This window comes from Physcomitrium patens, chromosome 3, assembly GCF_059467195.1.
Source record: "Physcomitrium patens ecotype Gransden chromosome 3, ASM5946719v1, whole genome shotgun sequence".
NCBI classification, from domain to species: Eukaryota; Viridiplantae; Streptophyta; class Bryopsida; order Funariales; family Funariaceae; genus Physcomitrium; species Physcomitrium patens.
The window spans coordinates 4928915-5001003 of NC_143412.1; the positions used below are offsets into that span (position 1 = coordinate 4928915).

Genomic DNA, 72089 nt, shown 5'->3' on the forward strand with positions numbered 1-72089 from the left:
AAAGCTTGTAATGGGAAGGTTAAAGAGTGGCCACGGCTTTTGTCATTTGCATTATGGGCTGATCGAACAACACATAGTTCGGTGACAGGATATATGCCAGTAGAACTTATGACAGGTCAAAAACCAATTATGCCGATTGAAGAAAAGGTACTTACTTGGAGTATGCTACCATGGGAAGATGGATTGACAAGAGAAGAACTTCTGGCTATTAGGATTCGACAATTGGAGCAAAGAACGGAAGATGTCCAGATAGCATTGGCAAGGTTAAAAAGAGCAAGGTTACAAAACAAGGCGCGATTCGATAAGCAACATCGATTGAGACCAAAAGCAATCGAGGAAGGTGACTGGGTACTTGTTTATGACAATAATCTGGATAATCAACATAGTATTTTGCGGAAATTTTCAAAACGTTGGTTTGGACCATATGTTATAACAACTGTTCATGATAATGCGACTTACTAATTACGGGAGTTAGATGGTACAAAATTGAAAATACAAATTGCAGGGAAGAGAGTAAAAATATTTAAACGAAGACACGCAGAGATGAATATGGAAGACCTTAATGAAGGTACAGAGATTCCGCAGCAAGAAGATGAAAGTGATATGGATAATGAAGGTGACGGGGACTAACTGGACAAAGACGTAGGGGATATATTCTGAATCAAACAGCAAATGGGTAAATTGGTGCATACAGGAGGATGCACAGGTTCAGAGGGGGTGGATGTCGTGTTGTAACACGAGTATACAGTGAAAATAAAAAGAAAGGGGAATTTTATTAATATTCAATTACCTCGAATATTGGGAGCATCAACCAACTCCAGTACAAATACTGAGTAGTCAGGTTCAGTCACTCCGTTACAGTCAACCGGGGCATACTGAAATGCTCCGTTCGATTCCAATAACGGGAGTCAGCAGGAAGAGAAGGACCAATTCACACGACGGATTCGAGGAGCCAATTGGATCCAATTTCGATAATCCAATCCGGGTCCTCTTATCCAATATGAGACCTGAATTGGCTGGTCAACCCAATGCAGTCTAATTACGGGAAATCCAGGTCTTACTACGGGTCTTAGCCAATTTGACGCGAGGACCAATTTGACCCAATTACGGGAACATCCAGGTTACTACGGGCATCTTTCCCAATATAGGACCTGAATTGGTCGGGCGACTCAATGTGGTCCCGATTACGGGGTTCGATTCTGTTTCAGGCTGTCCTGTTCTCTGTGCCGTTTTAGGGAACGTTGTTTTCGGTAAATGGATTTCTTAAAGGTAAAAACGGAAGAGAAAGCTTGACGGCGAGAGCCAATTTCAGATCCAAGGTTGAGGTGGGAGCCAATTCCGGATCTAAGACGGAAGATTGAAGAAATTCAGAGGATAAGGTTAGGGGGGGATATAGTTTTGAGGGGGGGAGGTTTTTTTTTCAGGGGAATCGGGGGGGAGCTAGTTTTCAAGCTTTTGCAAGGTTACCAGTTCGGTTTCATTGGAGGTTTTTGAAGATCAAGGGAATTAGAGAGAGGAGCTTCATGCTTCGGGTCGGAGAAGGAAAGACATAGAATTTGGATTTTTCTTCTTCGTAGAGTTTTGGGAAGACTGAGGCAATCGCTGCTGAAGTCAGTGTTGTAAGGGTGAATCGGGATTTTTAAATGAAGTGGGTTTGAATACTCTTGACTGTTTTGTAAAATCAAGTTACGTCTGTGATTGAAAGATTAAAGGGGTGTCTATAGGATTGAGTATGCGGAGTGAATGAAATTTATTAGGTTAATCTAACAGGACAGTCAGTGGATACAAATCGTAAGTACAAAGGGGTATTGAAGATTAACAATTTGGGTTGTTCGGGGTTCTCTGTAACGTCTAGAGACCTATCGGCTGGGGCAAAAAAAAAGACTTCGATAAGCAGTCGAAGAGCATCCGTATAGATTTACGATACATTGTTGAAGTCGTTTATATTCCAGCAGTCAAAAACTGATAGACTGCTTGACTATCGGCGAATCTCCATACTACCTTCTACAGCCAGACGCCCGACGCGTTCTCGAGCAAGAAAGCATGTAATACGACACCGCTTCTTGATTCCATTAGAATTTGTCTTTACAAGTCAAACGTGTAAGTGGAGCTGCAACTCGAAAGAAGTCTTTGATGAAGAACCGATAGTAGTTGGCAAATCCCAAAAAACATTGGACATCTTTTACCATTTTTGGGATCTTCCAGTCTATAATAGTTTGAATTTTCTTAGGATCCATCATAAGTCCATCATTTGAAATGATGTTACATAAGAAATGGACTTGAGAAGTATGGAATACATACTTTTCTATCTTGGCATAGAGTCCTGCATCTCTTAATTTTTATAACACACGACGAACATGAAGTTCATGTTCTTCTGGATTCTTAGAATAGATCAAGATGTCGTCTAGATAACAGACCACAAAATCGTCCAAAAACTCTCAAAAAATATCATTCATTAAATGTTGAAAAGCTGCTGGTGCATTTGTAAGTCCAAAAGGCATGACGTTGTATTCAAAATTTCCATACCTAGTTCGAAACGTAGTCTTCCATTCATCTCCTTCTCTGATGCGTACTAGATTGTATGCTCCCCAAAGTTCTATTTTTGTATAGATCTTAGCTTGATTCAGCTGATCAAGAAGTCTAGATATTAAAGGTAGTGGATACCTATTCTTGATGGTAATCTTGTTGAGTCTTCGATAATCAACACACATCCGCAATGATTCATCTTTTTTCTTCACAAATAAAATTGGAGGTCTTTCCGGAGATTTAGAATGGCGTATGAAATTCTTGGCTAGATTTTCTTCAATATACTCCTTGAGTTCAACCAACTCATTTTGTGATAAACTATAGATTGGTCCGACTGGCGGTTGTGCTCCTTCTTGAAGGTCAATTGAGCAATCATAGGGACGATGTTCTAGGAGTGTATCCGCATTTTTTTTTCAAATACATCTTGAAATTCTTGATATTGGCTTGGAATGCCACTTGAAGTCTTTTCACCAGTAGAAATGGGTGTGGCATAAATAATATATGGTGATTCTTTCATAGTAGCATACAAGAAAGCTTTTGCACCTATAAATACGGGTTTAATTGAACTAGACTTATGACTCTCTACTTCATTAACTACTTTGTTAGTTATACTTTTAGAGAAAGTAGGAATTCAGAAAATCCAATCTATTTAAGGGTTGTATTTTTCTAACCACGATAAACCTAAAATGAATAGATGAGAGGGTGAACAATGATATTAAATACTACAAAACTATTATGACCATTGATTATTACTTCTATAGGAAGGATTTCGTGAGTAATATCTCCAGAAGACAATGGACGACCATCTATGACTTCTACATGAACAGGTTTGGTTTTCTTTACTAAAGATATGCTATGTCTTTTAGTAAATTTTTCATCTAAAAAATACGCTGAGACTCCTGAATCTAACAAGGCAGAGACTTTGTAATATTTAGGTCTTAAAATAACATTTAATGGAAAACAAGGAGAGGGCTCTGTGGAGACAATAGGACCTTTAATAGATGTTGTGCAAGGTTCTAGCCGCAAGGTCCCTATTGTAGTAGGACAAACTCGTTTTCCGACATATTGTCTTATTTCACAGCCATACTCCTCATTTTTTGATTGTGTCCTTTCTTTGGACAATATTGAGCAATGTGCTTTGGTTCTCTAGAATATAAACATAATCCTTTTTGATGACGACGAGTCTTTTCTTGCTCAGTAAGAGGCTTAAAACGTACTAAATCAATTTGTATATCCTCGACGTTCGAATGGATGTGTTGAAGAGTTATTGGTATTGCCATTGAATTATAGTAATGTTGAGGTCCACTTGTACGGTTCTCAGATCGGAATTCAAAAAGGCGATTGTCACACTTCACAACAAAGTCAATTGCTTGACTCAATGTTTGAGGATCAAGTAAGTTGAGCATTATTTTTTTTACCTCATATTGTAATCCGTAGAGAAATTGGCTAATAAGTGCAGCATCATCCGACTTGATATCAATTGCAAGTTGTCAAAATTGTAAAGCATATAACATTACTGATCGATTGCCTTGTCGTAAAATATGGATCTTATTGGTTGCAATATGAATTGCATCATGTTCTCCATACATGGATTGAAACTCTGCCAAAAAAGCTTCTAGATTATCTAATATTGGATCTCGTCGTTCAAAAAAAAATGAAAACCACGATAGTCCTGAACCTGAAAGAAGCGTATGAATGAATCTAACTTGTGATCTTAGAGTTGGATAGCTTTGGCGTTGAAGTTCAATCACAAGTTGCATTTGATTGATAAATCCTTGAAACTTGGATCTGGTGCCATCAAACTTCTCGGATAGGGTAATTCTTGGTTCTCTAACATTTGATGGGCATTCCATCGTAGGAGAAAGGACATGGTTTGGTGCTGATGTTGAAGCAACTCCAACCATTTCTATATCTTCACTTCCTGCTAATCTTGTTGCTTCTTGTGGTGGTAAATTGAGTTGATGCATCGCAAGCATTAACTCCCTCAATTGCTCTTGCATCTGTGCCATTTTACGCTTCATTTCAAGAAGTTCTGCCATGATAACACTTAGAAGAGAGAAGATGTCTAATACCGCTCATGACAAATAGAAGAGAGGACTTGAGAACAAAGAAAATACAAAGGACAATATCAGTTTTGAAGAGGGTAATCCGCAACTTCTAATATGCTTATATCTTATCAAGAGAAAGGGGTAATCCACTCTTAATGAAGATTAGACAAAGCTCTGATATTGTAGGTGTACTTTTATCAATCTGTCAAGGACAAGAACTCGATAAAAAGAAATTCAGACAAGTGAGCCTTCATTTGTAGAAAGGTAACAAAATATAAATAAACAAATATGTATATTGAAAGAGAAATTGGAATGGCTATTGCCAAAAGACAAGAAAACTAGAGACCCTTGAAACTAGATTAGAAGTAAGAAAGGAGTTGATATGAGTGAAGACGGCTTCACTCTTGTCTCTATATATACTATCTAACTAGGGGCTACGTGGTGATGTTCTATAGGACCTCCAATATGTATTGACTTTGTAGGATACATGCCTTGACTTACAAGGGAAGTTTTTTTATGTGTGTGCCATATAGTTAGCTTGATCTTCAAGCTAACAACATATGTGGCACATGGCCAACTTGTTGACCATGTTTCTAATCCAAAAAGTCAATTAAAGACACCTATGAAGTCAAAGCAGCATCTATGAAGCTTCTAAGAAGCTTTCATTTTAAATACGATAGAATTTACTTACTTTTACTTACTTTTACTTAATTGTAACTATTTGTATATATAATTACTAGCTTAGATGATTATGTTTGTGACACTATGCTAGATAGTATATCATGGAGACCAAACTTGAAGGATGAATTAAAAAATGAGGAAAAAATTACTATCATTAGTAGTATTATTTTAGATCTAATCAAAGAGGTAGAATGGAAGGAAGCTACACAATAAGATGCTTATTTCAAGATGGTTAGCGATTGGCTGATGGTTGGCAATATACAACACCAATATTACATTCTTAATAATGGCTTATTCTATTTCAAGAAGTAAATTTATATACATGACAATGCAAAACTTTGGATGCGCATACTTCAGGACAGACATGACATTTCAATATTTGGACATTTGGGATGAGAGATGACCTTAGAATTGATCTCAAGGACATGGTTTTAGACATGATTGGATAGTATTGTTTAAACCTTTGTACATTCTTGTGAGTCATGTCAATGTAACAAAGCACACAATGTAATCTCTTTTGGATTATTATAGCCAATTTTGCCACCTATAGCATGTTAGAAGTAGGTGAATATGGATCTTATTATGTGTTTTTTGCAAACATCTTATAATCATACCATGATTGCTGTCTTTATGGATCAACTCTCGAAACAACTCCACTTCGCTGTGATGCTTTCAAATATTGATGCCTCAATACTTGTACGAATCTTCTATGATCCCTTCTTTTGTCACCATAGATTACTTTGTGTCATCATTTTAGATCGGGATCCACGTTTTATGAGAAATTTTGAACAAGCCTTATTTAAGTTACTAAGTACATGACTTGCTATGTCTATAGCCTTTCATCTTCAAATAGATGGGCAAATAGAGCATATAAATTGGATCTTAGAAGATTTATTGTGGACATTTATGGCAGTTCATTATAATGATTGGGATGAATAGTTGACACCCTTGGAGTTTGCTTATGACAATAGTATTCAAGCAAGTATCAATGTTGTACTATAATTACTTATAATATTTAAAAATTACTTAGAACATATAATATGTTCATAAGTCTTAGTGTATGTTAGAATGGTTAATAGATTAATTTAAAGAAAGTGGATATAAAAAACTTTATTTTGAATTTTATCTATTTGGATTATAGCATTTTAAAAAAATTATAGGATATAAATATTTAGTATGAAGCCTTGAGAGGAGATTAGAGCCTAAAGATGAAAATCTTAACTAGTAGGAGGCTTATTGGGAGGGGTGAAAGCAAGGCATGGTTGGATGAATGCAAGGAATGGGGATCTTCATTCCTATTAGTCGAAAGCCATGCCCAATGGACTTCAAGGAGGTTGCCCGAGGCCTTACTAGGGATTAGGGTTTCTTTCTTGAGATCATTCAAGTTTTGGAGGCTAAGATCAGCAAGTTTAGATTTTTGGATATGGATTGGATGCAAATTTTGTATGATTTGGAGTCTTTATGAAGGAGTTATTGGCGCCTAAAGTTAAGGTGTTAATTTCATACCTATTGTTACTCTTTGAGGCACAACATATGTTTATGCAGAGCAATGAAAGATCAAAGATTGGAATTGGAGAAAGCACTTTTTTGACAATAATTTTCATATATTATTTGATGAATTTGGACTTTGGTTGAAGAAGTAATAGAGGGTTAAAGTCAACACATCCAAATCAAAGGCACTAAATAAGTGATTTTATTCATAGTAATGGTTGGAGCCATATCTTGAGTTTTTGGATGAATTTTTGGTTAAAATCCTATAGAAAAGATAGATTATTGTATTAAGAATCTATATATACAAATTTTGTGGTATTTGAGTGCTTAGTTTGTGAGACATGAAGAAAATTGCATGTAGGTATATAAAAACTATGATTTGAAGCCACTATTAGGATTTTGGTGATATCTTAAGATCCGCAATGAGTTTGCAATTGAAATTTGTTGTGATAGTTTTTAGAAGTATATCAGTACTTCTTGTAAAATTTGAGTGTGTTTGAACAATCCAATTGAAAGATATGAGTTTTTGAAGTTCAAGAATAATACCACATAAGGATATTTAAGGATTTAGAGATTTTATCATATTTTGGATGTTTTTGGAAACTTAAGACTTATATATTTAGTATAATAGTATCTAAAAGTATTATATATATATATATATAAGATCCATTCAGTCTTTCATATTTTGTTAGTAAAGGAATTTCATATCAAGCCAAAGCACTTTCCGGATCAACACTAACTACCACTACCACTAATTGTAGTTGATGACCAACAAGAATTTGAAGTGGATAGCATTTTAGAGCATTGCTACCTTTGTCGTGGCAATCGATGTCTACAACTTCAGTACAAAGTTCTTTGAAAAAGTTATTCTATTTACGATGCAACATGGGAACCTACACAAAATCTCATTCATTATCAAGAGTGAATTTGGAGTTACCATCCAAAGTAAAACAAAGACGTTCTGTATTAGCGGAGGAAGATTTGTTATAACATGATATAAATAAGATAATTATATAGATAATTAGAACCATAAAAGTTCCTAAAATTGGGATTAAGTTAATAGATTGAGTAAGATCTATTGAAGAATATTCTAAAATGAATTTAGGGTAGTTATTTAAGTAGGATCTACCATAAAACCTTGTAAAAAAAAGAATTTAAGGTGGTTATCTAGGTAGGATCCATTACTTAGGAACATTCTTAAAAGTCTAAGGTGATATGATAAAGTATAAGTAAAAATACCTATGGTCTTTTGGGGCATCTGGTTACGTATGGCTTCGGACCCATTCTCTTAGTAAGGTTTTGGTTTTGCATCTTTCTATTAAGATTTGTTCTATTATATAATTTCTGTTTACTCAGTTTTGTCTTTCATGTTTTGTCTTGTTTAGTTTTTTTCAGTTTTATTCTCATCTGTTTTGTCACATTTTGTAATGAGGCCTTATGTTAATGTAGATTAGAAGGATCTTGAGTTTTTGAGACTGTCTAGTCCTGTTTCACATGACAAGTTGTGTGCCTAATAGTTTAAACAAAGCTTGCCAAAAACTTCCTATGAAGCGTACATCCTAATGTGAAATGATGATACAAGGTAATCCATGGTGGCAAAAGATAGTATCATAAAAGATCCGTACAAGTATTGAAGCATCAATATTCAAGCGTATTATGGCCAAGTAAAGTTGTTTGAGACTTAAACTACAAAGATAGTAATCGTAGTGTGATTATAAGGCATCAACAACAAGTACGTAATGAGATCCATAGTGACTTGTTTCTTACATACTATAGATAGTAGAATTGGCTGCAATAGTCTAGATGATGTTGCATTACATGCTTTATTATATTGGCATGACTTGTAGGGGCATACAAAAATTTAAACATCACAATCCAAACCTGTCATAATGCCATGCCTTTTAGACTCACAAATATGTAAATAATTTTTAATATCTTATAAATGATGTTTTTTGAAGGTTTCTTGATAATCTTCTTGTTTGTTATCTAAATATCATTTTAATCTATACAAAGAGTACAAAAGAGTATAAACTTTATATTTGTTATATATCACAAAAAATTAGAGATGTAGGACTATATACTAAGATGGAAAAGTATATATTTTGTACAACTCAAGTTGACTTTGTAGGATATATTATTTTAAATGGTGGCCTTATGAGGGATTCTAAAAAGATCTAGTCTATTATAGATTAAAATATCCCAAAAAGAATTATAAATATTCAATTTTTTTAAGATTTTATTTATTATTATTATTAAATCTTTAATAAGATCATTTTTCAAGTTGCAACTCTACTTACATGTTTGACTTGCAAAGATAAATTTGAATAAAATAAAGGAGCGGAAGTAATATTTGAAGCTTTAAAGACAAATTTTATTTTTATACCAATCTTGTATCAAATTGACTTTTATAAGACTTTTTAAATAGAAATAGATACATAGGACTATGCTTGGAATGCAATAATGTTACAAATGGAATAAATAAAAAAATTATTTAATATATTTTTATTTGAAAAAATATTTAGTAGTCAAGATCAAATACAAGATATCTAACAATGAATTTTTTGTAATTAAATATTCATTTTAAAAATTGTTTCATTATCTAGAAGGTACTTTAAGTCTAATTTTGATATCTATAAATTACAAGAACCTTAAATATTTTATGTCAACATTTGTTTTAAATTATTGCTAAGTCCATTCAAGCATGTCTTTACTAAGTTTTAAATTCGAAATCACTTATTGATTAAAAAAACAAGATTTATTAGACACCTTTTTTAGACGTTATTATCTTTAAAAAAATGATATAAAAAATAAAAAATTTACCTTTTGATTAATAACAAACAATTCTTTTGAAGCTAGAATATTTTGATCTTTGGGCAATCAAATTAACAATAATTTCTTATCAACCTTTTTTAAGTAAGTTCAATTTAGTATATTTTTAGATCCTTTTATTCAAGATATTAAGAACAATCTATCTAAATCTTTTAGTATTTCAAAGTTTGAATTTAAGAATAATCTATTCTATTCAAGAAATACTTATATGTTCTAAAAGATGAAGCATAATTATGTATTTTTTAAGCTCTTTATAATTTCTAAGTTGTAAAATATTTTTGATATAATAATACTTTGGAATTAATATCTAAATATTTTTAATAGCTTTAAATGTGAAAAGCAATTAAAGACTTTGTACAATCCTATGATATTTGCTCAAGATCAAAAATTTCTTGTTAGCAATCTTGTAGACTTCTCAAACTATTATCAATATCAAAACAAGTATATTATTATGTTTTTATGGATTTTATTATAATTTTTAAATTTAAGTTCTTATGATTTTATATTTATAATGATAAATAATTTCACTAAGATGACACATTTTTTATTATGTAAAAAAATTATCACAAGTAAAAAAAATAGCTCATTTTTTTTAATAATATTTATTACTATCATAAATTTTCAAAGGATATTATATCAAATAGAAGGACTCAATTTTTTTCAATTTTTTTCAAAATATTTTTTTAAATATTAAAAATAGATATAAAAATATCTTTATCTTTCCATATTAAAATTAATAGACAAATAAAATAGAAAATCAAGTTTTTGAGTAGTATTTGAGGTATATCATCAATTACTATCAAGATGATTGAATAATTCTTTTGCCATTAGCAAAGTTTGCTTATAATAACACAATACATTCTTCTATTTAATAAACACCTTTCTATACTAATTATGGTTATCAATTACAACTTGATGCTTTTGACTTTTTAAAAGTTGATAATTTTGTAGCAAAAAATTTGGAAAATTTTCTTTTAGAGCTACATGCAATAATAAAGATATTAAAAGAAGTTGAAGAAGAACAAAAGATCAATGCACATGTATGTCACAAAGAACAACCTTAATTCTATTTGATAATAAGATATGATTACTTTATTGTAATATTAAGACTAATTGCACTTATAATAAGTTAAATAATTATAGATTTGGACCATTTCTTCTTTAAAGATAAATAAATTTAGTTGCTTATTAATTATGTATGTAAGAATCTATGAAGATCCATTTTTTATATTTTACATGACTTTTTTTGAGCCATACAAGATAGTCAATATACCAAAAAGAAGAAAAATACCATCTCTTCCAATAAAAGTAGACAATAATCTAGAATTTGAGATTAAAGAAGTTTTAAATTCAAGGCAGCACCAAAATAGGTTAAAATATCTTATACATTAATAATAATATGATATTAGTGAATGCAAATAAGATCCAATTAAAAATCTTGTAAATGTATAAAAGATGGTTGTTGTTTTTTATTGATAATATTAATAAAAATTAAGAAAAAAATTCAAAAAATTATTATTATAAAAAAAACAAGGTTTAATGAAGCTTATATTTAATTGTCTATATTTATTTCTATTATTTATATATTTATGGTGCTAAAAGATAAAAAATCAACAACCAAAAAATTTAACCTAGAAGCTTTTATTTGCAGAGTTATTAGATAATGCATTGAGATTGTTACAACCTTCAAGATAATATTATAAAAATAAAGATCCTCAAAAATGGTATGTTCTTTCTTAAATAGATGGTAAGATATATCATGTTTGGTATCACGACCTTCGAAGAGACTCTCAATATTTGATAATATTACTAGATATAGGAACCACCTTTGATTGTGTTTTAAATTTTCTATTTAAAAGAAGTTACTAAGGCATTAGCAATGTTCAAATAAGAGGGTGGTATTCCCACTTTGATATGAGACACTATCAATGGCTGAGATGACCTATCAATTATCTTTAAATAAAACAAAGATTAAAATATGTGGCAAATACAATTTGTTGCATCTTGAATTTCATCAATATGTATACATCAAAATACATATATAATTAGATAAAATACTTTTAGTCATAAATTTTATATTTTAAAATTTAAAGATTTGATTTCAAATTTTATATATATATATATATATATATATATATATATATATATATATATATATATATTATTAAAGTAAAAAATAAATATATAAAAATCTATATATATATATATATATATATATCTTTTTGCTTAATATATAATTTGAATATATAATAATTTTATATATTATACAAAGAATGTAAGTTAAGACATAGAAATTTTCAACTTAGATAAGAACTTTGTTTTAATAATTTTTATTGGATAAGAAAAGAATATTAATTAAGATATATCAAATAATTAGGATATTTTTATATTAGATATGTACTACCCCTAAAGAAATATTAAAAAAAAATTATATAATTTTATTAAATAACTATATTTTTTAAAAAAAATTATGTGACTATTTAAATTCATTGTAATTTTTTTTTTTTTTTTTTTTTTTTTTTAGAAATGGGCATAAGAAAAAATCTATAATTTGATGCTTGAGCTATAAAGAAGTTTTTCATTTATATAAAGCTTCTATAAGTTTTTCTTTAAAACTAATTATTAGTACTACATTGATGTCAACAAGTGTTTCAAGCAAAGTTATACCATTAAGAATTATTGCATGTTAGCATAATTATAAAATAGTAGTAGATTTTATAAAGTTATACTAATAAAAGCTACTTTAGTAATTTATAGTAGTATTGTAGCAAAAGTAGAATATTAAGCAGTGCTTAAAAAAGTTTTAGCGTCTTAAAAAGCCACTTGAGGGACTTTGAAGCTCTCTTGATTTTGATGATCAGGTATTTGTGTAGTAGCGCCTTGAATATGAGTAGTTTCATAAAGCCCTATAGGCACTTTGATTACAAGCGTGACTGTAGATCATTTTGCTTAAATAATAAAAGAGTCATTGATTCCATACGTGACTATAGATCATTTTGCTTAAATAATAAAAAAGTCATTGATTCCATTGAAATTAGTGAAAATCTAATACCAATATACCGGTTTAAAGTATCTCGTATTGGTTTAAGAGTAGTATATAGCTTCTAGGAGCTACTAAGACAATGTCTATCATCCATTGATAAATATTGACCATCATTACTTGAGGGCAAACATTAGTATATATGGAGACAAGACTAGAACCATCTTTAGTCTTATCAATGTCTTTCTTATGATTTTACATATACATGTATACATAAATTTTTTTTAAAAATAGATATTAATATCAATATTATAAATTCATAATTAGTATAATTTTTTCATATTAAATTTAATAAAATTAAAAAATTATGTATAATATATTCATTTTTTTGTCAAATGTAACAATTTTATTTTCAGATCTTGTGAAAAGCTTGTGTATTTCTTTCATACAAAGTTCTTTAATTTGACACATTTATAAAAAACCAATGATAATTTTAATTGTAAACCAAAAAATATGTATGATACCAAAAAGTTTAAATTTAATCTAAATAATTGTAGACGGCTTCATCTGGGGCAGTTTCATTGTAGATCAATGGTATATGTGGGAGGAATATGGAGAAAGTGAGGAGAGAGGAATGCAGTTAGCGAAGGGCTCACGAGCATGGATGTGATGAGGGAATCAATGCAAAGAGAATAATTGAGAATATCATTGGAATATATCATTAGAATATGATTGGAGGGTGGGTGCCACAGCTTCAGCAAAGTCCTAATTCCAATAGAGCTCGGAATCCGCCTCCGAATCTGACCCCCCCTCCCCCCTCTCGATTCATGTGCTGACATGTCGCTCCAACTCAGCATCTTGGACTTTGCAAGCAAGATTATACAGAATGGTCAACCCACTTATTATTATTATGATTATTATTACTATGATTATTATTATTATTCACCCTGGCAGCTGCCTACTGTTGCTTCTAAGCTCCTGTCTGTATAACGTATCACTCCTTTTGTATCACCTGGATTTATTATTCTGTATTTATTTTTAATTTGATTTGATTTGATTAAATTTTTCTCCTCCCCCTCCCCCCTTTCCAGAACATGATACATAAAGAAGTTGATGTTTATACAATTGCAGGTTCTTCGAAGGAACCTCCAATCCATTCTTGGATTTTAAACATTGGATGAACATTGGCAATGATGAATTGAGCTCATTCTTTCTTTTCTATGATACTTTTTTGGCTTTATTATTATTATAATATTGTTGATGTTATCATCTGAAAGCTTTAGTAGGTTCGGACGGGGAATTGGGAGGCATGAATATGTAGAGGGGGTTGGGGTTGAGAGAGGTGCCTGTCTGTCTGGATCCACATCCACCACGAACAAAAACATGTTTAGCCGCCTCCAGTCACAGCAAACTCCAGGAAGGCCCATGGCGTCATCACTCCTCACATTCTCTCTCCCCTGTGCATGTTTGTGTGTCTGAGTTCTCGGGGTGTGTGCGGCATACGTCCTCTTGTCTGCAGGATTGAACTACCTTAATAAACTCTGCCAGTGCAACCCGCGAAGCTTGGCTTTCTTCTGTCGGTCTCTCCCTGCAGTGTTATGATCTTTGTTTTATGTTGTTCTGTTGTTCTGTTTTCTGTAATTTTGTATTTATTTTTATTGCACACGATGTTATGGTGGGCTACATCCGCAAGAAACCCTGCGCGAACAGCAGTGACGCAGAAGCAAATGTCGAATAGCTTTTCATTTCACCCCCAACCTATGCCAGCTTATCCCTTCTCTTTTTTTTTCCTCCAACAGGCCGCCACACAGCATGTGCATAGAGCACAGCAAATTTCTTATATTCTATCTTATTTGCTGATGCTCACGTTGGATGCAGCCTGTCCAGGGGCAAACAGGTTGCTGCGCCTTGATGCCCTTGGGAACGCTTCCGCTTCCTGTATGGCGGCATCATCAGGCAGTGACTTATTAACGAAGTGGAAATTCTCCTCCATGCCAGTTACTATACAGTAAGGCTGGGTGCTTTTTCTCACCACTCAAGCTCACAAAATGACCACGGGGCTGCAGCACTGGCAGGCTTGGAGTACATGCGCAGAGCAACGGCGATGGCAGAGAGACGGGCCACGCCATGCGGATATGTTTGGGAGGCAGGGAGGGAGGGAGGGATGAACGCACATCCATCCATACACATTAATCCATCAATCTAGAAGGCCCACCAGGAGTGAGTTTTGTGGAGGTATGAGGCTGTGCAGGGTTTCCGAGTGGTGTGCCGCTGTTCCCTGCTTTCCACCTCGTCGTGCCCCCATTCAGAGGACACGCTGAGGACGCTTTGCATTTATAAAATACCTTAAAAGGGAGAAAATTCCCCCATTTTTGTACTTGGGAGGATGATTGTCTATGGTAAGTAGTTTTTCATCAAAATCATTACGGCCCATCCAAAATATTTTAATGTGTTTGCTTATCTTGGTAGCCCAAAGGTGACAAGGGTGATGAGCTCAAATGTGAATACTTTATTTTACCTCAAAATAATACATCATATTCAATAAATCGATTTTGCTTTTTGGCACATAGATTTGAACTTGGGCTCTATGTAACATCGTTTCCATTTCATATTTTTTCAATTGATATTTTGAAATAAATACTCAAAGAAGGATCTTGCTCTGAGCTTATTGCTTTAATTCCAACAAAGAAGGACGAATTTCTTTACCCAAATGACACCATATGGGTATCAGTCTATTGAGTGACACTTACATGATGTATGTGATTTGTGTTCATGATTACATCACACTCCCTTTAAACTATCTTGATCTATTTTCATTATAATCTTACTTTGTTTTTGTTTTTGTTTTTTTTTTAATGGAAGAGAAATATATCACATACCAAGATGTTTCAAAAGTTGTTTAACCGAAATATATAGTTAAATCTTGTATCATATTTATTCTGTAAAGAAGTTAAATAAGTGCCATATTTAAAATTATGAGTAAAAGTTAGTTATCTAAATATGAATAGAAATATATAACTTTTAGTATCTAACTTTTATGTCAATAACATCATAGACAAAAGTGTTTGGTTATGTGGAAGTAAGAATACAAGATAACTGCTGCTATCATTGAAAAAATCATTGATAGTCTTTTATTTTAAATGCCAAATAATTGTTGGACATACATATACAAAAAAACTAATATATATATATATATATATATATATATGTTGTCAACTATTCTCTATCTTTAGCTAAATTAAAATCTAAACAGATTTAGCAATTTTTTTCATTTTTTTTGAACTTGAGTAAAATCATGTCAAAATTCTTTTAAAAAGAAGACAACATATCAAATTGAAAGGATGTCCTTTGTCAATTTTTTTTTTGATAAGATATTAGACTTGTCGATTTTTTTTTTGTTTTGTTTTGTTTTTTTTTTTGTTTACTTCTTCACAATATTAGTTTAGAAATATGAAAAATTATTATTTAAATTTAATTTCACCAAAATTAGAATTATATATATATATATATATATATATATAAAGTGTTGGATTTGATGAAGTAAACATTGGTGATGTTAACAATTAAAACTGAAGTCTTCAGCGAAGTGTTGATGTTCAACTTAGTATGGAGTTTTATTGACAATGTTGCAAGGGCAAACTTGAACATCAAATATTGCCATTTTCAAGTGATGAATTTGATTGAATATTTTGTATTTCATATCATAATAATGTTGAAAATAAATATGTGTTTGAAAAAGACGAGATTATGTAATTTTTTTTTATTTATTTGTAACCCGATTTCATTTAAAATTTAAAATTGTTTATATACTCAAAAAAATATATTTAATATGTAATTTTATGGGCAATACTTACATCTTTATTTTCTGATTGTTTTCTTTAGGTAAAATTAATGATTGGAATAAAAAACACTCTTTTATTTCATTAGGAATTGTATTGTCATACTACAACTATTTCCAATTGAACCAACATTCTTTTCTACTTTATATCACCACTGCAGTTTTGATCCTTCACATGGATTATCAATGAAATTTCAATGATTCAAGAACCAAGTGTGTCAAATTATTGCTAATAAAACTTCGTTCCAAAATTTGATTAAACTAATCTGAATGTAAAAATCTTAACTAAAAGAGAATAAGAATATTTTTTTTTTCAAGTTACATATTTTAGCACGTTTTTTTTAAGAAATATATAATTTTCTAGCATATATTAAATATTAAATGTTTTCTTGAAATTCTTTGCACTGCACCAAATTTAAAGAAAAGATAAATTATTAATTTTCTTATTTGCAATAGCACAAAAAAAAAAATATATATATATATATCTTCTCCGAGTGGCAGAGATGCACTTTACAAAACAGTTTTTTCATTTGTTCTTGTGGACTTGCTTCATTCTTGACTTTCACCTATAATTCATGTAAGAAAGATTACATAAAAGTGGATGCAACTTGGATAAATTTGCAAAAAGTAATGAATGAAGTCCAGATGCATTTGCATCTGTAAAAATCAACTCACACAGCTTCTAAAGTGTTTTTCAATTGATACATAATAATTTTAAATATAGTTAAAACTAAACTAAAATAAAAATGAATAAAGAAAGAAAGATGGAAAGAGGAAAACAAAGGAAGGGTACATTACTCAATTCCACTTTTTTCTAATTTCTCTTACCTTGATGTTATGTGTTTCACATTTCCCTTTTGATTGGTTAGTTAGTTAGATAGTCATTTTTTTTAGTTTATTTAGTTTTAAAGTTTTATTATGATTGTTATTATTATTATTATTATTATTATTTGATTTTGGACTTTTCAAATTGTTCATTAATACTTAAAACGAAGTTATGATGTGTGTTCAATCTCAACTATGTATTTACTGGGTCTAAATGACTAAAAAATAACTCAGTTTAAAAAGTATGAAAAAACCATACATGCAGTATTTTAACTCATATCTGCACAATTTACATGTTCTCATGATAATCCACGGTACATGCACCACAACAGATCAGTTTAAGGAAAAGTTGTGATGCAAACTAAAGACTGTTATTGCAATTGTGACTGTCAATTCTTGCAGATTTTAAATGCATTATCCCTTCAGATTTTTACAAAGGAGGATGGGACAAGAGTAGAGTAGTCATTGTAGCAAGCAGGAAAGTGGCCTGCAAGTTGTAGTGTATCCTTGACTGAGGAAGGGATAAATCATGTGGGAAATGGTAGTATGGAGGAAGCCTAAACCAAGCTCATCAGCAATCCCTGCTGTGCTGTTCCTTCGAGGAGGTATTCGAATATATAAGTATTAATGCTGAAAAAGGCTATTTAATAGGATTCTTCATCCCTCAATGGCTGGTTACCTGATGGATATCGTTGCATTCTTGGCTCCTCGATTACTCAGCTGCAGTGTGAGTGGATAAGCTCCGAGACTGAAAGAAATAGTGAAGTTGTCTAGAATTAATTGACATCCTCCAACATTATGAATAACGATCAAGAATAACTATCTTCAGGGAATTGTTTCGCAGAAGCTGTACATGCTTTCCACAAAAGCTTTTGACACAGTCCAGAATCTTTCCTGAACAGAATATTCTTTCAGAAATATTGGGTAGTCCATTGCGTTGCATGGTTATCACGTGCAACATGAAACCAAAGAAATCATTCCGAACCTGCTGCTACACATCATTGGTTCTTGACTTGTGGATTTTTTAGGGGTGAAGCTGCTACCAAAGGTCTTCGAACTTCGCAACAACGTCGTTAGCGTTGTTGGTGATGCCGGGAGTTCTTACTCTAATCAGCCCCAAGTTTGTGAACAAGGTCATATGCAACGACTCACATGACATGAGAATGAGCATTTAAATATTTGACTAAGTTCCAGTGCTGAAGACACAATATGATAACCTTCCCCGCTCATTATGATATGGCTGCGCGAAATCTGTTCTGTACAGTGTCGCGTAAAAACATCCGAATTCGAAGGAAGTCCCAGTTCACAAGAATGTGTTAGGATATGTTAATCTGTTTGATGTCTTTCCGAATGTTTTAGAATGTGTTAGAATGTAGTAATCTGTTCGATGTCTTTCTGAATAACATTTATAAAATTTACTTGAAATAACTTATCGTGGAGCAACGACGCTAGAGCCGCGAATCCTGTTTGTTACATTAGACGTTGATTTCCCAAACCCGCCTTGGCTATAACCATCGTTCAAAACCAAAGACCTAATTTGGAACGAGCTTTCCTTCAAGAGCGGACTTTTACTTCACTTATTTTTAACAATAACTGGCAATAAATCACGATCTCCTTCTACGAGCAGATACTGCTGATCGGTTAATAGTCTAAACCCTAAACCGTCAAACCTGCTTAGATGGCTGCACACCTAATGTATTGGGCATGTACAGGTTGACGAGAAGAACGGTCTACAACCTGTACTGGATTCAACATGAGCTGCTGCTGGACTGAGGAAGAAAAGCGATGAAATTCCTATTAGACCACCAGACTAATGACCGGAAGAATATGATGCAGGTTTACAGTTGGTTTGCTGTACATGCAAGAGATGAAGCGTGTTTGCTATGCGTACCAGATTCAAATGAGGCCACTCGAAGTCGCGGCTATTGATCGACCATTTTGTTCACGATCAATAGCTATCAAAATATTGTGGCCATCACAGCGTGACTGAGGACCTTCTTGTGACAGCATCAATTTCCTCCCAGACATCGTCACATCCTCAGACAAAGTAGTTACATCCATTTCTCTCTTTCTTTGTCTTCAAATTGGTCTGCTTCTTGTGTAACAAAACCTGTTTTAAAGCGCTGGAATTCTTACAAAACCAATGCTCACCGACGAAAAAATGAAGGAATAGTAATTGAACTTTTCGTTCAACTCATGCATCTTTCTGAACGATTTTAAGACTCAAGAAACAAAAAACAAACTTCAAGCACACGAGCCCTAGAGGCCAAGAGCTCGAATCTTCTCTTAACCATCCGGAAGAAGTTGTACCATACCATGAAATGCCTTCATCATGAACTAGTTTGCCAGTCAAATTGCGACTCTGTGACAACCTAACGATTGACAGGACCTATTGCGCACTAAAAGAGAAAACGCCATTTCAACAAGCTTATGCACCCACATCACATCTCCTCTATCATCATCCTGAGGCATGACCTGCAGTGTGTCTTCCACATCCAGCCCACCCGAGGGAACACACCGCGTAGGTCATGCACAATGCAAATTTTGAGCTAACGATGACAAATCTTACTCTAGAATCAGCAATCGAAAATGCTTCTCATCGTCAGTATCAACATCAGTCCCCTGTGGAACAGGTCCACACGGACGGCATGCGTGGTGCAGGTGGGGCGAGTCTACAAAAGGAGGTGGACTGGGAATGAGAAAACAAGGGAGACTCAACAGCTGCACTCAGTGTGAGTCGTGATCGCTGCAGCTCGATCATCCCGCACATTCTCCCCCATAGCCCATAGTCAGCGCCTTCCTGCAGCGTTCATTCCAATTCATCGTGTTTACTTTATTTGTTTATTTCCTTCGATTATGTGCAATACTAGACTTCTCCTACAATATATTATACTAAGGGAAGGTTCAATCAATAGGACAAGCAGGGCAAAGCCTAAGGTCGGGAGAGACCCCAGTGCGTGTGGATCTCCGTTGCAATAGATGCAAGTCATGTAGTAGGCGCGGTTGCCGCAGTGCTTTGAAGCACTCCAAAGCATTGTTACAGCAAAGCAGATTGTAATTCTTGTGATCAAATTAGACTCGACCAACTTATGTTTTTTGGCGGTTTAGTGAGGTAGGGCGAGAGTTTAGAAGGTATTAATGTTAAATAAGAGTGATTTTAGGGTTCAAATATTTTAGGGTTAAAAAAAATCCTTGGTCTTGTTGAAAATTAAGGAGAAGTGATATAATAATATAGAGTCTAGAATAGTTTATATATATATATATATATATATATATATATTGTTACAAAAAAATAAAATAAGGATATCATAGAGATTTTTGATAAATACAAAGAAAAAAGAAGATTTTATTCATCATAACTAATAATTGTTTAATTGACCCAAGTATTTACTAAAATAATCCACCTATCATTTTATGTTTTTACATAGATTTTTGAGCTCTATTTCATCATTATAACCATTATCAAAAGTTGGAATAGTACAATCATGGTTATTAAAAAATAAAATTTATACAATAATAGAAATATGACCAATAATAATACTTTACAATTAATGGCTATAATTAATGGCTACAATTAATGATAATAATGCTTTGTAGTATCTTTATAATCTTAATTTTATTTTCTTTATTATTACTTTATATAGAAGTGGTACATGATTGTCTATTTGGTTGGAAGTTTATTTGTGTGTATCCTTTCTTTGCCATGCTATGATAGAATTATAGCCTTGTAATTCTTCAACCTTATGCCTACTTGCTTTGATAATTTTTTGATTCTTTGTTTATTGTCTAAGAAAGAAGAAAGATAGAAGGATCCATCTACTCTAAGTTGCTTCCATTTTGAAATGAAAAATCTACTCAACATGTACTCTCTATTAAAAGTATTTTTAGAAATATTAAAAGATATGAAACAAAGTGAAGATAGTTTTTGTCTATGACAAAAGATGTGCAATTTATAGACACCACTGTAACAAGTATTGCATAGTTTTTAAATTTGACAAATATCATATGTATAATGAGTCAATTATAAACTTAATCTATTAACACAATAGAACAATCAAATTAATTAACTGTTTATTTAAATTATATGCTTAATGTATGCAAGGAGGTATATATTGGTATTTAATTATTTAAATTGGACATCACAATTATAAGTCTTAAACATCTTTGATATGTCATTCCATAGCTTGTCAACTTCAACTAACATAGAAAAAAATCACCTCCCAAATGTTTGTTACAACAAAGATCCTAATATAGTGACTACATTACAACAAAGAGATCTTATAAGTCACATAATTATTCATAGCATCTATGATGAATATCAATAACTTTGTGAAATTGATCTTGAAGGCTATTTTTTTATTTTCATTATTATAAAAAATCTCAATAGCACTAGATATTACTATACTTATAAATGCAATAGAACAATCTAAGTTTTTTTTTTTTTTTTTTTTTTTTTTTTTGCCCTTTCAATGTATATAGCTTGCAAAAAAATATTCATTTACCATCATTATATATTATAAATATAAATCCAAGAGGCTCAAAATGCTATCATAAAATATAAATATTTATTCCAATAATTACCTATATAATTATATAGAAGTAAATAAAAATAGATTAATTTCATAATATCTTCTAAAAAAGCTTTAATTAAATTAATTGATAGATTAGAAACTTGATCAACAAATAAGCTATATATCACACGTTTTGGTAGCTTGTAGAATAAGCTAAGTATGAGGCACTTATATAGAAAACTTGCTTTACAAGTTAAGTCATGTATGTGGCAAAGTCAACTTATGTTGAAGGTTTTATAGAACATTGGCACATAACTCTTAGTTAGATAGTATATATAGAGGAAAGAGTAAAATATTTTTACTCTTGTCAAAGCCTTTTAGTCTTTAATCTTATTTTAAGACTTTTAGTCTTTTTGTCTTTAACAATAGCCATTAAAATTTAATATGTTACTATCTTTGAGTGATTTTTTAGTCATTTCAAATGATATAAGAATGTATTGAAATTTTCTTTCTTTAAGATTCACATCTATGATAGTTTGATAAGAGTACTAATTTATTATTCTAATCTTATTTTAAAAGTGAATGAATTATCTTACTTCTATTATTATATTTTGAAGGTTGTAGACTATTTATTTTTAAAAAATAATTTAATTTTCTAATATTAATTTTTCTTTAAAGATAGAAAATTATATTTTTTAAAAAAAAATTCTATTTGATATTAGATGTTGCAAAATATTTTCTTCTAATTTAATTTTTTGATTTTTTTTGAATTGTCTATGACAAGAAAATTATGGATGCTACTCTTGGCAAAAGTTAGAATAGATTTCAACTATTGCAAACCTTCACAATTTTCTCAACATTCTTAGGATAGAAATCTTAAGTATTTTAAATATAAATTATAGAGGTACTATTTCTATGGCCATAAAAAAAGCCTATAATGAAGTTCAAAGTTTGCACCAAGAAGTTACATAGTTAAGAGAAGCAAGTAGATTAAATTTACAGCTAAATTTGAAGAATCTTACTACTATAAGTATAAAGGAAGCAATGATAAGTATGTCAAAGAAGTTTAATGGAATAAGAATTTTAACAATATGTGAAGCTATATCTAAGGTTGCCTCATTTTTAATACCTTGATGGATTTATTTAAGTTGGATATTTAAGGAGGCAACCTTAGATATCTTTCTAAGTTAGAAAGGTATAAGTCAAGCCATAGACACACTTTCTAAGTTTTTGGAAGCTTATTTGTCTGGGCCAAAGTTTATGCAAATTGACACAATATGTTTTAAATTTCTTATTGAACAAAAAAAGACTTCTTGTTTTTAAAAATATTTATGCCTATATTTTAAAAAATCCAAGGACATTGCTCAATATTATCTAAAGAAGTAATGTAATCACAAAATGAAGAACATGGATACTAAAGAAGATGATATGTCCAAAAATAAGTTTTTTCAACTATAATAGAGATTATGCAGCTGCAATCTTATATGACATCTAATAAAGATTATATTTTTTCCTCAGATCTCTTATCTTATTTCATAATAGAAGTGTTTTTAGAATAAAAAATTATAAGATATTAGCCTTATTAGATTTAAGAGCCTCAATTTATTTAATAGAAAAAAATAAAAATTATCCTTCATTAAGAAAATCAAATTTATCTATATAAAAGTAATAGATAGTTGTTTATTGTCTTTTAAAGATATTATACATAAAATTATTTCTTTAGATGTAGTAATTAGTGGTCATAATAGTATAGTAATATTTAATGTGATTAGACTTCTTTGTGAATAACAAGAATCTGATAAAAGCAAATAATTAAATAAGACCTTTTTCAAAGAAGTATGATAAAATAAAAATAAAGAAATATGTATATTAACAGGAAACTAGAATGGCTATTGCCAAAAGATAAGAAAATTAAAGACTCTTGAATCTAGATTAAAGCAAGAAAGGAGTTGACAAGAATAAAAAAGGCTTTATTCTTGCCTCTATATATACTATCCACCTATAAGCTACGTGGTGACATTCTATAGGACCTCCAACATGTGTTGACTTTGCAAGCAACATGTCTTAACTTGCAAGGCAAGTTTTCTATGTGTGTACTATATAGTTAGCTTGTTCCATAAGTTATTCATATGTATGACACATAGTTAACTTGTTGATGAAATTTCTAATCTAAAAGTCAATTATAAACATGTATAAAGTTAAAAATCGTATCTATAAAGCTTCTAAAAAACTTTTTTAGAAGATATTATAAAATTAATCTATTTTTATTTATTTTTTATTTACTTCTATCTAATCCTATAGATAATTATTAACATAAATATGTATATCTATGATATTATCCCTCTTTTTAGGGACGAGTTCTATAAGATAGACTCATTATATATTGAAGAAATTTAAGATGTGACAAATTATATTTGTTATATACTTTGATCTTTATTCTCTTTAAGAATAGTTGATAGGTCTTCTGAACCATTGATAATGTTCCATATTAAGGTGAAAAGATCACCCTTTTATTTGATTGTTGTTGAGGCCTTTATAACTTTCTTCAAATAAAACATTTAGAATACTATTAGAAGTTGTTCCTACTTCTAATAAGATCACCAAACATTGGGAGTCTCTTCTAAGGCCGTGATACCAAACACATTGTATCTCACCATCTATTCAAAGAAGAACATGTTGTTTTTAAAGATCTTTATTTCAATTACATTGTCTTGAAGGTTAAAACTATATTAGTGTCTCATTTGGCAAGTCAATAAACAACAGCTCTTGAGTTGAATCCAATGGTTGTTGGTTCTCTATCTCTTTAATATTACAATATATAGAAAAGCTACAAACAAAGATAAAAGATAGAATATTATCTTTTCTCGATCTTATTTTTTTTATTACAAAGATTTTTTATTCTTTATTTAGATTTTGATGGATATCATTGATGAAAAGCTTCAATTTTCTTTGCTATATTTACAAGATTTTTTTTTTGGCTCCCTTGTATGTTCATTAATATTATATTTGTATCAATTAATAAGAAATTTTAATCTATTTTGGTACCTTTTTGAGTCTAAGATCTCTTCTATATCAAATTTTTCATTATTATCCACTTCTATAGGAAGAAGTAGCACTTGTTTTCTCCTTAGTATGTTCATTGTTTTGTATGATTCAAGAAACAATACATAGAACATAAGGTGGAACTTCAATGACTTCAGTAGATATAATTAGTAAGCAATTGAATTGATTTTTTTACAAATAATAAAAGATTCAAATTTATAATAGTTTAGCTTATTTTAATAATAAATAGTCTTGATATTACAACAAAGTAATCATATCTTGTTACCAATGTTGAAAAAATCTACTATTATAAATTTAAAATCATACAAACTTTAGATTGAAAGATTTATAATAAGATCAATAGAAATAAAAGACCATAGTTGTTTGAGTATGAATAATGGTTGGAAAAATTTATAAGATCAATGATGAGGAATTTTTGACCTTAAACAAATGTCACATGACTAGACAAAGTCTTTCACTACTTTTTGTATTTGCAGCCACCAAAAATCTTTGGATATAAGCTCTAAAGTCTTATTGTATCTAAAATGTCCAGCCTCTAGAAAGTCATGATATTCTTAAAGAACACATAAACATATTCATTCTTTTGGAATATATAGATATCTTTTGAAATTGAATAGATTATTTTTAAACTTAAATTTGGAAGCATCATGAGATTTAAAAGAAATTCTTTTGATATCATAAATAAGAAGATTAAAGGACATATTTGATTGAATTTGTTTAATAAAAGTTGAATCAACAATCAATGTTGATTTTATTGCTTGAAGATGAAAATACTTTGGCTTTAAGAAAATTTGTCTTTGTTGATCAAAAAATATGTTTCTTTCTTTTGATGTCAGAGAAGAATGTATAAAAAAGACATCTGACAAATCTTGTTGTTTTTTGGATCAATAAGCAATCTTAAAATCAAATTTTGACAAAGAAATATTCTAACTAGTTTTGTAAAAATTTAAAACATGTATTAAAATAAAATTTTAAAAATTCTTAAGGTTTATATAAATAATGATTGGATTAGAAGTACCTTTTAGATAATGAAGTAAAATTTATCAAAGGTAGCATAAGAAATTTATTATTTTTTTCTATTTATGATAATACAACACTCAAAGCAAACTCTAATGCATTTTTTCTATAAAGAATCACTTAGAAAAGTGAATGCAATACAAGATTGGTGCAAAAATAAAGTTTGTCTTTAAAACTTCAATTTTTGATTCTATATCTTGATTTTATTGAAGTTTGTCTTTATAAATCAAATGTATAAGTGGAGCTACAACTTGAAATTAGTCCTTCATGAAGATTCAATAATAATTGGCAAATCTCAAAAAGCATTGGACATCTCTAACTATTTTTGAAATCTTCTAATGCATAATAGTTTGAATTTTCTTAGGATCTATTATAAATCCATCATTTGAAATGATGTATCTTAGAAATTTGACTCAACTAGTGTGAAATATACACTTTTCTATCTTAATATAGAGTCCTTCATTTCTTAGTTTTTGAAACTGTAGAATAAATAAATAAACTTTGTGATAAGTTACTGGTTGGTTATTGATAACCTTGAAAATTAGACTGATGGTTAGGCATTTTAGTTGGTAACAGTAGGTTGTTAGTGGAATAAATGGTTGTCTCGGACATAATCATGTAAGCTAATAATTACATATACAAATAGGTAGAAGTAAGTAAAAGTAGATAAAAGTAAGTAAATTCTATAGTATTTAATATGGAAGCTTCCTAGAAGCTTTATAGATACTGCTTTGACTTCATAAGTGTCTTTAATTGACTTTTTGGATTAGAAACGTGGTCAACAAGTTGGCCGTGTGTCACACATGTTGTTAACTTGAAGATCAAGCTAATTATGTGGCCCACACGTAGAAGAACTTGCCTTGTAAGTCAAGGCATGTGTCCTACAAAGTCAACACATATTGGAAGTCCTATAGAACGTTGCCACGTAGCCCCTAGTTAGATAGTATATATAGAGATAAGAGTGAAGGCTTCTTCACTCTTATCAACTCCTTTCTTGTTTCTAGTCTAGTTTCAAGGGTCTCTAGTTTTCTTGTCTTTTGGCAATAGCCATTCCAGTTTCTCTTTCAATATATATACTTGTTTATATATATATTTTGTTACCTCTCTTTGAGTGAAGGCTCACTTATCTGAATTGTTTTTTCATTGAATTCTTGTCCTTGACAGATTGACAAGAGTACACCTACAATATCAGAGCTTTGTCTAATCTTGATTAAGAGTGGATTACCCCTTTCTCTTGATAAGATATAAGCATATTAGAAGTTGCAGATTACCCTCTTCTAAACTGATATTATGCTTAGTATTTTCTTTGTTCTCAAGTCCTCTCTTCTATTTGTCTTGAGCGATATTAGACATCTTCTCTCTTCTAAGTGTTATCATGGCAGAACTTGTTGAAATGAAGAGTGCAATAGCACAAATACAAGAGCAATTGAGGGAGTTAATGCTTGCGATGCATCAACTCAATTTACCACCACAAGGAGCAACAAGATGGACAGGAAGTGAAGATATAGAAATGGTTGGAGCTGCTTCAACATCTGCACCAAACCATGTCCTTTCTCCTATGGTGGAACGTCCTTCAAATGTTAGAGAACCAAGAATTGTCCTACCCGAGAAGTTTGATGGTACCAGATCCAAGTTTCGAGGATTTATCAATCAAATACAACTTGTGATTGAACTTCAACCCCAAAGCTATCCAACTCCAGTATCGTAAGTTAGATTCATTGATACGCTTCTTTCAAGTTCAGCACTATCATGGTTTTTATCTTTTCTTGAATGACGAGATCCAATATTGGATAATCTAGAGGCTTTTTTGGCAGAGTTTCGATCCATGTATGGAGAACATGATGTAATTCATGTTGCAACCAATAAGATCCATATTTTACGACAAGGCAATCGATCAGTAACGTTATATGCTTCACAATTTTGACAACTTGTAACTGATATCAAGTGGGATGATGTTGCACTTATTAGCCAATTTCTCTATGGATTACAATATGAGGTAAAAAAATTAATGCTCAACTTACCTGATCCTCAAACATTAAGTCAAGCAATTGACTTTGCTGTGAAGTGCGACAATCACCTTTTTGAATTCTGATCTAAGAACCGTACAAGTGGACCTCAACGTTACTATAATTCAATGGCAATACCAACACCTCTTCAACACATACATTCGGAAGTAGAAGATATGCAAATTGATGCAGTACGTTTCAAACCTCTTACTGAGCAAGAAAAGACTCGTCGTCATCAAGAAGGATTATGTTTATATTGTGGAGAACTAAAGCACACTGCTCAACATTGTCCAAAGAAATGACGCAATCACAAAATGAGGAGTATGGCTATGAAAGAAGACAATATGTCAGAAAACGAGTTTGTCCAGCTACAATAGGGACCGTGCGGTTGGAACCTTGTACAACTTCTAGTAAAGATCCTATTCTTTCCTAAGAGCCCTCTCCTTGTTTTATATTAAATGTTATTTTAGGACCTAAATATTACAAAGTCTCTACCTAGTTAGATTCAGGAGCCTCAGCGTGTTTTTTAGATGAAGAATTTACTAAAAGACATAGCATATCTTTAGTAAAGAAAACTAAACCTGTTCATGTAGAAGTCATAGATGGTTGTCCATTATCTTCTGGAGATATTACTTACGAAATTCTTCCTATAGAAGTAATAATTAATAGTCATAATAGTTTTGTAGTATTTAATATGATTAGATCTCCCTCTAATCCAGTCATTTTAGGTTTATCGTGGTTAGAAAAATACAACCCTCAAATAGATTGGATTTTCCGAACTCTTACTTTCTCTAAAAGTATAACTAATAGTATAGTTAATCAAGTAGAGAGTCATAAGTCCAATTCAATTAAACCCGTATTTATAGGTGTAAAAGCTTTCTTACATGCTGCTATGAAAGAATCACCATATATTATTTATGCCACACCCATTTCTACTGGTGAAAAGACTTCAAGTGGTATTCCAAGCAATTATCAAGAATTTTAAGATGTATTTGAAAAAAAGAATGCGGATACACTCCCGGAACATCATCCCTATGATTGCTCAATTGACCTTCAAGAAGGAGCACAACCGCCATTCGGACCAATCTACAGTTTATCGCAAAATGAATTGGCTGAACTCAAGGAGTATATTGAAGAAAATCTAGCCAAGAATTTCATATGCCATTCTAAATCTCCGGCAGGAGCTCCAATTCTATTTGTGAAGAAAAAAGATGGATCATTGCGGATGTGTGTTGATTATCGAGGACTCAACAAGATTACCATCAAGAACAGGTATCTACTATCTTTAATATCTGAACTTCTTGATCAGCTGAATCTAGCTAAGATCTATACAAAAATAGATCTTCGGGGAGCATACAATCTAGTACACATCAAAGAAGGAGATGAATGGAAGATTGCGTTTCGAACTAGGTATGAACATTTTGAATACAATGTCATACCTTTTGGACTTACAAATGCACCAGCAGCTTTTCAACATTTAATGAATGATATTTTTCGAGAGTTTTTGGACGATTTTGTTGTCTGTTATCTAGACGACATCTTGATCTATTGTAAGAATCCAGAAGAACATGAACTTCTTGTTCGTCGTGTATTACAAAAATTAAGAGATACAGGACTCTATGCCAAGATAGAAAAGTGTGTATTCCACACTACTCAAGTCAATTTCTTAGGTTACATCATTTCAAATGATAGACTTATAATGGATCCTAAGAAAGTTCAAACTATTATAGATTGGAAGATCCCAAAAATGGTAAGAGATGTCGAATTTTTTTTAGGATTTGCCAACTACTATCGGATCTTCATCAAAGACTTCTCTCGAGTTGCAGCTCCACTTACACGTTTGACTTGTAAAGACAAACTCCAATGGAATCAAGAAACGGAAGTTGCTTTTGAATCTTTGAAGACAGCGTTTGTTTCTGCACCAATCGTGTATCGTGTTGATTTTTCCAAAGCATTATTTATGGAAACACATGCATTAGACTTTGCTCTGGGTGTGGTTTTATCACAATTGGGAACAGATGACAAACTTCATCTAGTAGCCTTTCATTCAAGAAAATTCTCAGCAGCAGAAATTAATTATGAGATCCACGACAAAGAACTTCTTGCAATTGTGGATTCTTTTCAAGAATGGCATCATTATCTAGAAGGCGCTTCTAAACTAGTCACTGTGTATACGAATCACAAGAACCTCGAATATTTTATATTAGCATGCATATTAAATCATTGCCAAGCTCGTTAGAACATGTCTTTATCAAGATTCGTGTTCATCATCACTTATTGGCTACGAAAACAACAAGGTTTGTCTGATGCCTTATCTAGACATTCTTATCTTGCACCAAAAGAAGGAGATGCAGCTTTTGAACAATAAAGAATAGTTCTCTTGAAGTTAGAGCAATTTCATCTTCGAGCAATAACATCAACATTGATTGTTGATTTAACTTTTCTTAAGCAAGTTCAATTAAGTATGTCTTCAGACCCTCTTGTTGATGATATCAAGAATAATTTTTCTAAATCTCATGATCTCTCTAAATTTGAATTCAAGAACAACCTACTCTATTTCGAAAGAGGCCTATATGTTCCAGAAGGAGAAGCACGTTTACGTGTTCTTTAAGCTTGTCACGACTTTCCAGCAGCAGGACATTTTGGATATAATAAGACTTTAGAGCTGATATCTAGGGATTTTTGGTGGCCTCAAATGTGGAAGGCAGTTAAAGATTTTGTACAATCATGTGATGTTTGCTCAAGATCGAAAACTCCTCGTCATCGATTTTTTAGACTTCTTCAGCCATTACCCATTCTAGAACAACCATGGTCTTCTGTTTTTATGGACTTCATCATGGATCTTCCAATCTCAGGTTCTTATGACTCTATATTCATGATAGTAGATTGTTTTACCAAGATGGCACATTTTGTACCATGTACAAAATCTATCACATGTGAAGAAAAAATTAAGCTCTTTCTTGACAATATCTATCGCTATTATGGATTATCCAAGGATATTATATCAGATAGGAGAACTCAATTTGTATCAAGATTTTGGTGGAGTCTTTTCAAGATTCTTAAAGTGGATATAAAACTATCTTCGGCATTCCATCCTCAAATTGATGGACAAATGGAGCGTGTTAATTAAGTTTTGGAGCAATATTTAAGATGTACTATTAATTACCAACAAGATGATTAGACAACTCTTTTGCCATTGGCAGAGTTTGCTTACAATAACACGGTACATTCTTCTACAAAATAAACACCTTTCTTTGCTAATTATGGTTATCATCCACGACTTGATACTTTTGACTTTTCAAAAGTTGATAATCTTGTTGTGAAAGATTTGGCAATTCATTTATTAGAGCTACATGCAACAATGAAGGCGCAGTTAAAAGAGACTTAAGAACAACAAAAGGTCAATGCGGATGTCTATCGAATAGAACAACCATCATTCATCTTGGGTGATAAGGTATGGCTACTTTGTCGCAATATCAAGACCACTCGTCCTTGTGACAAGTTGCACTATCGAAGGTTGGGACCATTTTCTATTTCTGCACAAATCAATCCAGTTGCATATCATTTATATCTACCGGAGTCAATGAAAATCCATCTAGTATTCCACGTGTCTCTTCTTGAACCATACAAGACAGTGGACATACCAAGAAGACGACAAGCTCCACCTCCTCCTATAGAAGTGGACAATAATGAAGAGTTTGAAGTAGAAGAAGTCTTAGATTCAAGGCGGTGCCGAAATAAATTAGAATATCTTGTCCATTGGTGCGGATATGGTATTAGTGAACGCACATGGGAGCCAATAAAGAAACTTACAAATGTAGCAAAGGCGGTGGAGGCTTTTCATCGACGACATCCATGAAATCAAGATGAAAACCTTCTTTATAAAAGAAACAACATCTAGGCAATATAACATTCTACTTTCAATTCTTGTTTGTAGCTTCTTTGTAGTAGTGATGCTGAGGAGATGGAGAACCAACAACCAGTGGATTCGACTCAAGAGCCTTCATTTGCTGACCTACCGAATGAGATATTATGATTGTCACAACCTTCATTATGATGCAATCGAGATAAAGATCTTCAAGAACGACATGTTCTTCCTTGAATAGATGGCGAGATACAATACGTTTGGTATCACGATTTGGGAAGGGACTCTCAATGTTTGGTGATTATGCTAGAGATAAGAACAACTCTTGATCGTGTTCCAAATATTCTATTCGAAGGAAGTTACGAAGGCCTCAACAATGATCAAATAACTGGGTGGTCTTTCCGCCCTGGTATGGGACACTACCGATGGTTGAGAGGCCCTATCAATCATCTTCAAAGAGAGCAAAGATCAGAGTATGTGGCCAATACAATTTGTCACATCATAGATTTCCTCGACATATGATGACCGCTCCTCATAGAACTCGTCCCTAGAAGGGGGGGTAATGTCATGGACATAATCATATAAGCTAGTAATTACATATACAAATAGATAGAAGTAAGTAAAAATAGATAAAAGTAAGTAAATTCTATAGTATTTAATATGGAAGCTTCCTAGAAGCTGTATAGATGCTGCTTTGACTTCATAGGTGTCTTTAATTGATTTTTTGGATTAGAAACGTGGTCAAGAAGTTGGCCATGTACCACACATGTTGTTAGCTTGAAGATCAAGCTAACTATGTGGCCCACACATAGAAGAACTTACCTTGTAAGTCAAGGCATGTGTCCTACAAAGTCAACACATATTAGAAGTCCTATAGAACGTCGCCATGTAGCCCCTAGTTAGATAGTATATATAGAGACAAGAGTGAAGGCTTCTTCACTCTTGTCAACTCCTTTCTTGCTTCTAGTCTAGTTTCAAGGGTCTCTAGTTTTCTTGTCTTTTGGCAATAGCCATTCCAGTTTCTCTTTTAATATATATACTTGTTTATATATATTTTGTTACCTCTCTTTGAGTGAAGGCTCACTTGTCTGAATTGTTTTTTCATCGAGTTCTTGTCCTTGACAATGGTTAAGAATTCAAAAGATCATATCCTTTGGAATCCATTGGCCGATGGATCATCTTTTTGGTAAGATAAAGAGGTTGAGAAAAGAGAGATTGGAGTGCCAGACTGTGATAGTCATAAGCCGGGGCAAGCTTGGTATTACCTCTTTTTGTTTCTTTGTTGTTGATGAGTAATCAATAGTTTTTGAATACTGAGGAGTTAGTCTGGAGTACCACACTATGAGAACCGTAAGCCGAGATATTGAATTCTGTGTGATGAATTGAGAAATTGAATACAATAGATAAGCTGGAGATCAATAATTGAATATATATAAACCACAAAGAGAGTAAGTGAGAGATGAATGGATAAGAATATGGAAGTATTGTTGAATTGATAGTCGTAGAATGGATTATGGGTTGAATTAAGACGAAAGTAGTAAGCCTTGGTATTTTATAGTTTGATAATTGATTTCAGATAGCCAGAGTACAATCAATTGTGATACTAACAGACCCAATTGATATAACCAGTCTTTCTCCATGTTCAAACGCATCTCTATTAGTTCAATTGCTTTGATATATTGAAGCTTGAATACAAGGAGAACAACAGTAGCATACAAAGAATATGAAGTTCATATTTTTCTCTATTCTTATAATAGATTAAGATATTATTTAGATTATAGATAATAAAGCCATTTAAAAATACTTAAAAAAACCATTAATTATATGTTGGAAAGTTGTTGGTATATTTTTAAGTCCAAAATACATGATATTAAATTTGAAATTTCCATACGTAATTCAAAATGCAGTCTTTCATTCATCTCTTTTTTTGATGTGTACTAGATTATATATTCCTTGTAGATCTATTTTTGTGTAGATTTTAGCTTAATTTAACTAATCATAAAGTTTAGATATTAATGATAGCAGATATATTTTTTTTATGGTGATTTTGTTAGATCCTTGATAATTGACATATATCTCTAATAATTAATCTTTTTTCTTTACAAATAAAATTGGAACTCTTGCTAGAGATTTGAAATGGTGTATGAAGTTCTTGGCTAAATTTTCTTCAATATATTCCTTGAATTCAACCAACTCATTTTATAATAAATTATAGATTGGTCTAAATGGTGGTTGAGTTCTTTCTCGAGGATCAATTGAGTAGTCATAGGAATAATATTTCAGAAGAGTATGCACATTCTTCTTTTCAAATATATTTTAAAAATCTTGATATTGGCTTGAAGTTTCACTTGAAGTCTTTTCACTATTAGAAACAAATGTGATTTAAATGATACAAGATAATCCTATTTTTGTAGTATGAAAGAAAGCACTTACACCTATAAATACAAGTTTAATTGTAGTAGACTTATAACTTTCTACTTGATTAACTACACTCTTAGTTATACTTTCAAAAAAATCAAGACTATAAAAAATTCAATCTATTTAAGGATTATATTTTTTTAGCCATGATAAATCTAAAATAACTGGATTAAAAAGAAATCTAATGATATTAAAGATTATAAAGCTACTATGACCATTAGTTGTTACATCTATATAAAAGATTTCATGAGTAATATCTTGTGAAGACAATGGACGACCATCTATGACTTCTATATGAACAAGTTTAATTTTCTTTACTAAAAGTATGCTAAGTCTTTTAACAAATTCTTTATCTAAAAAATATGTTAAGGCTCTTGAATCTAATAAGGTAGAAGCTTTGTAATGTTTAGGTCCTAAAATAAGACTTATTCTAAAACAAAGAGAGGATTTTGAGGAAAAAATATGACCTTCACTCGGTATTATACAAGGTTCTAGCCACATGGTTCTTATTATAGGTAGATAAACTTATTTTTTGACATATTATCTTCTTTAACAACCATACTTTTTATTTTTTAATTATATTAATTTTTTAGATAATATTAAATAATCTATTTAGATTCTCTATAATACAAGTATAATCCTTCTTAATGATGGCAAGTCTTTTCTTATTCAATAAGAGATTTGAAACATATTACATCAATTTACATATCTTATATTTTTAAATATATGTGTTGAAGAGATGTTGGTGTTGTTATTGAATTATAGTAATGTTGAGGCATATTTGTGTGACTCTTAGATGAAAATTCAAAAAGAAAATTATCATTCTTTATAGCAAAGTCAATTGCTTGAATCAATATTTGAGGATCAAGTAAGTTGAGCATCAATTTTTTTAACTCATATTGTAATCTATTGTTAAGAAGGCAAGCCTCCTTAAAAAAACATGGTGTCCTTGATCACAAGTAGGTTATAAGAAGGTACAATATTATTTCAAATGAAATCAAATATAAAAGGCAGTTCAAAAGCTAGATACAATTTTTAGATTAATTTCTTCCTTATACTATGATGCACCCAATTCTTAATCCTAATCTCAAATCTAAATTCTTTTTCACTAAAATATCTATAATTCATTTATTATTAATTCAATTTATGTAAAATTTAGTTCATTAAGAATAGAAAAAAAGAAGAAGAAAATCCAATAAATGGCATAGAAAAGCCCAAATCAGTCTTGAAATTCACTGCTCAAAAATTCCAACAACTTCCTTCTATAAATTTGTTTAAATCTCTTTCTTCATAGTTCTATTTCCTGCAAACTAAGGCTTCTTGAAAAGCTCACAATCAGATCTAGGTTTCTTCCAAATATTAATAAAAAAAGATAAAAATGCAAGAAGTGGCATAAAAAACTCCAAATTAGGATTGAAGCTCTTCCCTCAAAAATTCAAACAACTCCCTTTCTACAAATTTGCTTAGATCTTTTTCTTTATAATTTTATTTTTTACATACTATAGCTTGTTGAAAAGGTTACAATCAGATCTAGCTTCTCTTTAAATATCAATTCAAAAAGATAAAAATATAAGAAATAGCATAAAAAAATCCAAACTAATGTTCAATCTCTCGTTCTAAAAACTCCAACAAAAATAAAAAAATCCTACTTATTCCAAAATCTCTATCCTAAAAGTCTTTCATTACTTACCTTAGACCACTATATAATTGAGTATTTATCTTAAAAGAAAATATCTTCAAGCTCAAATAATCTATTCAAGCCAACAACCTCTTATTCTAAAATCTACACTCACAACTATCTAAATTAAAGAGTGTATGGATAAAAGACTCACTTGCATCTTTGTACTTATGTGCTATATAGGTGCTTTTTAAAAATCTAAAAACTCCTCATTGGCCTTCAAAAGAGCTTCTTTCAATTGGTCTCTATTTTATTTATAATTTAATCATATTATAAAAAATTATATTGACTTTTTTCTATCATAGTTTTTAATCTTTGTATAGTAATTATTTAAAACCTTCATTTCTATTCTTGTAGCCATGATATAAGATTTTTCTAAAATAAGTAGATAAGTAGTAAATTTTTTTATAAAGAAATTTTGCTCTATCTTCTTTATCTCCAGTCCTTGTCCTAACTCTTGGACATGTCCTATACAAATTACTTCGTTCATTGTTGGCAACCTTTAATACATATCCATGGTTAACATCAATGAACCACTTATCCATCTCATAAATCCTTTTTGATATGATATTGATTTCCGACCTATGATTAATAAGTGCCAAAATGTGCTCCTTGATGTCTCGCAATCTCAATTGAGCTTTTGTGGTAGTTTTAGCTTAAAAAAGATGTAAAAATTGAGTATTCATCTTTTCACCCTCAAATCTCTAATAAAAAGTATAATTATACATATTTACGTCACTTATATCTATACTATGCTCTATCTCTTTATTGCTTCTTACTTTTCTTTGATTTTTGTCTCTACTATGGCCTTGAGTAGTCACCTCCTTCCTTTTAAGTAGCATCTCTTTAAACATAGGTGCTTAAAGTTGAGAGAAGACTTTCTCTATCTCTTCATCATCTTTTTTTATCAAATAAAAATTCAATATTTTTACCATATATGCATCTATTTTTATTTACTTCTTTTTTTTGATGATATCAATGATTAGCTCATATAAGTCTTTTTTGCAATACTAAGTTCTTTCCTCAAGGTGAATTCAATTTTTGCATCAAAAATCTTCTTCTCCAAAATTTTCTTCATATCAATAGAACTTCCAATGTCTAATTGAAGCTTATAAGAAGAATCTTTATCTTTAAGCTTATATAAGTATTTTTTTTTTTTTTTTTTTGTATTTTATTCTACCCTTTTGAGCTCCAGTACTGCTTCTTATTTAAGATGAAGGCACTACTTAAGCTTTTGGATAGAAAGGCCTTTTTCTTCATTGAGTAGACTGCTTAATCTTTGGTGGCCTCTTCTTATTGGAGAGCTCTGCTACATCTTGAGAGGATCTAGTCTTCTTTTCGTCCACAATGGCATCTTAATTTTTGAAATCTTTATTAACAATTAAAAAGACTTTGATATTAATAGCATCAACTAGGTCATTCCAACTTGTTGCTCTTCTAGTAACTTCTATTCTTCTAATCAAAGCTTCTCTCAATGGCCTCAAAGTAGCCACCATGCCTCTGATGTCTATCTCAATGAGATAAGATTTGGCCTCTCTTACATGTAATCTACTTGCTCTCTTAACAAAGTCTTCTATAAGCTTTTTTATACATCCTCTTCCAAAATTGAGTTCTAAAAATTGCCTCATAGTGGTGAGCCTAACTCTATCTTCTTTGAAGAAGATAATAATTTTTTTTTTTTCAAGTTATTATAATTAGAGCATTGTTTTTTTTCTTTTATTTATGCTTAGGACTATCATAATATATGCACTTTTTTACAAATCCCTTTGATCTTTTTAATTCATGCAAAAAAATAGTCTTTTGGCTTTTTTTCAACTCTTTCATCTCTACTTTCAATTTTTTCATGCCTTAAACCAATTCTTCTAGAATATCTTTGGAAAGAGTCTTACATATCTTTTGGATTGAAATAGATGTCACTGGACTTGATGGAATGATTGACATTATAGGTAGTAAAGCTTCACAACTCAAAGTCACTCATCTTGTATTCATGCACTATTACTTGGTCACTAATAATACTACATCTTCTACTCTCTTCCAATTATTAATTAAACCTCTCTTAGTGGACTTATTAACTAAAAGAAAAAAAATCATATTGTCTAGTGCTTCATCTACTACTTATAAAAAGAACTCAGTTTTCCTCGTATTCAATAAAAGTCTCTCTAACAATGAGAGTTGAAAGAAATTTCTTTTAAATTTCCTAAGCAACTTGTTGAAGGCCATAGACTTCTCTGGTTGTTGCTCAATTCATTCCAAAAATATCTTCTTTGTGACTCTATCTAAATCTTTATAAAAAAATCATCTTTTAACATCTCTTCAAAGTCACTCTTTGCTTCTAAATTATCTCTATGCGAATCCTTCATCATTTTTTTTTAATTTCAAAAATACATATCAATTCAAAATTAGAAATATAGTATGACTCCAAGACTTGATGTACCTCTATTTCTTTGACATATGCTCAAAGAAACTTATTGATGTTTCTTCCATTGAATCTTTTATGCTTATTGACCACCTCTTGTAATATTCTCTTTTTATTTGATTGTACCTTTTACAATCCCTTTATAAACATACTCAAAGCCAAATAAAAATCATTGATACTTGATTCTTTAGTACCACTTCTACCAGCCTCTCCAAAATCATCTATTATCTTCAAATATAAAAAATCTCTCACTTTTTTTCTTATAATTCTTGAATTCTTTTTTATACTCTAAGCTTGCATTTTAGTTCTATAATTCTATTGTGCTCTACTTGTATTGCCAATGGCTCTAAGGATGCTCTTGGTAGAAGCACCAAATTTTTGTCAAAAGAACAAACTTTCTCAAAAGAATATTAGAACTTTGATCACAAGTAGGTCACATGAAAGCAGAATGTTATTCCAAATGAAATCAAATGTAAAAGATAGTCCAAAGACTAGGTACAATATATAGATTAATTTCTTTCTTGTATTAGAATGCATCCAATTCATAATTCTAATTTCAAATCTAAATTTTTTTCATTAAAATATCTATAATTTATTTATTACTAATTCAATTTAGTAAAATATTAGATCATTGAGAATAGAAAAAAAGAAGAAAATTCAATAAATGGCATAAAAAATTCCAAATTAGTTTTGAAATTCACTGCTTGAAAATTCTAACAACTTCCTTCCACAAATTTTTTTAAATCTTTTTTTTTATAGTTCTATTTCTTACAAACTATAGCTTATTGAAAAGCTCACTATCAAATCTAGTTTTCTTCTAAATATCAATACAAAAAGATAAAAATAAAAAAATGGCATAGAAAAATTCAAATTAGTGTTGCATCTCTTTTTCTAAAAATTGTAGCAAAAAAAAAAATCTTATTTGATTTCAAAACCCCCATCCAAATCTTCTCTCAATATCTACCTTGAACCATTATATAATTAGATATCTATCTTAAAAAAAAATATCCTCAAGCTCAAATGATCCATTCAAGCTAACAACCTCTTATTCCAAATTCTATTCAAATTTGTAAATAGATTAGTATTATGTTCTTTCTCTCTTATCAATAAAATAAATTATCCTTCAAATAACTTTGATGTATTTAAATTAAATGCATCACAATATTGTAGAAAAATTGGCTTATAAGAGTAGTATCATTTTACTTGATATCATTTATAAGTTGTTAAAATTATGAAGTATATGATGTTACTAATTAATTGTGTTATTACAAAATATGGATCTTATTGGTTTCAATACAAATTACATCACGTTCTCTATATGTAGATAAAAAATCCACCAAAAAAGCCTTCAAATTATTTAATATTGAATCTTATCATTGAAAAAAAAAAAAAAAAAATCATGATAATGCTAAACTTGAAAGAAATATATCAATGAATCTAACTTATAATCCTAGAATTAGATAGCTTTGAAGTTAAAGTTCAATCAAAAGTTGTACTTAACTGATAAATCTTCAAAATTTGGCTCTTGTACTATCAAAATTTTCAGATAATACAATCCTTGGTTTTCCAACAATGTAAGAATATTCTATAATAAGAAAAGAAACATGATTTGTTATAGAGGTTGAAGCAACTTCAATCATTTCTATATCTTTGTTTCCTACCATTCTTATTGTATTTTGTAATAGTAAATTGAATTGATGCATTGCAAGTATTAACTTCTTCAATTGTTCTTGTATTTGTACCATTGCACTCTTTATTTCAAGAAGCTATGCCATAATAATACTTAGAAAAGCAAAGATGTCTAATATCACTCAAAACAAATAGAAAAAAAGACTTAAGAATAAAAAAATACTAAAGATAATATCAATTTAGAAAAAGATAATCTACAACTTCTAAATATGCTTATGTCTTATGAAGAAAAAGAAATAATCTACTTTTAATCAAAAAAAGATAAAGCTCTAATATTATAAATATATTCTTATTAATTTATCAAGAATAAGAATTTGATAGAATCAAATAATCAAGTGAGACTTTTTTCAAAGAAGTATGATAAAATAGAAGTAAGAAAATATATATATTAAAAATAAATTAAAATGGCTATTGTCAAAAAATAAGAAAACTAAAGACTCTTGAATCTAGACTAAAACAACTATAGGATTGATATAAGTAAAAATAACTTCATTCTTACCTTTATATATACTATCTACCTAAGAGCTATGTTGCAATGTTATATAGGATATTTAATATGTGTTGATTTTACAAGCCACATGTTTTAACTTTCAAAGAAAGTTTTCTAAAAGTATACCATATAGTTAGCTTATTCCACAAACTATCCACACGAATGATATGTGACTAATTTATTGATCAAGTTTTTAACGTGAAAGTTAAGTAAAGTATAAATACATATAAAATCAAAATTGTGTATATGAAGCATTTGAAAAACTTTTCTAAAAGATATTATGAAATTAATCTATTTTTATCTATTTTTATCTATTTTTATCTATTTCTACTTAATTATATAAGTAATTATTAGAGTAATTATATATGTCTATGATAATATATCTATGACATTTCTTCTAATTTAACTATTTTAAAATTATCAAGGTTAAAAAATTATAATTTTAAAAATAGATTTAATTTTTCATAACCATATTTTTTTTCATAATTTTTTAAAAGTTTTTGCCAAGTAAATAGATCAGATAAGATCAATACATCTAAACTATTATTGATAGGTGCAAGAGCTTTCATGCATGTAGCAAAAGAATGGTCAATTTTTGCTATATATTCCACACCTATTATTGATAGAAAAAATATTTTAAATGGTAATCCAAGCCAACATCAAGATTATTAAGATACTTTTAAAAAAAATATAGGTATTCTTTCAAAGCATCATCCTTTTAATAGGTTCAATGAACTTTTAGAATGAGCTCAACCACTATCTAGATAAATCTATAGTCCTATCATTAAACAAGTTGCATGCATTCAAGAAAGATATTAATAAAAATTTGGCTGAGAAATTTGTGTACCATTCAAAATCTTTAATACGGGCTTGTATCTTATTTGTAAAGAAAAAAGATTAGTTTTTGGTAATATATATGAACTGTTGAGGTATCAATAAGATTGCCATTAAAAATAGGTATCTTCTATCTCTAATTTCAGGACTTTTTGATCAATTCAATCAAACAAAGATCTATACAAAAATAGATCTATTAGGAGCATACAACATGGAATACATTAAAGAAAGAGATTAATAAAAAAACTATATTTTAAATTAGATATAGGCATATTGAATATAATATCATGTCTTTTAGACTTATAAATGTATTAGTTGCTTTTTAACATCTAATTAATAATTTTTTTTTGTGAATTTTTTAATAATTTTATTGTTTGTTATGTAGATGATATTTTAATTTACTCTAAGAGCATAAAAGAGTATGAAATTCATGTTTGTCGTATATTACAAAAACTAAGAGATACAAGATTATACACTAAGATAAAAAAGTGTGTATTTCATATTATTCAAGTTGACTTTTTAAGGTTTATTATGTCAAATGATGGTCTAATGATGGATCCTAAAAAGATTCAAAATATTATAGCTTGAAAGATTCCAAAAATAATCTGAGATGTGTAATTTTTTTTGAAATTTGCGAATTATTAGAAGATTTTCATCAAGAACTTTTTTGAAGTTGCTGCTTTTCATATGCATTTGAGATGTAAAGAACAAATTGAATTAAATAAAGATACTAAAGTATCTTTTGAATCCTTAAAGATAATATTTATTTTTGTACCAATCTTATATTATATTAATTTTTTAAGACTTTTTTTATATAAAAAAATAAATTTGACTTTGCTATAGGTATTGTTTTATTACAAGTAGGAGCAGATAATAAATTCAATCTAGTAGCATTCTATTTCAAAAACCTTTTAAAAGTCGAAATTAATTATATAATCTATAATAAAGACTTTTTTATAATTGTGGATTTGTTTAAAGAATGACATCATTATTTAAAAGAAACCTCAAATCTAGTTATCATATATACAGATTGTAAGAATTTTAATTACTTCATGTCAGTTTATATTTTAAATAATTGCCATATCCATTAGACCACGTCTTTATTAAGATTTTATTTTAAAATTATTTATCAATCCAAAAATAAACAAGATTTATCAAAAATCTTTTTTACGTATTCTTATTTTATACTCAAAGAAGAAAATATAACTTTTGATCAATAAAGAATGATTTTCTTAAAGCTAAAATATTTTCATCTTTGAGCAATAAAATCAATATTGATTGTTGATTCAACCTTTGTCAAACAAGTTCAATAAAGTATATCCTCTAATCTTTTTATTCATGATATTAAGAATAATTTTTCTAAGTCTCGATATTTTTAAATTCAACTTAAAAAAAATCTATTCAATCTTAAGGAACAATTATATATTTTAAAAGATAAAATATCATTACGTGTTATCAAAACTCATCACAACTTTGTAACAGCTAAATATTTTAAATGCAATAAAACTTTAAAGCTAATATCTAAAGATTTTTAGTAGCTTCAAATGTGAAAGGTAGTTAAAGACTTTGTACAATCATATGACATTTATTTAAGATCAAAAACTCATCATCATCAATCTTATGGACTTTTTTAACCATTATCTATTTTGAAATAATCATACTCTTTTATTTCTATAGATTTTATTATAGATCTTTTAGTTTTAGGTTTATGTAATTTTATATTTGTGATGGTAGATTGTTTTATCAAGATGGCATAATTTATATCATATACAAAATCTATCTCAAGTAAAGAAATGTCTAAGCTTTTTTTGACAACATTTATCACTATCATAGATTTTTCAAGGATATTATATTGGATAGAAAGATTCAATTTTTATAAAGAACTTAAAAAATTCTTTTTAAGATTCTAAAGATAGATATAAAGCTATCTTTTACTTTTTATCTTCAAATTCATAAACAAATAAAGTATGTAAATTAAGTTTTGGAAGAATATTTAAGATATACCATCATTTATCTATAAAATGATTAGACAACTCTTTTACTATTAACAGAGTATCTTTATAATAATATAATATATTTTTTATGTAACTAATACTTATCTTTATTAATTATGGTTATCATCTATGTCTTAATATTTTTGATTTTTCAAAAGTTATTAATCATGTGGCAAAAGATTTGACAAATTATTCATCTAAACTACATACCATAATGAAGGTACATTTAAAAAAACTCAAAAACAATAAAAGGCCAATATAAATGTGTACTACAAGGAGCAACCTCAATTCAACTTTGGCAATAATATATGATTATTTTATGACAATACTAAGATAAACCACTGTTTTGATAAGTTAGATTATTATAAGCTTTGATCATTTTTTATTTATGAATAAATAAATCTTCTTGCTTATTGATTATATCTATCAATGTCTATGAGGATTTATCCTATATTCTATATATTTCATCTTGAGTCATTAAAACAATGAATATCTTAGGAAGAAGACAAACACCACCTCCTTATATAGAAGTAGATAATAATCAAAAGTTTAAGGTAAAATCTTAGATTCAAGGCAATACGAAAATAGATTGAAATATCTTATTCATTAGTAGAGATATGATATTAATGAATGTACATGAAAGCCAACAAAGAATCTTATAAATGCAGCAATAAGGGTTGAGGTTTTTTTTATTAATGACATCTATCAAAACTAAGATGATAAATAGTGAGATCCATAAAAGATGATAACTATTTCTTAAAGAACTCATTTCTAGAAGGGAAGTAATGTAATATATATATCTATATATATATATATATATATATTCCAATATTTATCTATATGCTTAATAGAAATGAATAAAAAGAGATTAATTTCATATTATCTTTTAGAAAAGCTTTCTAGAAGCTTCATATATGTGGTTTTGACTTACATATATTTGTAGTTGATTAATAGGTTAAAAACTTGGTTAACAAGTTAACTACATATCACATGTATTGATAGCTTGTAGAACAAGCTAACTATATGGTATACATATAGAATACTTTTCTTACAACTTAAAATATATATTTTGTAAAGTCAATAGGTGTTGGAGGTCCTATAGAATATTACCACATAGTTTTTAGTTAAATAGTATATATAGAAGAAAGATTAAAGCCTTCTTTATTCTTGTCAATGCTTTTTTAGTCTTTAATCTTATTTTAAGACTTTTTAGTCTTCTTGTCTTTAAAAATAGTTATTCTAGTTTAATATTAAATCATCTTTAAGTGATTATTTAATCTTTTCAAGTAAGATAAGAATATATTTAGATTTAATTTTTTGAGATACATGTCCTTAATAAATGTCCATCTTCTAGATTATAGAAGCAATAAGTTTTAAGACCTCTTTTACTATTACAATTGTATTTCTTTAAAAAAAAAATTAAGTTATTCTTTTCTTAGGTATTAATGTAACTTCTTTAATTGTATAAAAGTCTTTGATCCTTTATTATTGATATTCACCAAGATTTGGTACTAATAAAAAATATTCAAGGTGTCTTTTTTATATCAATCATATTGTTTTATATTCAAAATATTCAAATGAATATCATGGCCAATTACTAGATTTTTTTTCTAATTAAGTTCAAAGAAAGTTGATTAATTTTTCTTATATCTTAGATCAATGTGATAAATGGATCTTTTGAAGAAATTTTTCACTTGGAGTAAGCAAATCTTTTTTAAAAAAACAATTAAAAGATCTAATGGTTAGTTATAATGAATTTTTTAATTTTTTACATATTTTTATTAATTTTAGTGCTAAGATTATTAATTAATAGATCTAAATTATTTATTTAGTGAATTATGATTTTTTTCATATTTTTAGATTATTAATTAGATAGATATTTTTATATATAAGATTGATTGATTATTAAAATTCTAAGAATAGTAAATTTAGAAGGTCCATGATTTCTTTCTTGATTTGGTTTAAATTCTCTTTTAATGCCAAAATTAAAATTTTAGTAGAATTTTTCTTTTAATTCTTAGAAATTGTATCTTGAATTAATCTAAAATCTTAATTTTCAACTCTAAGACCAATCTCTAATTTGACTATGATTAGAAAACTCCTCAAATCTAATTTCTCTATTTTCCTAATTAATTTCAAGATTTTGAAGCTTAAAATCCGTTTTATAATTTAAATGGATTAAAATTTATAAAATATAATTATTAAATTAATGATGATCTTTAGAAGATGGAAATGAGGTATTTTTTATGGTGGAATTTCCTTTTAAAGTGATTTTTATCACTATTTGGAGTTAAAGAATCGTGAAAAAAATAAATAAATCAAAAATCAAAAGCATATTAACTCAAGGCCAAATTGAAATTAGGGATTGTGATTTGCCAAGAGTTTATACTTAAGGGAGTTCAAATTGAAGAATGGTAATCATGAATGCTTTGATGGCAAGAATCCTTGCTGATCTCTTAATTAAGATAGTTAGAATTAGAATTCTAATTAAAATTTACAACTAGATTAGCAAATTAATTAGTTTTAATGATTTAGAATTTAGATTCGGACTTGTGAATAGTCGATTCCAAGATTAAAATGTATTTTAGACACATTGGTGGTGTTAGTTTTGCCAAAAAGACATTAGTTTTTGAGATATAGGCATTTCCAGACTTGAAATTGGATTTAGGTTTAGGATCACTGTAGATCCTTGATCTTGGTTAGGAATTTTTGATTTGGATGGTGGAGATGTATCCGCCACTTTTGGGCCTCCTTCCACGTGGTTAAGAGGGCTTGAGTGGCTAAGCTCCTTCTATCTTTTTTTTCCTTTTTTAAGGCGAAGCCATACCAAATTACTTCTAGGCTTTTAATTGAAGGAAATTTTCTCCCATCTTAGCAGTGCCTTGGTATTTTTCCTCTCAATCACTCAATTTTTTATAATTTTGAGCAATATTTTATACTCATCTTTTTCTAATCACCAACTTTTCAATGATGTAAACTACAAGTAATTTGAAGTTCGGACGAATTTTTGGCGAATGTTTAAGTGGAAGGATCTACTGCCCTTGGCTTCATTGGAGTGTCGACTTTATAAATCCATAACTTGGTAACCTATAATCTAACTTCACTGTGGTTTATTGAAATGAATGCACTCTGAAGTCTAGTCTTTTAGAAAAATCAATTCAATAACTTTCAAGTGATAAGATTTTTTTGATGAATTTCTAGGTAGTTCAAATCACTTTACTTTAAAATTTTATATCTTAAATGTCAAACCTTGGATCACTACGAGCTTTGGGTGATAAGAACATGCTTAAATCGAATCCAACTACAAAAAAAATTCAAAATCATAAGAGTTGTAGAGAATTTTTGGCATTTTTTTGAACAACAAGGATTTGGTGTCCTCAACTCGATTCACTTGACATACTCAAGGTAAGTTTTTTTGTCCTAATCACCTCCTAATCACACTTTTTAGTGCATGAATTGCTGGACTAAATCTTCATTCATCTTATTATCTCTAATTAATACTACTTAATTGAACCTTTTACCTTGTTATGGTAATTATTTGTTAATTTTAACTTCTAATTACCTTTCGATCTTCAATTTTTAATTTTATGTTATTTCAATCTTTACTTAACTTTTAACTTTAAATTTACCTTTTTACCTTCAACTTTTGACCTTTATGTTATTTCATTTTAACTTAGCTTTTAATCTTAATTTATAACTTTTATTTTTTATCTCTAATTTTTAATCTTATTATTTATTTTATTTTTTATCTTTTAATCCTTATCTTTTATATTAAATTTTTTATCTCCATATTAATACTGAATTTTAATATTTGAAGCTAATTATTAAAGGATTTCCAACTCTAGATGAAGTTTTACCATCAAAATTTCATCTATAGATAACTTCTTGAGTGTAATACTAATTTGCATCATTGATACTATTTGAAAAGTCCTAGACTAGCACTCTAGCGTGGTATCAATTCTTTTTATTTTTATACTAATTCATAAGTTTCAGATTTTAAGCTTAATTGGATTAGTCTTGGAAGGCATTTACCTAAATGAACTACAATTGCTAAAAAATAAATCAAAAAAAATATAAAATTGACTTCATCATGTTTTTTTGGACCAATTATGATTATTATATTATTTTTTTATTTTTTATATTTTTCTTATCTAAATTTTGTATCTCTATATTAATTAATATTAGATTCTAACTAAGGTTATAATTTAATTAAATTCGACTTAAGTGAGGGGAAAAAAAAACCACATACCTTGCATCAAAATTGCTTTTGTAATTGCTAATGAGATTATTGAGTATATTAAAAAAATTAGATAGTATATAAGGAATAATTTCAAAAAAGCTAAAGAAATTATTATTCTTCATCTTAGAAGTGTGACTACATTATATAGTCATATTGTAATTGCTTATAGTATGTAAAAATTAGTTCAGATACATAATATGTTCATAAGTCTTGGTATATGTTAGAATGGTTAATAGATTAATTTAAAGAGAGTGGATATAAAAAAATATTATTTTGAGTTTTATCTATTTGGATTATAGCATTTAAAAAAAATTATAGGATATAAATATTTAGTATGAAGCCTTGAGAGGAGATTAGAGCCTAAAGATAAAAAACTTAATTAGTAGGAGGCTTATTGGGAGGGATGAAAGCAAGGCATGGTTGGATGAAGGCAAGGAATGGGGATCTTCATTCCTATTAGTCGAAAGTCATACCCAATGGGCTTCAAGGAGGCTGGTCGAGGCCTTATTAGGAATTAGGGTTTCTCTTTTGAAGTCATTCAAGTTTTGGAGGCTAGGATCAGCAAGTTTAGATTTTTGGATATGGATTGGATGCAAATTTTGTATGATTTGGAGTTTTTATGAAGGAGTTATTGGCACCCAAAGTTAAGGTATTAAATTCATACCTATTGTCACTCTTTGGGGCACAACATATGTTTATGCAAAGCAACGAATGATCAAAGATTGGAATTGGAGAAAGCACTTTGTTGAATATACTTTTCATATATTATTTGATGAATTTGGACTTTGGTTGAAGAAGTAATAGAGGGTTAAAGTCAACACATCCAAATCAAAGGTACTAAATAAGTGATTTTATTCATAGTAATGGTTGGAGCCATATCTTGAGTTTTTGGATGAATTTTTGGTTCCAATCCTATAGAAAAGATAGATTATTGTATTAAGAATCTATATATACAAATTTTGTGGTATTTGAGTGCTTAGTTTGTGAGACATGAAGAAAATTGCATGTAGGTGTATAAAAACTATGATTTGAGTCCACTATTAGGGTTTTGGTGATATCTTAAGATCCGCAATGAATTTGCAATTGAAATTTGTTGTAGTAGTTGTTAGAAGTATATCAGTACTTCTTGTAAAATTTGAGTGTGTTTGAACAATCCGATTGGAAGATATGAGTTTTTGAAGTTCAAGAATAATACCACATAAGGATATTTAAGGATTTAGAGATTTTATCATATTTTGGATGTTTTTGGAAACTTAAGACTTATATATTTAGTATAATAGTATCTAAAAGTATTATATATATATATATATATGTATATATATATATAAACTTGGTCTTTCTTATCTCAAGTCTTAATTGAGCAATTAGTGGTAGCCAAGAGCGTAGTGCTTTCTTGAGGCAAACTCTCTCTACCCTGACAATATATAGAAGGTCAATATTTGGTGCTAAAATCATATATTAAGATATCTATCAAAGATCTTTAAAATAAAGAAATTTCACTCTTACTTTTTTAATAATATAATAAATGAGATTAAAGCACATGAGAGCTTTGTGTGAAAGACATGAATTTCAAAGAATCAAAAGATCAATGCACTCTTGTATCACCTGAAAAGACAAGATAATCATTCAATGATAGTATAATATTAAACTAAAATGGTTGTTTTCATAGATAAGAAAACTAAAGTTTCTTAAAATAAGGTTAAAAATAAGAAAGGTATGGACAAGAATGAAGAAGGCTTTACTGTTGCTTCCATATGTTCTATCAAACATATGTGACAATGTTCTATAGTACCTCCAACACGTGTCTAATTTGCAAGACACATATCTTAACTTGCAAGGCAATTTTTTTATATGCATGCCATATTGTTAGCTTGTACTATAAGCTACCTATACATGTAACATATGGCTAATTTTTTGATCAAGTTTTTAACCTATCAAACAATTATAAATATGTAATAAGTAAAATATGCATCTTTAAAGATTCTAAGAAGCTTTATCATAAGATAATATCAAATCTATTAATATTTATTATTTATTTAATAATTCTTATTTAAATAAATATATATGTCTATAATATTATCATCTTTTTTAGGATTTAATTTATTAAGAAGTGGTCATTATATGTTGAAGAAGTCTAAGGTGTGGCAAATTATATTTGCCACATATTGCTAGTCTTTTTTTATTTTGAAGGTGATTGATAGGTCCTCTCAACCATCAATAATGTTCAATTTTAAGACAGAAAGATGACTATGTTATTTGATTATTGTTTAGGCTTTCATAACTTCCTTCAAACAAAATATTTGTAAGACCATTAGGAGTTGTTCCTATCTCCAATATAATTATTAAATATTGGATATCTCTTCTAAGGTTGTGATACCAAACATATTATATTTCATCATCTATTTGAGAAAGAACTTATTATTCTTGAAGATCTTTATCTTAATTATGTTATTTTAAAGGCTATAAATTAATAAATAATAGCTCTTGAATTAAATTTGTTAGTTGTTGAATTTCCATCTCTTTAATCTTATACATAAACTACAAATAAAGACAAAAGATAAAATGTATTTTTTTAAAATTTTTGTTTTTATAATAAAGATTTTTTATTTTTCATCTTGATTTTGATATATGGCATTGATAAAAAGCATCAACTTTTTTTGCTATATTAATAAGATACTTAGTTGGCTTCCACATGTATTCACTAATATCATGTCTTTGCCAATGAATAAGATATTTTAACCTTTTTTGGCATTGCCTTGAGTCTAAGACATCTTCCATCTCAAAATCTTGATTATTATCCATTTTTATACAAGAAAGTAGCATTTATCTTTTTTTTGAGATACTCATTGTCTTATATGACTTAAGAAGAAATACATGGAATATGTAATAGATCTTTATAGACTTTAATAGATATAGTCAATAAGCAATTGAATTGATTTATTCACAAATAAAAAATGGTCTAAGCCTATATTAATCTAATTTATTAAAAAAGTGATTAGTCTTAATATTGTAACAAAGTAATCATAACTTGTTACCAATATGGAATTGAATTTTTTTTTTTTGTGATAGGCATCTACATTGGTGTTTTGAACTTGAATTTCTTTTGGTTGTATCTTTATTATTGCATGTAGCTCAAATAAATGATTTTTTAAATTTTTTTCCATAAAATTATCATCTTTTGAAAAATTAAGAATATCAAGACATAAATGATAATTATAATTAATAAAAAAAGTATTTATTATATAAAAAAATATATTATATTATTATAAATAAGCTTTGCCAATGATAAAAAAATTATTCAATTATCTTATTGATAGTTGATATATCTCAATTACTACTTCAAAATTTGATTTATTTATTTTTTCTATCCATTGATTAAAGGGTGAAAAATAAAAGATAGCTTTATATCCACTTTTAGAATTTTGAAAAGGATTCTTCAAAATCTTGATACAAATTGAATCTTCTTATTTGATATAATATCATTGAATAATCTATAGTAGCAATAGATGTTGTCAAGAAAAAGCTTAGCTATTTTTTTTTTACCAATGATAGATTTTTTACATGATAAAAAATAAACCATCTTAGTAAAATGATCTATTATCACAGATATACAATCATACAAACTTGAGATTGAAAGATTTATAATAAAATCTATAGAAATAAAAGACTATAATTATTTCAAAATAAATAATGATTGAAAAAGTATATAAGATCAATAATAAGGAATTTTTGATCTTGAATATGAATCACATAATTGTATAAAATCCTTAATTACTTTCTTTATTTGAAGTTACCAAAAATCTTTTATTATTAGCTCCAAAATCTTATTATATCCAAAATATCTAATTGTTAGAAAGTTATGAGAAGCTTAAAGACCAAATATTTGTGCTTTGCCTTTTAGAATATATAATTGTATTTTGAAATGAAATATATTATCCTTGAATTTTAATATAGAAGTATCATGAAACTTAGAAGAATTATTCTTTATATCATGAAAAAGAAGATCAAAGGACACATTTGATTGAACTTATTTGAGAAAGGTTGAATCAAAAATCAATATTGATTTTATCATTTGAAGATGAAAATACTTTGGCTTCAAAAAAACTATTTTTTGTTAATAAAAAGTTCTATTTTCTTCTTTGGAATGCAAGATAAGAATGTTTAGAAATAGCATCTGATAAACCTTATTGATTTTTGAGTCAATAAATATTCTTGAAATCACATCTTGATAAAAATATGGTATGATAGACTTGAAAATGATTCAAAACATGTATCAATATGAAGTAGTTGAGATTCTTGTGATTCATATATATAGTGATTTGATTAGAAGTATCTTCTAGATAATGATATCATTCTTAAAATAAATCTACAATTATAAGAAATTCTTTATCATAGATCTTGTAATTAATTTTAATAGCTAAAATTTTTATAGAATGAAAGCTATTAAATTGAACTTATAATTTATTTATTTATTTATTTATATAAGTTTTTATTTTTTTATTTTTTATTTAATTATTTTAATTTTTATTATAATTTATTATTTTATTTTATTTTATTTTACTTATTTAATTATTTATTATATACAATATTTTAATTAATTAATTATTTATTTAAACTATCTAATAATTAATTTAAATTTTTTTTCATATACATCACATTCTTTAGCAAAAAAAAAACCATATTAAAACATTGATCAAAATACCACTATGTCGTATTGTGACATGATTATATGGTGAAAATATGACTAAAAATGATTTTTTTAATTAATATTCTATTATATTAGTTTAATAAGAATTCAAAATATTTTAATAAGGCTTTTATGAAAGCTTCTTAGTTTATTTTCTTAACTTGATAACAAGTAGATAAAAGTTAGTATTTTTACATTCTAGAATATAGAAACTTTTTTACTACCTTAGAAAGGCCATAAATTGTTAAAATCAGAGTAGAAGAGATAAATGGTTAATATGGTTGATACTAGGATCAAGTTGAAGGTAGGATTGGACTAAAAAATCCTTATGATAGATTAGATTGATATCCAAGGATCGACCATTTGTAAAATGGGGTCGAAATCAGACCTTTGGTGACTAAAACGACCGCCTAGGAAAAATTAGGGTTTCATTTGAAGTTCGAAGGTTAAGATTTGAGAGCTAGTCTAAATTTCTTTTTAGAGGCACAAGAATTGTTTTTGTAGGGTTTTTAAAGACTTAGCAATTGTTGTTCAAAGTGAGGGTTTGTATTGATAATTTGGATTTTATGTAATATAATTATGGCTAGCAATTTTAGTTAATTTGTGCAATTGGTATAGTATCTATAGTTCAAAATTTGATATTATTTTGATTATTGGGTGTACTAAGTATATGCAAAATTTTGTGGTAATCTAATGGTGTGGTTTAGAGATATCTAGTTTTTAGCACGAGGATTTCAGAAGTTGGTAATTTGAGGTTTGGTAGGATTTTTGTGATATCTAGAAATCTACTAGTTGGATCAAGGTGAAATTTAGCATGGTCTTGAAGGACTTAAAGATCAAGCTACACACCAATTTTGAATTAAAGTTAATAGTTGGAGAAGGAAAAAACATTGGTGGGATTTTTGCTTCACTTTTCAAGTTGACAGCCAAGTGACATCAATGCAATTTTTGGAGGTTTTCTCACAATCTATAAGTTGGATTGGATTGAAAATTCTTGAACATATAGAAGACTTACATTGACAATTGCATGAAAAATTTTATATCAAGTGAACAATCAGATTAGAAGTTAAAGCTCATTGATTAGGATTGGAGCTTATAAGAAAAATCTAAATTACTTAAATACAAAAGCAACAAGGTGATTGGGATTTATGTATGATTAAGGTTACTAAAAAGAGTGTTTTTTAGTACTTTTGAATTAAAATTCAGATTATATTCTTCTCATATGGATGAAACCTATTAAGGTTTCTTTGATACTTAAAAAACACAACCTCACCTACCACACCTATGTGCCTAGTGCATTCCTAAAGAAGACAATATGTAATATGATATAAGTGGTGAATCCAACATGAAAGTTTGGGGTAGAAGGTATTGGATTATATTTGTGGTTATTTGAAATTGATGGCACAAGAAGGTAAGAAGGTTGAATTTAGACTTTATGATGGAGCTTCAAGTGGATCTTCAAGCGCAGCTTCAAGTCGAATTTCTATTGGTGAATAAGATATGTACTTCGATCCAAACACTGCAAAAATGTTTCAAGCATTTACATTATTTATGCAATAGCAACAAGGCAATGATCGCAAAGAGACTTTGACAACCGAAGCATTATAAGCAATGATTAACAAGGTTGACCAATTTGATGGGAAGAATATTTCTAAATATTTAAGATATTGTGTACAGGAAATAGAATTGAATTACATTTCTAAGAATGAGATGATTCAATTATTTAAGCTTGCTATGGTACCAGAGATAAGAGAGCATATAAGGTGTATTATGGGACAATTTAGAAGTTTATGGGAGGTATTTTTATATACATTGAAGGATGAATATTTTTTAGATGGTACTGATTGAGTTATCAGGAAATCATTCTTGGAATGGATTGAATGATCTAAAAAAAATTTATAAGCTACAGAATTATTAAAAAAATTTGAAAGATAATTTTCTCGATTATCAAAAATAAAAAAGTTAATATTGGGACCAAACAAGATTGAATTGTTTCTTCAAGTTGATGATGAAGAATTACAGGAAAAGCTAGAGATTCTTTTAGAAGACAAAGAAGAAGATGAAGGATTGACAACAAAGTAGACAGTTGTTGAAGATGCTATTAGATTACTTGTGAAAAAAGAAAGGAGAAAGGATAGGGTTGGTGCTCAAAGACTCGTACAAGTATCAAAGACCCTGATGTCTACTATACAATTGACTATGCCTATTGTCCAATCTCCATTGGTTACACCAAAGAAAGAAGATATGGAACTTGAAGAGATTATACGAGGGATGCGAGATCTTCAAATCAAACTTACAAGGCTTGAAGAGAAGACTTCTACAATAATTTCAAAATATACTTTTAAATAAGGATATGTACAAAGATATATTTGGTGTAATGATAATTCTCATTCTCAAAAAGATTGTGGTGAATTCGATGAGATAGTACAACAAGGCATTGTTTATTGAAAAGATGGAAAGGTTACATTGAAAGATACTGGTGATCTTTTCCAAACCAACTTTGGTAAAAGAGGCATAAAAGCATTGGTTAAAGATTATTTGGCAAAGCATGGAATTGTAGCAATGGAAGATGTAAGTTATGGAACTAGGGTGGATAATGATGGCTAATAGAATTTTGTTGGAAATGTTCAACCGAGTGGACTTTGATCTTCTGCTATTTTTATAATGTAAAAAGAAAAGATGCTATGAAAAGCTTTATTTAGAACTACTATAATAATTTGTGATACTATGGATTGGGAGGATCCTATAGAAGTTTGTCAGTACATGCATATATTGTTGAAATAAAAGTGAAAGTAGAATAAATTACCTTGTAAAGGATATTACTTATGATAATTTGCTAATGGTCAAAGAGTTGACTCTTGGTATATAGAAAGAGCATCCTTTGGATATAAGATGAGATCAAGGACCAAGAGTCAAAATCAAGAAGATAAAGTATGAACTAGGGAATATTCATAAATAATGTAAGAGTTATTAGTATTTGACATAGGAGACTGTGATTGCTCGTTTTACTTATTCCGGAAGAAACCTCCTAGAATAAACCCGTATAGGGAGATTCAAACACGAGAAATGACTAGTTGCTTAAGCGTTCACGTTAGGGTCACACAATCAATTATCTCCTAAATGTATCATCTCTATTTTCAATATCTAAACACACAAAGAAACTATAATCTCCTCCTTCACCTTATCGGTCTCTTCCTTACAACAATTCAGTCATATCAATAATTACTATTTCTACCAATATATTCACCTTCATAATCTCCAACTATAATACTGCGCCCTCACAGCTTTCGGTACACAATTACCCTCGTTCCAATCATTGGAATTCTTCACACAAAACTGCCATTCACATTACAGTGTTTCACACAAACACAGACTCATTCTCTCTTCTGAACTATAATCAAATTTTAGCATTCAATCTTTCTTCTTCTTAAATAATACCAATCACATTTCCATTCCATAATTCAGTTCACAATATTCAGAAACGCTCAATCCTCTTATTCAAAGAAAATAACAAACAAAAGAAAAGAGGTAGCTTTAAGCTTACCTCGGCTCACACTATCATAGCGATGGTACCTTAATTAACTTCTACAACTCCTATATATTTTTCCTTGATTCTTTAGATTCTTACTGTAATTTTGTAATTAACCACTTTTAATAACTAAATCACTCATCCATCCTCCTGAATTTCTTATTATATGGACTATTAATATATTTTACCAATATCTTTCAAAACGAATTAAGATCTATTCTACATAGCCCCACTCCTATCTATGCAGTATCTTTGCAAACACTCAATTGATACCTATCTAAGAATTATCTAACAAAACTCTACAAAAATTACGATCCCTCTAACCTATCTTATTAATCAATTGTCACAGTATCTGTTATTAGTTCCATCGATTTTGGTTCCAACTGCAAATCTTCATCCTCCTCTAATCCTTCCATCGGCTCCTACTTCAACTGAGCTGAAAGGTCTTCATTGTACTCACCCAGTACATAGACTTGAGCATCCAGTTTCAAGATCTGGGCATCTTTCAATTCCAACTGGTGCTGAAAGTGGCTCCTCTCTTCTGGAACTTCTTCAATCGACACTTGTGACCGGCTCTTCACTATTAATTTTTATTTGGAACTACTACTCTCAAAAATACAAGGAATATAAGAAAATGGCACTCTAGCCAACCCAAAATAATACCACAGAATGACTTTAACTGATGCCCCACTCCTATTTTTTTACTACTTGGTGATAATGACAACATGTTACTCATACTGTCCGTAAAAGGTAATGGAAAGTAATCTTTCTTGGTGGCCGTATTAAGTTTCAAGAAATCCTAACAAATTCGGATTTTTCCATTCTTTTTTGGCACCATCATGATTAGAGAAACCCACTCACTATGCGAAAGAGGATAAATAAAATCCATGTCGAGAAGTTTATCCAATTCCTCTTTCACTAAAAAGAAATATTTTGGGTTAAGTCAGTATTGTCTTTGACGAACTAGCATAACATCTTCCTCCAAAATAATCTTGTGCTCACACACATCAACTGGAATCCCTTTCAAATCTGCATACGACTATGCAAAGGCAGATTTGTGATGGACAAAAAATTGTTTCCAAGCATCCAATTCTGTACCTATAATATTGGCATATATTTTAATTAGCTGTGGCATTTCGTTGGTGTCCAGGTTAATAGATTGACACATAGGGTCTTCAACAACCTCTGATTTAATTATCTTCTCCTGATCTGAATATCTTGTATTATCTGACATATGAGAACCACACAAATCTGGTTCTAATGTGTTGACTCTATTGACTACGGAATTATTCATCCATTTGGCAATAGCATGATCCGAGTTAGTTGCATCTTCGTGATGCAGTAAATATTCACCGGAACTTCCATATTGATAGACTCCTACCTTTGCTGTTGAAGTATTTTGTCCTACCCCAAATTGCGGTGAACCTATAGCATCATCATCTTCCTCAATCGATTGACTTTCATTGTCCGATGTAAATTCTGATTCTGGCAATTGAGATTCTCTATGATATTGTACTGGATACATCTGTAGAACAATCTGGTCATGGCCTTTTCCAATTGTCATTGTGCCTCGATTCCAATCGTTCTTAGCTTTGGCTTGATAAAGCCAAGGTCTACCTAATAAAATGGGATACGATAACATAGAACTCTGTAATCAAAATACAATATAATCGATTTTTTATGTCAATCTCGTGATTACAGTGGCAATATTTCATAAGATTCCATTGGCTTTACCCAACTATGATCTGCCATTCGCAAGATCAATGTTGTAGATAGCAATTGCTTTAGATCCAAGTCTTCCATTGTATCTGCATTCATTAAATTCACACTGGAGCCACCATCGACTTATATCCCTGGAATTAAAACGCCATCGATTGATATATTGATTGTTGGTGCTCCCGGATCTGGGTTTAAGCTAACTTCATGAATTTCTTTAATGCGGGATCTTTGTTGTATTAACCCTGAATTCAATGTAAATCGACATTCCAATGCTACAGCCAAAAGTTGCTTCATTATAATTGAAGGCTGAATAACATCGAAATCCTTCAAAATGTCGTAGGATTCCATATTGAGAGTAATTTCCAATGTTTTTTTTGCATTTCATTGGTTTCGATTTTACTCCTTTCGGCAGCAATTCCTTCCTGGCGATTGGGATTGCCGTTGGTAACTTTACCAACTTTTCTACCACTAAAGGTTCCTTTAATGCATAAGATCTTTTATTGGGTTGTATAGGTATTGGTACTTGGTCAGTTGGGATTGATCTTGATTGTCCCAGCAAATTGGTACGTGGGACTGAATTGGGTTCTTGAATCTGTTGAGGTCTCAATATTGGAATACGTCCCAATACTGATGTTGATTCGTTTAGCCCGATGGATGGCGCTACTTGCTCTCCTGCGATTGATTCATCCAGGTCTTGAATTAGATTCTTGTCTTTTTGTTGGCCTCTGATAAGCATTGCGTTCATTACCTCGACATGATGTACTGGTGAATCTCGTTGAACAAGGCCTTTGTCCTTTGTCGATTGGCTTGTTTGCATTTATTGGTCCCGGTTATTATAATTAAAGGGCGCATTGCACTGCTGATAAGTGTGATCAGACTGCTTATAATTTCCACATATTGGAGCATAGTCATCACTGGCCTTTGGATTAGGACATTCACTCGCATAATGATCAATCTGTCTGCAACGGAAACAACGAAGTAGTCTTCTTGCACCTCCTTCAGGGATAATGGGTGTCTCTGCTGGTATATAATGGCTAGGTCTGTTCCATGTCGAATGAGTAAAGGATCTTGGTTGTCCATTATTACTGTAGAGTCTGGCATTGGCTTCGTCATGGATGAATATTGATGGTATCCTAGTTGATTCATTGCCAATCTGTGAATATTGGATACACCTTCTTGGTAAAATTCAGAGTTTAGGAAATTGGAATAATTTTTGATTTATTTATTTGCTCGATTTCCATTCCACCCAAACTTATTATTCATTTGTACTTGATTTACATCCCACAAAGTTGGTTGAGTCATTATCTAGTTTGAGTTGTTGTTGCTTTCATAAATTCCAATAGTTGGTAGTAATATGCTTGCCCCCACAAAAGATACATTGTACAGTCATTTAGGGAAGTGAAGGACATTCTGTTACTAAATGACCTTGCCCTTTACAATTAGTGCACCAAACATTGGGACACATATTAGTTGGTTTATACTTTTTTTCTTTATCCTTGGTCAGATTCATAGCCAATTCATCAATTATTTTCGTCAATATTAATAGAAATGACTCATTGGGATCCCTTGATACCAATGCATTTACCAATTCCTTCGTAGGTATTGGTTTTTGATATGTGGAATAAGGCACATACAGGTGTGATGATGATGGTGTTACAGCTTGCAATGGAACGGCATCCACTATTCCCTATGGAATTGTACCATAATCATTCTTTCCCAGATAACTTTCCGATGCGTCATTCCAATTTGTCATTTGATAACTTCTTTGAGATGGAATCATCGTGGCTCCAACTGTTAAGTTTTGGTCATAGTGACATTCCTCCCATACTTTTGGTCGCTCAAGAAATGATGCAATGGTGGCTGATTGGGCATCCTTTACAAACATCTTCAATTCTGGTGGATGTAGTCCATTAACCAATATGGACAACACAAATGATTCTGGCATTTGGTTATTTGGCCATTTTCAAAGTATATCCGCTACACGACTATAATATGACTATACCGCTTTCCATGGTACCATCTACTGTTCATTAATTTTTCTTTAAGATGTTCTTCAAAACCAATTGATCAAAAATGGGCTAAAAATGTATTTTTCAATGCCTCCCAATTGATAAATTGTCCCATAGGTTGGCGGTTACACCACTCAAATGCTGTATCTTTCAATGTTGTTGGCAGCCATCTCAGCCAAATATCTTCTATTCTTCTATTATTAGCTACACATGCCATCAAGAATTGAGACAAATGTTGATTTAGATCCGCACCTGGCAAACCTCGAAAAGTAGGTAATGGCGCGATGCTAGTCATTCGATTGCCCACTTCACCCATTTGAACTGCAATCGAAACTGCTGGTCCTCTAGACGTCATTAAAGATGTCGATGTTCCGCTCAATTTCTTATTAAAATAAAAACTGTCTCCCGTAAAAGTATTTTTCGGACTTCAAGGCCTTCCAGATTGACTATTATTATCTCCAAATAATTTTACTGGTTGAATATGAGGAAAAAATGACAAGTTTTGATATACTCTAAATTGATCTTTATTGACAAGTAATTTATGCCGATCTTCAGAACCAATCTTATTAAGATCGGATGTATTTCCAATTGACAAAATACCCAGTGGGGTACTTAATTCCTCTGTACCTTCCTTGTTTTTCGTTAACGACTTTGAGAGGTATGCTGGACTATTAGCAGTACTTCTTGTGAGTGCTCTTGGCAATTTTTTTTAACGATATGTACTTCTAAAATATTAGAGGTCGATTGTCTTCTGGGTATGATCGAATATGCCAAGAGGCATGCAACCACAGCTTAATCCAACTTTGTCAATGCTTCTTTTTCAATTTGCGATCTCGCTCATTACGCAACAAATTTCTTGCTTGCGATCGCTCTGTTATTTCCTTTGATTGCTTTATTTTCTTTGCTATTAAATTCTTATTCTTAATAACCATACTCTTTGATTATTTCTATTAAGTTTGCTTCCTAATCTCCTTTACTACTTCGACAGTTAATTCCTAACACTCAATAATGTTGTCAATCCCATCAGCGGCACCAAAATGTGATTGCTCATTTTACTTATTCTGGAAGAAACCTCCCAGAATAAACCCGTATAGGGGGATTCAAATACGAGAAATGACTAGTTACTTAAGCGTTCACGTTAGGATCACACAATCAATTGCCTCCTAAATATATCGTCTCTATTTCTAATATCTGAACACACAAGGAAACTATAATCTCTTCCTTCACCTTATCTGTCTCTTCCTTACAACAATTCAGTCATACCAATAACTCCTATTTCGACCAATATATTCACTCTCATAATCTCCAACTGTAATATTGTGCCCTCACAGCTTTTGGCACACAATTACCCTCGTTCCAATCACTGGAATTCTTCACAAAAAATTGCCATTCACATTACAGTATTTCACACAAACACAGACTCATTCTCTCTTCTGAACTACAATCAGATTTCAGCATTCAATCTTTCTTCTTCTTAAATAATACCAATCACATTTCCATTCCATAATTCAGTTCACAATATTCAGAAACGCTCAATCCTCTTATTCAAAGAAAATAACAAACAAAAGAAAAGAGGTAGCACCAAGCTTACCCCGGCTCATACTATCACAACGATGGCACTTTAATTAATTTCTACAACTCCTATATACTTTCAAGGACAAGAACTTAATAAAAAGAAATTCAGACAAGTGAGCCTTCATTTGAAGAAAGGTAACAAAATATAAATAAACAAGTATGTATATTGAAAGAGAAATTGGAATGGCTATTGCCAAAAGATAAGAAAACTAGAGATCCTTGAAACTAGACTAGAACTAAGAAAGAAGTTGACAAGAGTGAAGACAGCTTCACTCTTGTCTCTATATATACTATCTAACTAGGGGCTACGTGGTGATGTTCTATAGGACCTCCAATATGTATTGACTTTGTAGGATATATGCCTTGACTTACAAGGCAAGTTTTTCTATGTGTGGGCCATATAGTTAGCTTGATCTTCAAGCTAACAACATATGTGGCACATGGCCAACTTGTTGACCACGTTTTTAATCCAAAAAGTCAATTAAAGACACCTATGAAGTCAAAACAGTGTCTATGAAGCTTCTAAGAAGCTTCCATATTAAATACTATAGAATTTACTTACTTTTACCTACTTTTACTTACTTCCACCTATTTATATATGTAATTACTAGCTTACATGAATACGTCCGTGACATTACCTCCCCTTCTAGGAACGAGTTTTATGAGGAGCGATCATCATATGTTGAAAAAATCTATGATGCGACGAATTATATTTTCCACATACTCTGAACTTTGTTCTCTTCGAAGATGATTAATAGGGCCTCTCAACCATCGGTAGTATTTCATACTAGGGCGGGAACACCACCCAGTTATTTGATCATTATTTAGGCCTTCATAACTTCCTTCAAATAGAACATTTGGAACACCATCACGAGTTGTTCCTATCTCTAGCAAAATCACCAAACATTGGGAGTCCCTTCCCAAATTGTGATACCAAACGCGTTGTATCTTGCCATCTATTGGAGAAAGAATATGTCGTTCTTGAAGATTTTCATCTCGATTGTATCGTCTTGCAGATTGTGACAATTGTAATGTCTCATCTGGCAGGTCAGCAAATGAAGGCTCTTGAGTCGAATCCACTGGTTATTGGTTCTCCATCTCCTGAGCGTCACAACTACAAAGAAGCTACAAACAAGGATTGAAAGTAGAATGTTATCTTGCCTAGATGTTGTTTCTTTTATAAAGAAGATTTTCATCTTGATTTTAATGGATGTCGTCGATATAAAGCCTCCACCACCTTTGCTGCATTTGCAAGATTCTTTATTGGCTCCCATGTGCGTTCACTAATACCATATCCGCACCAATGGACAAGATATTCTAATTTATTTCGGCACCGCCTTGAATCTAAGACTTCTTCTACTTCAAACTCTTCATTATCGTCCACTTCTATAAGAGGAGGTGGAGCTTGTCGTCTTCTTGGTATGTCCACTGTCTTGTATGGTTCAAAAAGAGACACGTGGAATACTAGATGGATTTTCATTGACTCCGGTAGATGTAAATGATATGCAACTGGATTGATTTGTACAGAAATAGAAAATGGTCCCAACCTTCGATAGTGCAACTTGTCACAAGGGCGAGTGGTCTTGATATTGCGACAAAGTAGCCATACCTTATCATCCAAGATGAATGATGGTTGTTCCATTCGATAGACATCCGCATTGACCTTTTGTTGTTCTTAAGTCTCTTTTAACTGCGCCTTCATCGTTGCATGTAGCTCTAATAAATGAATCGCCAAATCTTTCATAGCAAGATTATCAACTTTTGAAAAGTCAAAAGTATCAAGTCGTGGATGATAACCAAAATTAGTAAAGAAAGGTGTTTATTTTGTAGAAGAATGTATCGTATTATTGTAAGCAAACTCTGCCAATGGCAAAAGAGTTGTCCAATCATCTTGTTGGTAATTAATGGTACATCTTAAATATTGCTCCAAAACTTAATTAACACGCTCCGTTTGTCCATCAGTTTGAAGATGGAATATCAAAGATAGTTTTATATCCACTTTAAGAATCTTGAAAAGAATCTGCAAAAATTTTGATACAAATTGAGTTCCCCTATTTGATATAATATCCTTGGATAATCCATGATAGCGATAGATATTGTCAAGAAAGAGCTTAACTGTTTCTTCACCTGTGATAGATTTTGTACATGGTACAAAAAGTGCCATCTTGATAAAATGATCTACTATCACGAATATAGAGTCATATAAACCTCAGATTGAAAGATCTGTGATGAAGTCCATAGAAACAGAAGACCATGGTTGTTCTGGAATGATTAATGGCTAAAGAATTCGAAAAGATTGATGACGAGGAGTTTTTGATCTTGAGCAATCATCACATGATTGTACAAAATCTTTGACTGCCTTCTACATTTGTGACCACCAAAAATTCCTAGATATCAGCTACAAAGTCTTATTATATCCAAATTGTCCTATTGCTCGAAAGTCGTGACAAGCTTGAAGAATATGTAAACATGCTTCTCCTTCTGGAACATATAGGCGTCCTTCAAAATAGAGTAGGTTGTTCTTGAATTCAAATTTAGAGGGATCATGAGATTTAGAAGAATTATTTTTGATATCATGAACAAAAGGGTCTGAAGACATACTTAATTGAACTTGCTTAAGAAAAGTTAAATCAACAGTCAATGTTGATTTTATTGCTCGAAGATGAAATTGCTTCAGCTTCAAGAGAACCATTCTTTGTTGCTCAAAAGCTGTATCTCTTTCTTTTGGTGCAAGATAAGAACGTCTAGACAAGGCATCAGACAAACCTTGTTATTTCCTGGCCGATAAGTGATGATGAACTTGAATCTTGATAAAGACATGCTTCAATGAGCTTAACGATGATTTAATATGCGTGCTGACATAAAATACTCGAGGTTCTTGTGATTCATATACACGGTGACTAGACTGGAAGTGCCTTCTAGATAATGATGCCATTCTTGAAAAGAATCCATAATTGCAAGAAGTTCTTTGTCGTGGATCTTATAATTAATTTCTGCTATTGAGAATTTTCTTGAATGAAAGGCTACTGGATGAAGTTTGTCATCTGTTCTTGTTTGTGATAAAACCGCACCCAGAGCAAAGTCTGATGCATCTGTTTCTATAAAGAATGCTTTGGAAAAATCAACACGATACAAGATTGGTGTAGAAACAAATGCTGTCTTCAAAGATTCAAAATCAACTTCCGCTTTTTTATTCCATTGGAGTTTGTCTTTACAAGTCAAGCATGTAAGTGGAGCTGCAACTCGAGAGAAGTCCTTGATGAAGATTTGATAGTAGTTAGCAAATCCCAAAAAACATTGGACATCTCTTATCATTTTTGGGATCTTCCAATCTATAATAGTTCGAACTTTCTTAGGATCCATCATAATTCTATCATTTGAAATGATGCAACTTAAGAAATTGACTTAAGTAGTGTAGAATATACACTTTTCTATATTGTTATAGAGTCTTGCATCTCTTAATTTTTGTAATACACGACGAATATGAAGTTCATGTTCTTCTAGATTCTTAGAATAGATCAAGATGTCGTCTAGATAACAGACCACAAAATCGTCCAAAAACTCTTGAAAAACATCATTCATTAGATGTTGAAAAGCTGCAAGTACATTTGTAAGTTTAAAAGGCATGACGTTGTATTCAAAATGTCCATACCTAGTTCGAAACGTAGTCTTCCATTCATCACCTTCTTTGATGCATACTACATTGTATGCTCTATGGAGATCTATTTTTGTATAGATCTTAGCTTGATTCAGTTGATCAAGAAGTCCAGATATTAAAGGTAGTGGATACCTGTTCTTGATGGTAATCTTATTGAGTCCTTGATAATCAACACACATCCGCAATGATCCATCTTTTTTCTTCACCAATAGAATTGGAGCTCCTGTCGGAGATTTAGAATTGCGTATGAAATTCTTGGCTAGATTTTCTTCAATATACTCCTTGAATTCAGTCAATTCATTTTGTGATAAACTGTAGATTGGTCCGAATGGCGGTTGTGCTCCTTCTTGAAGGTCAATTGAGCAATCATAGGAACGATGTTTCGAGAGTGTATCCGCATTCTTTTTTTCGAATACATCTTGAAATTCTTGATATTGGCTTGGAATGCTACTTGAAGTCTTTCCACCAATAGAAACAGGTGTGGCATAAATAATATATGGTGATTCTTTCATAGCAGCATGCAAGAAAGCTTTTATACCTATAAATACGGGTTTAATTGAACTGGACTTATGACTCTCTACTTGATTAACTACACTATTAGTTATACTTTTAGAAAAAGTAAGAGTTCAGAAAATCCAATCTATTTGAGGGTTGTATTTTTTTAACCATGATAAACCTAAAATGACTGGATTAGAGAGAGATCTAATGATATTAAATATTACAAAGCTATTATGACCATTGATTATTACTTCTATAGGAAGGGTTTCATGAGTAATATCCCCAAAAGATAATGGACGACCATCTATAACTTCTACATGAACAGATTTAGTTTTCTTTACTAAAGATATGCTATGTCTTTTAGTAAATTCTTCATCTAAGAAATACGCCAAGGCTCCTGAATCTAACAAGGCAGAGGCTTTATAATATTTAGGTCCTAAAATAACATTTAATGTAAAACAAAGAGACGGCTCTAAGGAGAGAATAGGACCTTTACTAGATGTTGTGTAAGGTTTCAGCCGCACGATTCCTATTGTAGCTGGACAAACTCGTTTTCTGACATATTGTCTTCTTTCAAAGCCATACTCCTCATTTTGTGATTACGTCATTTCTTTGGACAATGTTGAGCAGTGTGCTTTAGTTCTCCACAATATAAACATAATCCTTCTTGACGATGATGAGTCTTTTCTTGCTCAGTAAGAGGTTTGAAACGTATTGTATCAATTTGCATATCCTCTACTTCCAAATGTATGTGTTGAAGAGGTGTTGGTGTTGCCATTAAATTATAGTAACATTGAGGTCCACTTGTATGGTTCTTAGATCGGAATTCAAAAAGGTGATTGTCGCACTTCACAGCAAAGTCAATTGCTTGACTTAATGTTTGAGGATCAGGTAAGTTGAGCATTAATTTTTTTACCTCATATTGTAATCCATAGAGAAATTGGCTTATAAGTGCAACATCATCCCACTTGATATCAGTTACAAGTTGTCAAAATTGTGAAGCATATAACGTTATTGATCGATTGCCTTGTTGTAAAATATGGATCTTATTGGTTGCAACATGAATTGCATCATGTTCTCCATACATGGATCGAAACTCTGCCAAAAAAGCCTCTAGATTATCCAATATTGGATCTCGTCATTCAAGAAAAGATAAAAACCACGATAGTACTGAACTTGAAAGAAGCGTATCAATGAATCTAACTTACGATACTGGAGTTGGATAGCTTTGGGGTTGAAGTTCAATCACAAGTTGCATTTGATTGATAAATCCTCGAAACTTGGATCTGGTGCCATCAAACTTCTCGGGTAGGACAATTCTTGGTTCTCTAACATTTGAAGGACGTTCCACCATAGGAGAAAGGACATGGTTTGGTGCAGATGTTGAAGCAGCTCCAACCATTTCTATATCTTCACTTCCTGCCAATCTTGTTACTTGTTGTAGTGGTAAATTGAGTTGATGCATCACAAGTATTAACTCCCTCAATTGCTCTTGCATTTGTGCCATTGCACTCTTCATTTCAACAAGTTCTGCCATAATAACACTTAGAAAAGAGAAGATGTCTAATATCGCTCAAGACAAATAGAAGAGAGGACTTGAGAACAAAGAAAATACGAAGGACAATATCAGTTTAGAAGAGGGTAATCCGCAACTTCTAATATGCTTATATCTTATCAAGAAAAAGGAGTAATCCACTCTTAATCAAGATTAGACAAAGCTCTGATATTGTAGGTGTACTCTTGTCAATTTGTCAAGGACAAGAACTCGATAAAAAGAAATTCAGTCAAGTGAGCCTTCATTTGAAGAAAGGTAACAAAATACAAATAAACAAATATGTATATTGAAAGAGAAATTGGAATGGCTATTGCCAAAAGATAAGAAAACTAGAGACCCTTGAAACTAGACTAGAAGTAAGAAAGAAGTTGACAAGAATGAAGACAGCTTCACTCTTGTCTCTATATATACTATCTAACTAGGGGCTACGTGGTGATGTTCTATAGGACCTCCAATATGTATTGACTTTGTAAGATATATGCCTTGACTTACAAGGCAAGTTTTTCTATGTGTGGGCCATATAGTTAGCTTGATCTTCAAGCTAAAAACATATGTGGCACATGGCCAACTTGTTGACCACGTTTTTAATCCAAAAAGTCAATTAAAGACACCTATGAAGTCAAAACAGTGTCTATGAAGCTTCTAAAAAGCTTCCATATTAAATACTATAGAATTTACTTACTTTTACCTACTTTTACTTACTTCCACCTATTTGTATATGTAATTACTAACTTACATGAGTATGTCCATGACATATACTTTTTCCTGATTCTCTAGATTCTAACTGTAATTCTGTAATTAATCACTTTTAATAACTAAATCACTCATCCGTCCTCTTGAATTTTCTATTATATAGACTATTATTATATTTTATCAATATCTTTCAAAAATATATTAATATCTATTCTATAGAGACCTTTGTGGTTAATAAGATGTCAAAGGATCCAAGGACCATAGGATACCCTCGAGGTACATTAGATACCAAAGGATCCTAAGACCAAGGATCATATGTGAAAAAGTCAATAAATGGAAGTTGTCTTGTAGGGCAGCAACCACTACCTATAAGTATTGGGTGTTGGAATCGAGAGACATCTGACTCCATACTCTCTTTGTGTACAACCTTGCTGATGCTATATGTTGTCACTTCAAAGTTTTATTTCTATAATATGTTATGGGCCCACTTACCTTTAGTTGTGAGTTTTGAAGTTCTTTGAAGTTATATTGTTGTTATGAGGAGTAGATCTTATGGTTGTTGCTGATGTTACAATTTGGTATCTTCTAAATCTTTTTTTGTATCTTGTTCTTGATGTAGTTATGCACGTACTTGTTGTTAAGTGCATTCATGGCCTTAGAGATTGTTATACTTTTCAGAATGTTGTTTTAGAATAGTAGTGGTGTATTTCTTTGCTGACCTACCTCATTGATACATTAATATTGAATTTTCATGTGCTTAAGTTCCTAATAGATCTTCTTATAGTCATAAGAGGTGTTATGAGACATTAGAGGTGATAAAAGAGTGGTAAAGCTTGTATGAGAGTTTTTGATAGTATGTAAGATTTGTGAGAAGTCTTATAAGTGAAGTTGAGAGTGATCAAAGTGTGAAATCACTAGTTTACTCACAAAGAGGGCACTCTAGGATTCTAAGGCAGCAATACCTTTTTGTTGATTCTGAGAGTTTTACTTTCTCTTTTCTTGATTTTCTTTGAGACACCCTTTCTTTAGATATGGTTTCAAGTGAAGGTGAGGGTTTGAGAGTGATTAAGAAGTTTAGAGGTGATAACTTCTACCATTGGAAGATGAAAATAGAGCTTTTGCTAGCTTCATTGGATCTTTGGGATATTGTTGATGAAAGTGAAGAGCCTCCTAGTGATGATGTTGATGTCAAGGTGAAGAAAGAGTATAAACAACGTGAAAAGAAGGCTTTTGGCGTGATTGCAACAAATCTTGATGATGCCAATTTTTCACATGTAATTGCTTGCAATGGACTAGCAGAAGCATGGAAGACTCTTTACAACATCTATGAGAGTAAAAACCTTACCAATATCCTATGGACAAGGAAGAAGTTCTTAACGGTAAAGATGGAAGAAGGAGATGATCTCATGGCTCATGTCAATAAGGTAAAAGTACTTGTAAACCAACTAGCAGTTGTTGATACACTAGTCGATGATAGAGAAATTATGTTGACATTGCTCATGAGCCTTCTCAAGTCCTACAACTACCTCATTGTGGCATTGGATTCTATCAACATGAAAGAGCTTACCATAAATTATGTCACATCAAGACTTGCACATGAAGTAACCAAGAGGAAAAAAAAGGAGCTTCAAAGTGATGATTCGGCTCTATTCTCAAGACAAGGCAAAGATAGCTTTCCATACCAACGTGATAATTCAAAAAGCAACATAAGAAATTACTATATTTATAAAAAACTAGGTTATTTTGCTAGAAATTACTACAAGGCCAAGAGAGGAGATAGGAAAAATCCAAATAATGCTAGTAATAGTTTTGGTGGAAATGATTATGCTTTCATGACAAGTGAAGGAGCCTCTATGGCTGCCATGTCTAAGTGGATTATAGATTCGGATGCCATAAGTACATGACACAATATAAGTATTCATTTGACACTTATGAAGCAATTCCAGCAACAAAAGTATGGTTGGGAGATAATGGTATGGTGCAAGCCATTGGAATTGGCTCCATTGTGGTGGAGATTGTGGTGAAGGACCAAATCAAGAGAATCGGATTGAAGGAAGTCTTACCTGTGCCAAAGATGAAGAAGAACCTTCTTTCGGTGAGTAAACTTGTATCACATGGTTGTAAAGTTCAATTTGACATACATGGATGTTTTGTGAAGACATTGAGTGGACAATATGTTGCCAAAGGCCTTAGAGATGGCAATCTCTACTTCATCAATTGTAAGAAGGTGAATGGAGTTGAAGTGGTGGCATATGCTAATTTTCCACAAAATCATGACAAGTTTGACATTTGGCATCAACGACTTGATTATTTGAATGCCAAAAGCATGAAAGAACTCCAATCTATGGTAAGTGGCTTGGACCTTGGTCAATTCAGCCACAATGCTATGATACTTGCTTGTAAAGGTTGTATCCAAGGCAAACAACAAAAGACTTCATTTCCAAGTGGAATTGTAATATGTACAAGCAAATTTTTGGAGATGGTTCATTTTGATGTTTGCAGACCAATGAAGACACCATCAATTAGAGGACCAAACTACTTTGTAACATTTATTGATGATTTTTCAAGAAAGATGTGGATATATATCATTAAAGTCAAGAGTGAGTATTTCTCAAGGTTTAAAGAATTCAAGGCACTTGTGAAAAAGTAATGTGAGTGTAAGATAAAAGTATTGTGTTGGGACAATGGAGGTGATTACATGTCAAAGCATTTTGATGAATTTTTGAGAAATCAAGGCATTGCAAGACAAACCTCTACTCCTTACACTCGACAACAAAATGAAGTTGCTGAAAGAACAAATTATATTATTGTGAAGATGGCAAGGAGTATGCTTTATATACAAAATCTTGGACATGAATATTGGGCGGAAGCTGTAGTAAATGCGGTGTACACAAAGAATAGGTGCCGTACAAGTGCACTTACATCAATGACTCCACAAGAAGCTTGGAGTGGAAAGAAACCTTGTATTTCACACATGAGGATTTTTGGATGCATTGCTTATGCAAAGGTACCAGATTGTATGAGGTCCAAACTTGATGCAAAAGATACAAAATGTGAATTTGTTGGATATTATGAAGGTATCAAAGCATATAGGCTAATGTATTTAAAAACCAAGAAGATCATCAAAAGTCGTGATGTAGAGATTTTGGAGCATAAAAGTGCTTGTGAGCGCTTGGAGATGTATCCAAGTGGGAGTAATGGTAAGTTTGTGGATACATCTTTAAATCCAGCAATGAAAGAAAAAGAAGATGATGATGATGATATTGAAGATGGTGGAATTTCAAATCAAGATGAAGAATCAATGAAGGTAGATCATGAGGTACCTATATATGCTAAAATTGGTAATGAAGACAATCAAGATGTTGAAGATGATGATGGTGATGAGGAGTACCAACCTTTAAGTGTGAAGAGATAAGTTTTAAGAGAAAAGAAGATTGCAAGAGCTATTGGAATGCATGAAGATGAATCTTCATTAAGTAAAAGGAGATATCTTTTAAGAGATCAAAAACAACTTGGTGCATGGTGGAAGAACCACATCTTTTTTTAAGTAAGTGAAAAACATGCCAATGTTGTACTCCTTGCTGATCCATTGAGTTTGTATAATGCAATGAAGTCCACGGTGTCGTGTTGTAACACGAGTATACCGTGAAAATATAAAGAAAGGGGACTTTTATTAATATTTAGTTACCTCGAATATTGGGGGCAACAACCAATTCCAGTGCAAATACTTGGAGGCCAAGGTCAGTCACCCCGTTACAATCATTCGGGGCATACTGAAATGCTCCGTTTGATTCCAATAACGGGAGTCAGCAGAAAGGGAAAGGACGAATTCAACAACGGGTGAACCTGGTTCGAAGAGCCAATTGGATCCAATTTCAAGACATCCAATCCAGATCTTACTACGGGCCTCTTATGTAATATGAGACCTGAATTGGTCGGGCAATCCAATGCGGTCCAATTTCAAGACATCTAATCCGGGTCCTCTTAGCCAATATGAGACCTGAATTGGTCGGGCGACTCAATGTGGTCCCGATTACGGGGCTCTGATTCCGTTTCAAGCTGTTCCGTCCTTTGTGTCATTCTGAGAATGTTGTTTTTAGTAAAAGGATCTCTTAAAGGTAAGAACGGAGGAGAGAACTTTGACGGCGGAGCCAATTTCGGATCCAAGACGGAAGATTGAAAAAATTGAGAGGCTAGGGTTTGAAAGAGGAGAGAATTAGGGTTAAAGGAGAGGATAGGTTAAGAAATGGAGGGAAGAGAGAATAAGTTTTTTGGGGTTTTGAAAGATCGGGGAGCTAGCTTTATACTTCGGAGTTGGAAAAAAAGATAGAGAATTGGGTTTTTTTTTCTTCATAGGATTTTGGGAAGACTGAGGCAATCGTTGCTGAAGTCAGTGTTGTAATGGTGAATCAAAATTTTTAATGAAGTAAGTTTGATTACTCTTGACTGTTTTGTGAAATCAAAATTACGTCTGTGATTGAAGAATTAAAAGGGTGTCTATAGGATTGAATATGCAGAGTGAATGAAATTTATTGGATTAATCTAACGAGACAATCAATGGATATAAGATCGTGAGTATAAAGTGGTATCGAAGATTAGCAGTTTGGATTGTTCGGGGATCTTTGTAACGTCTAGAGACCTACCGGTTGGGGCAAAAAGGACTTCGGCAAGCAGTCGAAGGATATCTGTATAGATTTACGGTGTATTCTTGCAGTCGTTTATATTCC

General features: G+C 30.8%; 2 long non-coding RNA genes across 2 annotated transcripts; one reads left to right on the forward strand and one right to left on the reverse strand.

Annotated features, from left to right (window-relative positions):
• Window positions 1-13792: 13792 nt before the first annotated feature.
• On the forward strand, window positions 13793-15118 carry LOC141045212 (uncharacterized). Its single transcript, XR_016502019.1, has 2 exons — window positions 13793-14135; window positions 14434-15118. It is a non-coding gene; the product is annotated as an uncharacterized LOC141045212 (long non-coding RNA).
• A 3150-nt stretch (window positions 15119-18268) lies between these two features.
• LOC149989484 (uncharacterized) lies at window positions 18269-20168 on the reverse strand. The gene is made up of 2 exons (XR_016502020.1): window positions 19110-20168; window positions 18269-18324 (listed from the first exon to the last, which is right to left on the reverse strand). It is a non-coding gene; the product is annotated as an uncharacterized LOC149989484 (long non-coding RNA).
• Window positions 20169-72089: the final 51921 nt, after the last annotated feature.